Here is a 72089-nt window from a genome sequence, read left to right on the forward strand (position 1 = left end):
GCCTCAATTTGCAGCAAGTCATGACTAATAAAAAGACACCTTATGGAGTACCCACGGCACCTCCAACATGAACTCATCTGCATCCCACAGAGAGGAGCCATTCATGTAACCTGCTTCCCATCTCCTCGCTGCTTGTTCCCATGACTGAGCGCTCCCCCACTGGCAATGTGCTTTCCATAATTCTGCAACTAATCAATGCCCACCCACAGGACCACTGTTGCTATTTTGTGCGAGACAAAATGCTCACGTAGCTTTCAAAGGGGGAATCTTTCTCTGCCCTCTCCCAGCTTCAAGGAGACATTGCTTGCAACCTTCTCGCTCAATAGGTGGCCTGTGTTGAAGACTATCAAGGCTGTGATTTTTCAGGGACTGTCCAAGACATTGTCCAAGACATTCTTTGGTCCTAGAGCAGCAATTTTCAACCTTTTTCATCTCACAGCAAACTGATGAGGTGCTAAAATTGTCAAGGCCCAACTATGGTTTTTCTGACAATTGGCAAGGTATGTGGCAGCAACTGTTACCCTGCACATGCCTGATCTTGGAAGCTAAGCAGGGTCAGGCCTGGTTAGTACTTGGATGGGAGACCGCCTGGGAATATCGGGTGCTGTAGGCTTATACCATGATCTCGGAAGCTAAGCAGGGTCAGGCCTGGTTAGTACTTGGATGGGAGACCGCCTGGGAATACCGGGTGCTGTAGGCTTATACCATGATCTCGGAAGCTAAGCAGGGTCAGGCCTGGTTAGTACTTGGATGGGAGACCGCCTGGGAATACCGGGTGCTGTAGGCTTATGCCATGATCTCGGAAGTTAAGCAGGGTCAGGCCTGGTTAGTACTTGGATGGGAGACCGCCTGGGAATACCGGGTGCTGTAGGCTTATACCATGATCTCGGAAGCTAAGCAGGGTCAGGCCTGGTTAGTACTTGGATGGGAGACCGCCTGGGAATATCGGGTGCTGTAGGCTTATACCATGATCTCGGAAGCTAAGCAGGGTCAAGCCTGGTTAGTACTTGGATGGGAGACCGCCTGGGAATACCGGGTGCTGTAGGCTTATACCATAATCTCGGAAGCTAAGCAGGGTCAGGCCTGGTTAGTACTTGGATGGGAGACCGCCTGGGAATACCGGGGGCTGTAGGCTTCTACCATGAACTCGGAAGCTAAGCAGGGTCAGGCCTGGTTAGTACTTGGATGGGAGACCGCCTGGGAATACTGGGGGCTGTAGGCTTATACCATAGTCTTTCGAGACTAAAGGTTGCCAACCATACAGTCAAGGTATTTACACCATGCTGCTGGTGGGGGAGGGGGCTCACATCCTTTAATGGCCCTACTAATACATGACCCTCCCCCAACGTCCTGTGACACACCTGTGGACCATTTGTGGCACACCAATACGCCACAGCACATTAGTTTAAAATCGCTGCTCTAGAGAGTTTCAAATGCAACAAGCAGGCAGAAGACGCCACCCTCTTAACCTGGCAAGAAATATTTGTGCTTTTCCAGAGGCTTTGCAGGGGCTGATGTTGCACAGCTTTGAGGCTTGCCTTTACATCGCAGGAAGTAGCTCTTGAGGTTATGGTCCATTCTTAGACTATGAAGAACCTTGCTGAATTCCTATTATCAGTGACACTAATTTCATCACTTGATTCTTCCCTGGATCAGGTCTGCTAGGTCTTTTCACTGGCGAACAGTTGCCATGGAAATCCAAAAACTATACAGGGGTACCTTTAGTGGGACCAATGGCAATGTTACAAAGAGGCGAGCGAGCTTTTGAGAACGGTCCTTCAGGCTGGATGTTCAACAGAACCACCACCACCAGGTGAAGGTAGGGACGAGTTAGGCAGGAAGTTGAGGCCTAAGGTTTGCAATACTGGCCTGCTAATGTGGGTGGGTGAAGTGGCCACCTTGGGTCCACGGGGGGCACCTGCACACACCCAACACCTGCCCACCACCTCTTTTGGCCATCTCAAAAGAGATGCCAGCCTGTGCCAGCCTGTGCACACCTCTTAATGTTGCGTGCACCACATCCTTTTTCCAGTAGAGCTATTTTTGAAAAGCAGGGAGGTGAAAGTGTAAGACGATGTGTGTGTAGAGAAAAGAGTGTGTGACCTAGACTGCCCCCTGGGGGGGGGCAGACCACTCTAGGCTAACGCTCTATTCTCTTAACACGCGTTTCCTCTTCCGCTTTCTGACAGTAGTTCTACCAGGAAGAGGAGGAGGTGGCAGCAAAGTGGAGGCAAATGGAAGGGAAGAGGCTCACATATACAAAAATAAGGGGGGAAATGGTGGCAGGAGTGGGGAAGGGGCTGACCTTCAGGAGTGGGGAAGGGGCCGACCCTGTTGGCAGTTGTAATCATCTTAAAATGAAGGCTGGAGGTGCTAGTTAGGCTTTCCTATCCAACTTTCCAGTGTCGACGTAGCTGCAGTACAGCCCCTGGGTAAGGGAACAAATGTTCCCTTACCTTGAGGGGACTTCTGTGATTGCCCCTCCCCAAGGATGCCCATTGGCACAGTTGCATCTGCCTTGGCAAATTGGATAGGATTGGGCCCTTAATTAGCTTACACTCTGCTAGGTGCAGAAGGATCGTTGAGATACTGAATGGGGCTTTCCCCCTTATTTTTTTTGAAAAAATAAAATTTAACAGCAGCTTGGATCTCAGTGTGGCACTAAGTTGACCTCTGTAAGGCAGAGAGGGGAGCACAGAGATAAGTGGTCATTTTTCTATTAGCAAGGCCAGGGATTAATTGGAAGGTGGTGTGCTAGACATGGAGCCAACAGGAATCAGATTGGGTCGTATTGCCCAGTACCTAGAGGGCGTGTGACACTGCAAGGCCCATCCTCATATTTGGGGGGATTTTTTCTTTGAATGCCACAAGGGGTGAAGGCATGGAAGAGAGCCAGACAGATTTGGTGGGCATGTTTGGGTGACTGCAACCGTAGTAATCTCTTAAATGCTGCAATTTGAGATGGGGGGCGCAGAGACAAAGCAAGAAAATCTACAAGATGAAACACTGAAGATAAGGAAAGATCCCCTTTATTACAAATGCGGGGTTATCTCTGAAATGTTAACATTAGCTGTGGAATTAATCTGTGCTTTCTGTGTAGCGGCTGTTGGGAAGCTGAATGAGCTCTTTAACAGCGTAAATAAAAAGATCTAAAGATTCAATAAACTCTCATGCTACCAAATGACAATCATCTCGAGCGCGAGGGGGGGCTTGGTGTTGGAAAGCATCTCTCAGCTGGAGACAAATGATTCTGGATAACATTGTAAATAACCTCTAAGCCACCTCCTAATTAAACGAATGCTTCCTTTTTCTCCTGGGCATTGAATATGTGAACCAATTAAGAAAAAGATGATTTCTGCTTGCTGAGACCTATGCCAGCCTTGGAGGGGGGGAAGGGGTTTTCTCTGATGGAAACCAAAGTGATGGCTCAGGTCTACGATAAAGAAGCATTTCAGCTTTAAGCAAATTTTGCACCTGTAACCTGGAGAAATATAGCCGTAGCACTTGAAAAATTACTTCAATGCTGTAGACTGCCATGAAAATTTATCTTGGAGATGATTTTATTGCATGGTTACCCCAGCCAATTAAATCAATAAATCTTGACTGTCAGGGTGGTTGGCGCCCGGCCAGCGAGAAAGAAAATGCACAGAATCGGTAAATAAAAGGTTTCTGACAACTCATTCCAGAAATTATTTAGCAGCCGAGTTCTTAAGTTGTTGATATATTTTTTTTCCTTACTTCTCTCCCCCCCTTTTTCCGGTCTTTTCTTTCTTTTTTCTTTTTTTTGTCTTCAACGGACGTAGCTTCTGTCTTGTGGCATTTATCGACATTCCTTCAGAGGAATTATTATGTTAACCAACACAGAAGAACTCATTAAAAAAAAGAACAGGGCAAAGCAAGACTGCTCCAACAGAGACATTGCTCACCTATGGACACGGGGATAACGGAGAGCTGGGGGGGGGGAAGGTTAATGGGCTCCTCCCCTTGCCTTGGGACCTGGAAACAGCATGTGTTTGGTCTTGGCCCAGAGATGGGTTTCTGAGGCTGTGGAAGGCAGGAAAGATGCTGGTCTCCGACTCACCAGAGACCCAAGTGTATCTTTTCTTGGCATGGGGGGTTTGGAAGTTCAGGTTGCTAGACCTGATAGTTTAGATCAGGGGTGCCCAAACCTGTTTACAGCCCTCGGGGACTCCCAATCCAGCCCGCAGGGAGCCCCCACTTTCCAACGAGCATCTGGCCTTCTGGAGACTTGCTGGAGCCCATGCTGGCCCAACGCAACTGCTCTCAGCATGAGGGCAACTGTTCAATTTCTCCTGTGAGCTGGGAGACGGGGTCCACTTCCACTGCTTGCTGTTTCACGTCTGTGATGCAGCAGTGGCAGTGAAGGAAAGGCCAGCCTTGCTTTGTGCAAGGCCTTGAGCTATTGCAAGACCCTCATTCATTCATATAAGTTCCATCTCTAATATATTCATTTATGTAAATTTATTCAAATTTGAAATGTAAATTGATTCTTTTTTCCCAGGCCCCAACACAGAGATAATGTGGCCCTCCTGCCAAAAAAATTTGGACACCCCTGGCCTAGATGGAGTTCTTCAGCCCAGAGAGCCTGAGCAAGTAAACATGGTGCGACAGCCAACTGTGGCATCAGCTACTGAGCGGTGGTCAGGCCTCTGCAAACGGACCAATGACAGGTAAGGACTATAGCTTAGTGATGAGTGCATAGGCTAGGAACACATAAATTCCAGTTCAGTTCAATCTCCTATTCAATCTCAACATCTACCAGAGGCCAGAGGCCCAAAACACCTTTGCTGATGGCCCCGGAGAGCTCCTGGCAATCAGAACAGAGAGTCCCAGTGGCATAGCTAAGGAGGTACATTGCCCTGGGTACTGTGCCAAGAGGAGGTGGCAACTTGCACCACCGACGGCGAGTTCTGAGGCTGTACTTGGTCTCTATGCCACAGAAGGCACTTCCCCCTCCAGGCATGGTACCTGGGGCAGTTTACCCTTTGCCTCCTTTAGCTATGCTGCTGAGACCCTCTGATCTTATTGGTAGGCGCTTCCAGGGTCTCCAGCAGAGGAGGCCTCCCCTTGTCTCAGATAGCCTCCTGGACTCCCCTGGGAGGTTTCTGGGCCTCTGACATCTGGGGGGATTTTAACAGCCGGGGCGATGTTAAAAATTTTGTGCCCCTGGTTGCTAGATCCCCTGGCAACACCACTGGAAGAGCCCTGGGCTGACTTTTTTTCTTACTTGTTAGGAAGCATCTTTCTATGTTCACAGTTGCTGGACTAGAGAATCAATGATTCTGGAACCATCACTGATGCTGCTGCCAAGGGGTGTTGATACAGAGGAACAAAATGGCATCTGGCTTCTCGTTGCTGTCGGATGTTAAAAATAACAAAAGCTCATCCAGAGAACCACAAACCTGTTTCCACCTTTGTGCCATTGATTTGCATCTCCAGGCTAAAGCCATTCAGCTTTTATCACGCCGGTTGGCAAGCAACTTCCCATTGCAGATAATTCCCTGTCAGCCCATCAAGAACACACGGGGTGATTACTGTAAAATTAATGGGTTGAAGCTCAGCGAGAGCCTTTTTATTGAGTTCTTGCTTGACAGGTGGAGAATGCAGCACTGCTAGGGAGCTGGTGCAAAGCATTGTCCCCCTGTGCAAATGCAAGAGAGGGTGAAACGCGCATGGCTTTGATGGCGGATGGCGGGACCTGTGGCTCCATTCAACATGGGGAGGTCGTCCCCAGTCCTTCAGATGTCCCCGCAACTTGTTTGTCGTTCACTAGGACAGCGCTGTTTCACTGACTTGCTGGTTGGATGAATTTATTTTAAAAGTTAATCGGGCAGAGGACATGACGAGCGCTGTGTCGGAAGAGGCATTCCCTCTTGCTCTCACATAGGAATGCCTCTACTTGCTGTTGAGCCACATGCGCAAGCCACCCAAAAAACACAGATGTGCTTTTGCTTCAGAGCGATTGGTAGAGGTGAGAGAAACCGGTTTCATCATTTTGCAGGTTGAGAGCCCAATTCTGGGCTCAATGCGCTGGCTTACTATCGGCATGCACTGTCGCAAAAGTGCTGTAAGGCACGTTTGTGAGGCTTACCGCTGGGCGAGCACCTATGCTGGGCTAGTGCTGGGCGGGTGCCAGGCCTCTGCTGTGTGGTGGTTGTACGGACCGCTGAGCCGCGGTACCCGGGAGAAGGGATGAAAGTCCCCTTCTCCCGAGGTGCCACCCGTGGCTGTAGTGGGTGTGTAGGATGCGGCAGCAGCCGTTTTCGGTGCTGTGTGCCACAGGAGTGCAAGATTGGGCCGTTAGATGTTAGCCATAGTTCAGAAGTGCAGAAAGTGGTGTTAAATGTGTGTGTGTTTGTGGGTTTTTTTTAAATTCAAAATTTACATTATAACTATAAATTACAATCACTAAAATTGCACTGGGTAGGTGATGGTGGTTAGCAACCTTCTGTCTCGAAAGACTATGGTATAAGCCAGGGGTGCCCAAACCCCGGCCCTGGGGCCACTTGCGGCCCTCGAGGCCTCTCAATGCGGCCCTCAGGGAGCCCCCAGTCTCCAATGAGCCTCTGGCCCTCCGGAGATTTGTTGGAGCCCGCTCTGGCCCTATGCAACTGCTCTCAGCATAAGGGCAACTGTTTGACCTCTTGCGTGAGCTGTGGAATGAGAGCTCCCTCCACTGCTTGTTGTTTCATGTCTGTGATGCAGCAGAGGCAGCAAAGGAAAAGCCAGCCTTGCTTTGTGCAAGGCCTTTTATAGGCCTTGAGCTATTGCAAGACCTTCATTCATTCATATAAGTTCATCTGTAATATAGTCATTTATGTAAACTTATGTAAATTTATTCAAATTTAACATGCAAATTAATTCTTTTTTTTTCTCTGGCCCCTGACACAGTGTCAGACAGATGATGTGGCCCTCCTGTCAAAAACTTTGGACACCCCTGGTATAAGCCTACAACACCTGGTATTCCCAGGCAATCTCCCATCTAAGTACTAACCAGGTCTGACTCTGCTTAGCTTCCAAGATCAGCATCTGCAGGATAATAGTTGCTGCAGGTAGGTGATATCTAGTTCAGCAGATGCAGCCATAGCCTTTACCCATAAGCCAGCCCATTAAATAATGAATAAAAACCAATTTTTTTGTGGGTTTACAAAAATGAGAAGTGAAGTGGTTTTATATGTATTTATTTTGTTATAACTGCTTTCTCCCACCTCTAGTGATTGGTTGCGAACGTAGGCAAATTTAATTGATGGCTTAATTGGCTAAAATGCATATGATAAATGCAACTGAGATTTTTTAAAAATTGGGTGGAACTTGTAAAAAAAAAAGATTAGCAAAACATCCATCATTATGATGGGGAAGAGGAACTTGGGGGAGGGGGCCCATGGATTGTAGAAATTGCTGGGGGGACAAGAATGGAGTCTGTCTCTACCATGTAGATTCCATTGTCTCCCTTTTGGAGTAGCACATGTGCTGGGTCATGACTTCAGTAATGGTGTAGTATTTTCTACAACAGATCCCAAAGGATCTCCTCTATGGAGAACTCGTGCAAGGAAAGCGCCATACAGGTAGACCACAGCTGCAATACAAGGACATCTGCAAGAGGGATCTGAAGGCCTTAGGAGTGGACCTCAACAGGTGGGAAACCCTGGCCTCTGAGCGGCCTGCTTGGAGGCAGGCTGTGCAGCATGGCCTTTCCCAGTTTGACGAGACACTTGGCCAACAGTCTGAGGCTAAGAAGGAAGGCCCATAGCCAGGGAGACAGACCAGGGACAGACTGCACTTGCTCCCGGTGTGGAAGGGGTTATCACTCCTGAATTGGCCTTTTCAGCCACACTAGACGCTGTTCCAGGACCACCATTCAGAGCGCGATACCAGAGTCTTTCGAGACTGAAGGTTGCCAGCAAGGTTTGTTTTGCTACGCTGCAGGGTATGCAAATGAACAGCCCCCCCCCCCAATTCTCAAGAGTTAGCTTATCAATGCTTTGTGCCCACTCACTGCTGGGCCCAGTTCTGTGAGTCATTCCCCCCCACCCCAAACAAGTGTTGTTGGAGGCCCCCCTTAAGAGCATGGGGATGGAGGCATTGTTTTTGGTTGAGGTTCCAAGTTGAGGTTCCAGAATGGGTTATACATTGAAATGATGATACAGCAACAACAAGCAGCTCTGTAGGTAACCAGAAACAAAGGCTGCAGTCCTAACCAACTTTCCAGCACTGCCCTAGCCGCAATGTAGCCCTAAGATAAGGTGACAAACATGCCTTTACCTTGAGGAGGCCACCTTGACTGCCTCCCCACTGCTGGATACAGTGCATGCCACATTGGCACAGCTATGTCAGTGCTGGAAAGTTGGTTAGGATTGGGCCCAAAGACTGCTAGTATGACTGTTGAAGAATGCCCCTGAACCACCACTCCCATTAAGCACAAGGATTTATGGAGTTTTTTCTTGTTGACTGCCATCTCTTTTGCAGGTCCCCAGCGTTGGTCATTAGCAGTGGCTTCACCAGGGTTTGTGTCACCTGGTGCGCAAGACCAGTGCATCACCCCCTATGGTGGACCTCCTCCCATGCAATGGGTGGAGGGCATGGTGATATACCATTGTCCTGCCCCACTGGTCTTTTTGTGGCTATAACTTTTGATAGAATAGAGATATTTCAACATGGTTTTTATTGTTTTGCATTGAATTATGCATGAAATTACAGATCATGCATTGATAAGTTCCAATGGGCATATGGTATTTGTGACTAGAATTGTGCTCTGAACAGTGGTTCTGGAAAGCGTCTAATGTGGCTGAAGAGGCCAATTTGGCGTGTGACAATCCTTCTCACACTGGGAGCAGGCAGTCTGTCCTGGTCTGTCTCCCTGGCTAGATGGGTGCCATGATGGTATTATTCATATACAAGATATACCAAGTTTTGGCAGTAGTGTGACATCATGTGCTCACCCTGTGTGACCCCCCCTGAACCACCTAGAGAAGCCACTGCCCATTAGGCCAAGTCTTGATAACCAGCTCTGTTGCTAGCTCTCAGAAGTGACTTCCATGTGACCTTGAACCAAATGAGTGGATGAAATACATTTAACTAGTGTTCTCGAACGCATGGTGTATTTGGAGAGATGTGATCCCCATTGCCTAGTGGACCACATGACTTGTTATGTTGAGCATTTGCTTGTTTGCTACTCTCTAAGTCAAGTCAACCTTTATTAGGCATAAACATTGGTAGGTGAAGACTCCGTACGGAAACCGTAGAGAGAATTAAAAACCTAAGTAATACACAAATATATGTATATGCGCACACCTATGTGTACACACAGATATAAACGTACAATACATTTTACATACAAACATGTATTATTTAAAAAAACAAAACAATCAGTTACTCTGCAGATATTGCCAAAGATGTAATGTATTCAGTGATTACTTGCTACAGAAATGCTACTCTCTAAGTAGAGGGGAGGTGATCTTGATTGGGCTCTTGAAAGAGTGGGTGATGAAGGCTTCTTCAGGCAGTGCACCTGATCACACACTAGCCTCTGTATGTTTACACAGAAGAAAGTTCTACTGTGTTCAGTAGAATTTCCTTCCAAGTAAATTTGCGTAGGATCACAGTCTGAATGCGAGCAACATATTGTCTCTTAGCCAGCAGCTAGGAAATACAATGGCCTAGACTAGAGATTCCTAAATGTTTTCTGCTCATGGTACCCTTCAACCATTGCTGCCCAATGTTGCATATACGCAACAGGGACCAAATGTGTACACCTGTAGGCAGGGCAAAAATGCGTTAATGTGCCGGTAACTTTTTCGTGGCTCCCCTACAGTGCCATTGCTGTGTTTCCCTTGGAAATTAAAATCTCCTGCAGCACCTTGGGGTGCCACAGTGCACAGTTAGAGAACTGTGGACCCGGACGTTAACATACGCTCCGAGGCAAAATTCTTAATGTACGTACTTCCTGTTGAGCCTGGTTCAGCATTTTGGCTACGGTCCTTGAAAGAAAAAAAAGATTGCTGCTGTCATTGCTCCAGCTATAGGAGGAGGAGAAGGGAACATAAAGCTGTGCCATAATTCAAGGTTTGCAACACTAAACACGTTTTCATAAAAATTTTATTTTCCTTTTTTTTTTAAATAATTCAATGCGCTGGCAGTATAATTAATCCCTCTAGGAGAGACACAAATGTACCAGTTCAACCAATATTATTTTATACAGAGACAATTGTGTTTAAAAACAACAAACACTGAAAATGTTTGTACAGAAAGTATTACCTTCTTTTAAAAAAAGAGAGAGAGAAAAGAAAATGTAAACAAAATGGATAATTGTGCAACACGTTTGAAATACAAAGTAAACAGGCAGGATACATTGCTTTTTTTCCCCTTTACATAGAAAGAAAAGGAAAGGAAAGAAAACGCAAACTTTAGAACTATACAACATTTCGGTAATTGCTTGACATGTTAATAGTTACGGTAGCGTGACCTGTACAAAAAACATCTTAACTTATACTTAAAACTTTACAGAAAGAACATGCTTGTTTCTAACAAAGACACTTGGTGGAATTGCAGAGATCATGGCCATGGATGGATTTCCACACACAGAAAGGGTGAGTTTGGGTGGAATGCAAGCTAAGGGGGGGACGCCCCCCCTCCAGTCAATTATCATCTAATACCAGTGATCAATAAATGTAGGAAAACAAATCTGACTTTGGCTGCTTGAAGGATCACATGGTCTGTGTGCCCCTTTTCCTTCCAGGAACCAGAACATTGAATACTCAAGTGGCCCAGATGTTTAGGGCTTCAGGCATATGTACACACAAGCAGAACAACCCTTCATTCAATACTGAAGCCTTTTTTTTTTAAAGGGGGGGAAGAGTTTGGCAGTTGTGGGAAACAGGTGCAAAACATGCTGTGTTTCCCTTGTGAATTAAGATTTCCTGCAGCACCCTGGGGTGCCACAGCACACAGTTAGGGAACTGTGGACCTAGACGTTAACATATGCCCCCTAGGCAAAATTCTTAATGTACCGCCTGTTGAGCCTGATTCAGCATTCAGTCTTTTAAAGGAAAAAGATTTCGCCTGACAAATCCCAACACCTCTAGAGGAAAATCAGAGCTGCTTGAAAGATCAAGCATCCCCTTTCGTTTGCTTCCGCTGTACCTTTATGTTTAAAACAGAATTCACACCTTGGTGTGATTCAAACTGAATTTGTTCCACCCCCCCCCCCAAAAAAAAGGCAGCCAAGGGTGAAATTGGCTTCCAGTTGATTTCAGCATGAGCTGAGCCAAATGTATGTGGTATAGTCTTCTCGCTGGACAGTACCTTTTCAGAATTTGAGACACTGTGGATTACAAGTCTAAAACTTGCCTTTTGGTAGTATGATTTTTTTTTTGGTCAGAATGCTTTTAAACAGGCCCCCTTCCCTGGTGTCAATTTTGAGGGCATAGAAGGCATGTTTGGCTGTTCACCAGGATACAGCTTCTGCTTCTTGAACCCCTTCTTGAACCCCTTGAACAGGGGTTCTGCTTCTTGAACCCATTCCTGGCCTTCACCTGTTCATACATCCTGCACATATATACACCCTACACAGGTATTTTGAAGTGGTCCTTCCACTGAGTACTATCTCCTCCTGCCCAGTTCTTTTAATAACATTTTGTTATTGGATTGCAATGGTCAGAAGGGAATTATGGGTAAAGAAAAATGATGGCTACTAGCTGGGGTAAGGAGAGACACTACTGTGATTAAGAAGTTGACTTACTTTTGTCTCAATACCAAAACTGCTGAAATAACCCTCCCCCCTTCACTGTCTGCAAATTTTCCAAGTGTAGTATTTTTCCCCCCTGGGAAACCATTCCATCATACAGCTCCCTTTCAACCTGCCATCCCAGTGATACAGTTCAATCACAGTTGGACCCTGTGGTGAACCTTTGGTCCAAAAGACCCACTAAAATAAAACAGGAAGCAGAAGTGAGCCAGCGGAGCCAGTGTCCTTAATGATCTCCAACTTTCTAATAATGCTGAGGTTTTTGGAAACAACCTTCCGGCTTGGCAGCCTTTCCACAGGAGGGCAATGATGTTATTTGCAGAGGGAGAACGTTTGCGACAGAACGGAATTAAATTTGCCACTTTTCAATGCAAGACCAGTGCTGGCTGGATGCTTAGAAGCTGGGTGATCAAAGGGCAGTGATCTTTTTAGCGATTCAAAACAAGCCACCTGGAAGCAGAGCCCCGCAGAGATGTTTGACTGCCGTTCCTTTTAGCAGTGGGCACGGGAGAAGCCCAGAAGTATTTATGCTGTGCCATTGCTCCTGGCACAAACCCACAGGTTCAGAAATCAACGAGTTTATATGAAAAGCAAAACCAATGGGGCTTGCCTACTTTCGGTTTTAAAATTTGCTCTATTGACCTCTTTGGCAAATGTTTAGCTTTGTAACGGGGGCTGCTGAATTTCTCACTGCGATTTGTTTTGTCCCGTGACCTCATGGGGTCAGCGACATGCTCAGACCTAGTGACCGAAATGTGTACAGCAGTGGTTCCCAAAGTGTGGGTTGAGACCCACTGGTGGGTTGTGATTTTTGGTGGGTCGCCACATGGTGATGTTTGGTGGACTTTTTTGGTGGGTCGCCACATGGTGATGAAAAGATCAGTATCTAATTGCCTCAAGCCCTGAAGCTATTAAAAAATTTGATACTGTAGCTAACTGCCCTGCAAGGGCTGAGCTCCTGCAAGCATGTGGAAATAAATGTTTGTGGGTCTTTCTGATTATTATTAATTATAAATAAATACTATTTCTTTCTAGATCTTTTTTTAAGTCTGGTAAATCCAGGTAGGTCCCGATAGAGTGTTTTTAAAGTAGGTCCTGGTGCTCAAAAGTTTGGGAACTACTCGTGTACAGGGTTGTGTTCTATATACACAGAACGCATGCACGCATACAACTGCGTGGATTTGCATGGCTGCCCTCGTTGTTCAGTGAGTGCCTTTGGAATGTTAGCTAGTGAGACCTTGCAAATGAAATTTGAGAAGGCCCTTGCATCTAGATGCACTATTAAATCAACTTAATTGGCTCATTCCCACTCAAGCTCCACTGATCCCACTAGAGCAGGGGTGCCCAAACCCCTGCCCTGGGGCCACTTGCGGCCCTCGAGGTCTCTCAATGCGGCCCTCAGGGAGCTCCCAGTCTCCAATGAGCCTCTGGCGCTTCGCTGATTTGTTGGAGCCCACACTGGCCCGACGCAACTGCTCTCAGTGTGAGGGGAACTGTTTGACCTCTCGGTGAGCCTGTGGGACGAGGGCTCCCTCCACTGCTTGCTGTTTCACATCTGTGATGCAGTAGCGGCAGCAAAGGAAAGACCAGCCTTGCTTTGTGCAAGGCCTTTTATAGGCCTTGAGCTATTGCAAGACCCTCATTCATTCATATAAGTTCATCTTTAATATATTCATTTATGTAAACGTATGTAAATTTATTCAAATTTTAAATGTAAATTAATTCTTTCCCCCCCCGGCCCCCGACACAGTGTCAGAGAGACAATGTGGCCCTCCTGCCAAAAACTTTGGACACCCCTGCACTAGGGGTCTTGCAGCAGCAAGTGCTCTATGGATCTAACATGGACTTTGGTGTCAGGGTACAATCCTGCTCAGAAGGGAGCCTCTTTGAAATCAGTGAGATTTACTTTTAAGTAAAATGTACTGAGATCAGGATCACTTTGGCAATTTGCACTATGTAATCAACTTAAATCTGCTGTGATCACTGTTGGTGTTTGTGGCAGCTACAGATCCCATCACAACTGCACTTCCTGCCAACAGAAGTGATGCGTCAGCCATGAGGATGATGAGGCATCAAGTAATGTGAAAACCTGTGTGAGATACTGGTCGGTAAGTGCATTTCTTTTTACTAGGCTTCTGCTTATAAATGCAATTGTATGCAAGTTTCTGAATCACCCTTCATCACAGCCCCCTTCATCAAGCAGGTCGATAATTCTGATTAACGGTTCCATGTATATTCCAAATCTTGCATACACACAAGACACACACACACATATGCAAGCTTCTCAATTACACAGACCTCCCCCATCAAGTGGATCAAGAGTTCTCATTTATAATCTAGTGTCAATTCCGAACTCTGCATGCAGGCAGGCTTCTGTATTGCACGGACTTTGGGCCCAATCCTACCCAACTTTCCAGCATCAATGCAGCCATGCCAAAAGGGCATGTACTGCATCCTGCGGTTGGGAGCAGGAACAGAGGCCTCCTCAAGGTAGGGGAATGTTTGTTCCCTTACTTGGGGGTGCACTGCGGCTGCATCAGTGCTGGGAAGTTCCGATAGGATTGGGCCCTTTATCATCAAACAGATAAATAGCTCTGATTGATGCTTAGCATCCAAAGTTTGTATATATGAGAGCCAACAAAAGACAGCTTAATGAAGATACTGTGTAACATGCTGATCCTTCACTTGGATTTTTTTAAAGAGTCATCATAACATAAGAAGAACCCCACTGGATCACGCCATAGGCCGAGCTTCCAGTATCTCACAGTGGCCCACCAAATGCTTCAGAGAGCACGCAAGACAACAAGAGACCAGCATCCTGGTGCCCTCCCTTGCATCTGGCATTCTGACACAGCCCATTTCTAAAGAAGGCGGGCTGCACATACACATCGTGGCTTGTAACCCGTGATGGATTTTTCCTCCAGAAATGTGTTCAATCTCCTTTTAATGGCATCCGGGCCAGATGCCTTCCTGTGATCCCAATTTCTTTTGCTACTTTCTTGAACGGTGATGTATAACCTAACTCTGATGAAGGGCCTCTGAGAGGAATTTTATCAGGGGGTACAAAGTCTTTTGGGCCCCTTTGCAAAGGGGGAGGGGTGAAACAGAGTGGGGGAGAGTGATGATGGGCAAGCAGAATAGGGGCAGGGAGGGACAAAACAGGATGGGGGGAGGGTGGAGACAGCTGGAAAAGTCTTCTGAGCCCTGGTCTATCCACCCATGTGGCACTGGCAGATATATGGCTTTCCAGTAGCTGCAGCTACAAGCTTGTTATCATGTCCCCAGCATCCCATGCAGGCAACAAGTCTGAGTAGATAGGAAAATGTCAGATCCTAGGGAATTTCTGGTCCCCCTCCTTTGGCTCCTGGGCCCTCTTCTTGATCCTGGGCCTGGGTACAAATTTCCCCCTTTACCCCCCTCTCCTAGGCTTGCTCTGATGGCAGAACTCTTTGCAAATGCAGGATATTTCCTCCAATTTCATTGACATGGTCTATTGATAAATATTTAGCTCATTAAAAAAAAAAAAAGCTTTAAACAGTTCTCCTTAAATGAGACAAAGCTGGCAAAAAAGGGGGGAAAATGCAGCTCTCAGCTGTGTGCTTTTCCCCCTCCCCTATAGGCACAGATTGGCCAAGCGTCAGAGTAAGGGCTATATACCGTGACTGATTTACACTTCCACGACTGACAGAAAGAGCCATTCATTCAAAGAAAAAAGTATGGAAGGGGGCAGAATTTAACGGGGTAATAATTCAAGTGTTGTAACCTTGGTCAATATTCCCAGTGAGATTTGCAGTCAAGTGAAGGGGAACTCTCGCTGGAGTCAGGGTGAGCTTCAAGGTTGCCACTTTTCTCTCATTTTTAAATGGGTCCTGCGATTCTCCTTTTAAATAGAATCCTGTTATGCAGAAATGTAGCAAATGAAGCTTCTCTGCCCTGCCTCTGCTATGGACACGCAAGCTAAACTCAGGCACCATAGCTAACTGTATGTTTCACTAACTGTAGTTGGGAATTCAAGCCATGGCTTAGAGCTGCTTATTTGCCTAGGGCTCAATATTCCCAACCAGAGTTGTAAGTAGAGCGGAGCCTGAGGGGCACTTGACCCAGGCGCTACGCCAAGGTGAGAGCACATGATTGCCCCTCAAGCTCCAGCCTTGTTACAGAGGAGGTGCTGGTTGCTTTGGACCCCCTTTCTTTCTCCTGTGGAGGCTTCCCTTCAAAGGGGACCACCATAGGAGAAGGAATGAGGAAGCGAATCCATTGTAGCAAGAGCCCCTCCTCTGGGGAGAACCTGGAAATGATATCATGTGACATGATGTCATGGCATCACTGCCCTCGGGCACCAGGGCCATGGCTTGAATTCTCAGCTATAGTTAGTGGAACATACAGTTAGCTCTGATGCCTGAGTTTACATCTCTGCTCCCAATGCTAGTCATGGTGACCTCCAAAGGCAAAGTGGCAGCCATAACGATTGTTTGTCAGTTCAGATACCAAGCCAGAAACGTAGTCAACAAAAACTTTTGCAAAACCACTTCAAGCCATGGTTTCTGACCCTGGTTTGGCAGTCAACTGCAAACCAGGGTTTGAAAAATTTGGACATCAGGCCAAAATTGCTCATCCTCAGCCATGCTTTGAGAGGCAATGTCTGAACTGAAACAAAGCAATGGGAAAAGCTTCACCGGTTCTATTTGGGCATATTGGTTAGCTTATGGAATTTGCTCTCAGAAACGGTGCTGGATGGCTGCTGGAATAGATGGCTTGAAGAGACCGTCAGACAAATTTATGACCACTTAATGGCCAAGCGCATTGCCTTGATCACCATTCCTGTTCACATCACTATATGACGGCGCTATCAGAGGCCATCGGTATCAATAAATTCCCCCGTCCGAAGGAGCAGAAAGGATGTAAAGCTTCACAAAGCCTTTTCCCGACTGCTTTCCCAAATTCGTTCCCCCAGATTTGCTCCTAACTCTGATTTACTCTCATGGCTCTTCTGAGTTCCCTGAGTACACTTGGGCTTATGAAGACTATTTTATAGGACTGGTTTAAACAAAGGAAAGATCAGAACAAACAAGCAGAACAAACTAGAAAAAACAGTGCCTGGGGGCATGTTTGAGACATACAAAATTATTCAGGGGATGGATAGTGGATGATCTTTTCCTCTCACACAATACCAGAACCACATGACACCCACTAAAATTGAGCGTTGGGAGAACAGACAAAAGAAAATACTTCTTTATCCAGTGTGTAATTAGCCTGTGGAACTCCTTACCACAGAATGTGGTGATGACATCTGGCCTAGATACCTTTAAAAAGGGATTGGACAGATTTCTAGAAGAAAAGTCTATCACAGGTTACAAAACCATGATGGGTATTTGGAACCTCTTGGTTTTATAAGTACAATGCCTCAGAATGCCTCAAGTGGCTATAGGTGACTTGTTATCTTGTGTGCTCCCAGAGGCATTTGGTGGGCCACTGTGAGATACAGGAAGCTGGGCTAGATGGGCCTCTGGCGTAATCCAGCAGGGCTCTTCTAACGTTCTTAGCATGAAACCAAATCATCCTTTCCTTGCCATGTCCTTACTCTCTGATCTTTCAAAGTGTTTGCTTGGGATCTGCAAGCACCACTGTGGGGAGGTCAGCCCCATGAGAGAGGGCCAGCGGTTGCTGTGCATGGATCTTGGACAGTGTAGGCGTGTGGAAAATTAAGCTAAATTAAGAAGAAAATATCTTCTCCCCAAGTACACCGCGCGCGGTCTAGGGCTTCTGCCACAGGATGTGGTGATGGCGTCTGGCCTGGACGCCTTTAAAAGGGGATTGGACAAGTTTCTGGAGGAAAAATCCATTACGGGTTACAAGCCATTATGGGTATGTGCCACCTCCTGATTTTAGAAATGGGCTATGTCAGAATGTTTCCCCTGGGGGCTGGGGATGTTTCCCCTGGGGGCTGGGGATAAGAATAGGCCCTCAGTTTGGCTGTACTTGTCGTAAGATGTCGGTAGATGGGACTCGTCAGCCTGGGAAGGCAGCTCATCTGAGAGAAGGAGAACTCTGATCCCAAACCTCCACTGCCTTGTGGCTACATCCAGTTATGGAAAAGGCTTCAGGAGTCAACCTGGAGGCAAAATCCAGAGCCGGAGTCCCTGAGGCAGTTCATGGCTGAACACAGTCACATTCTGGCAACTCCTGCGACGCCGCTGGAACCAACCGTATTGGCCTCTGCCTTTCCATTGGACCATTTCAGCGACGTGGAGAGGGGGGATTTGCTGCATGGGTAACAGCCTATCCTCCATACCTACTTTACCCAGGCTTCGTGCACTGGAGAGGGCACTCTATTCCAGAACCACCATTCACCATAGTCTTCCGAGACTGAAGGATGCCAAAAAGTATGTCAGAATGCCAGATGCAAGGGAGGGCACCAGGATGAGGTCCCTTGTTATCTGGTGTGCTCCCTGGGGCATTTGGTGGGCTGTTGTGAGATACAGGAAGCTGGACTAGATGGGCCAATGGCCTGATCCAGTGGGGCTGTTCTTATGTTCTTAAGCGCAGTCGGCCCTCATTATCCACTGGGGATCTATTCCGGGATGGCTCCCTCCCCCATGGATACCAAATTCTGCAGATAATGAAATCCATAGGGGTGCCACAGGTACCTACTTGGGGGCTCTACCTGGCCCTCTGGAGGTCATGCATGCCTCCTGGCCTCCTCAGGAGCCTCCTAGACATGACTGGAAGGCATGCTGGCAAACCGGTGGCCTCCCTGTGCCTCAGAACACCTTTTGGATGCAACTGGAAGCCACTTCTGGTCACATTCAGGAGGTCCTCTGATGCCACTCTGCTGTGTGCGTGGCATTTCTGGGTATTCAAATTCATGAATATCAAGACCAAGGATAAGGAGGACCCGCTCTATCTGTCTCTTTTGCATAACTACAGATGCCAACTGAGATCTGGAAATAACTTGGCCAGCAGATCTTGAAACTTTGAAGGCAGGTGGCTTCCTAGCTTCTGGAAGAGATTCCCAAATCTCCACGGTAAGGCTCAGATATGGTAAGACTCAAACTGTGGGCTGGGTTTACACATGTATGTTTGCCCCTCCCCCCCATGTGCAATTCTTGCAACATAGAAAGAATCAGGCACACAGTAAGGAAGTGTAGCAAAGTCCAAAGATGTCCGTGTGTGCGTATGCCGACTGTCAGACACAGGTTCTTGAAAAAACCGGTTATGTAGGCTCCCCAATCTGTCTAAGCAATGGGTATGTGGAAAGAGATTAGGGTTGCAGGCAGGCATCAATTTCCTACGCATTACAGGACAGAAAACCAACACGCTGATCTCCCTGAATGGCTGCAGATAACCCTTTGGAAATGTCTTCTCTTACGGTCGAATTTCAAATGGTAAATATCTTCTCCCCAAGTACACCGCGGGTCTAGGGTTTCTGCTTGCATTAAACTAACAAGGAAGAACACTGCCCTTAATTGGACAAAACTGGCCAGTCTAAGTCAGCTAGCAGAAGTCTAATGCAGAGGATGGAGAGGGGAACAAAACTGGTGACTGCAACTCCATGGCTAGGGCACCTGCGGCGTTAAAAAAAGTTTGTGTGTTTCGGGGGGGAAAAAAGTTAAGATTGTTTATGTACACACACATTGTGCAGGCAATCCAGCCAGATTTGGAATCATCTCAGAATTGTCTCTTGTTAAAACCACCTCTGATGAATAAATGTCACTCTAACTGGTTTTGCTTTCATTTGCAAGCAGACTTTAAAATCAGATCTTGGGTCAAGCATTAAAAGCATTATGTGTTCAAATCCTCGCTGTGTGTGCCTTTGAAACACTGGCTGCCAAGCATCAGAGGATATAAGATTATATAAGAGAATGTGGCTACAAAGAACTCTCCCCTTAATTACCTAATATATATGAACTCTTATTCCAGAGTGATGCAACAGAGAATATTATTTACATCGTGATGGGAATCGGTGTTTTCCTGTGGGTTGGTAAGTTGCATGGATGCAGCTGTGGAACGCGGAAGAGTGTAGTAATTAGGATAATTGTCTTTAGGACCTGTGCTGTTGACATAAACAATTTTAAAAGATGTGTTCTACAGTCATTGCATTTAAAAAGGGAAAGGATTTTATTGGGATGGTGAGTGTATTCAGGTTTTGCTCCAAACTACTAAACCGGTCTAAATTTATGACACTTTAGCTACAGTAGTTTCTAGGAAAAGAAATGCCATGGCCCAAGTAAGTCTGGAACACAGATATTTTTCTCATCTCAGAGCCCTTCTCCCGAATCTTTGCTGTACCAGAACTCTCTGTAGCAATGCAGTAGTAAAGCACTCTGCACATGGCTCAGGAACACTGTCACCTCTCCTTACTCCCTGTTTTCCAGGACATAGTAAACATGCTTGAGCTTGAACTCTGCAGCAAATTAAGTCTGCCATCTTATGCACACTTACTTCGAAGTTGGCCCCATTAAATTACTTCAGACTTACTTCTGACTAAACATGCATAGGATTGCACTCTACACCTTGCTGATGAACCATCCACAGAAATGCTCAGTGACTCTGAATGAGGACTATCAGCCAGGTAGCCCAGGGTACTGGGCTACGCAGGGAAGGAAGCCCAATTATCTTAGAGTGCTCCGTTTGTCAGGGCTGGTGAAGGGACCTTTACACAGGGCATCTCCTGCTCCTGAGAGTACTGGAAGCGGGGGCTGCAATATTCCATTGGTGTCCTAAAAAATTTCCTTTCTGAACTTGTGTAGACAACAATATCCCATGAACTGCTGCATGTAACCATGGAGAATTCCAAGGAAAATGAAGTGCCCCAGAACCACAGTTGCACCAAATGCAGGAATTCAGCTCTGTTGGCTACACTGAGAAGGAGGTGCAGTATTCGAGGCACACATAACCAGTGGGTACAGCTAGTTGACGCTGGTGGAGAAGGTGCCGGGTGGGCAGTGCTAATGCTATCACAAATGGTTGGCAACCTTCAGCCTCGAAAGACTATGGTATAAGCCTACAGCACCCAGTATTCCCAGGTGGTCTCCCATCCAAGTACTAACCAGGCCTGACCCTGCTTAGCTTCCGGGATCAGACAAGATCAGGCATGGAAAGACTATGGTATAAGCCTACAGCACCCGGTATTCCCAGGTGGTCTCCCATCCAAGTACTAACCAGGCCTGACCCTGCTTAGCTTCCGAGATCAGACAAGATCAGGCATGTGCAGGGTAGCAGTCACAGTGAGCCAGCAAATTGACCTTTGGAAACAAGCATGGATTTCAAGCCATTAGCTCTTGATCATTTCTAAAGGTCACCATCTAGGTGTACTATAATGAAATTTGCACATACAGACAGTCCTTTCTCTAGCCCAGAAGGTCCCCGCCCCAAGTACGTGCCTGTGTGGATCTTAGTTCACTGAGTGGAGCGGTAGAGACCAATTTGGGCAGAAATGCCACACACACCTAGAGCAGACTGCAAACCCCCAGCTCTTCCTGGGTTCAGCAAGAGTCTCCTGGCTCAGTCTTAAAGCACAGGCCAACTGGATGCTCAATACAGAATCACGCAGACTAACAGGGAGCTGATGTTGATTAAAAACCAGCATTGTGCTGTTATGTTACTTTAAGTCATTTCAAATCAAATGAAAATGAAAAATATTTGGAGTCAGGTAGCTGTATAAGTATCTCACAGAACATACACAACTGCATAAGATGTTCAATGTTCTGGTTTGGGGGGCAGACTGCGTTTCTTACTGAAACATTAGTAATGACCTGTGTCGCAAGCATGGAGTAAAGCAGTGGTTCCCAAACTTTTTTGACTGGTGGTTCCTTTGACCTACTAGGCCAGCCATTTTCAACCACTGTCCCACGGCACACTGGTGTGCCGCGAATGGTCCCCAGATGTGCCACAGGAATTTGGGAGAGGGTCATTTAGCAATAGGACCATTGGGGGATGTAAGCCCCCACTGACAGCACAGTGTGCCTTGTCAATTGTCAAAAAGCTGATGGTGTGCCTTGACCATTTTAGTGCCTTGCCAGAGTGCCGCAAGATGAAAAAGGTTGAAAATCACTGCACTAGGCCATTGGCTGTGGCTTCCCATGAGGGTTACAATCCTATACATTGTATAGGGTGGTGGGCTTTTCGGAAGGATTCAGTGGCTCCCTTGGCTGGTTTCCATGGGTCTCGAGGAAGCCACAGTTTGGGAACCACTGGAGTCAAGACTGTGAACGGTGCGTTTTGTGACCGAAGAGCAATTTTTGGGTTGAATGGGTTGAGGTTTTAAATATTTCTTTCCACGGTTGGGGAGGGGGACTTTCCATATGAACCCTCAGAGATGACAGGCATTTTCCCAAGAATCTATATCTTCAACAAAGTGCAATACTGCAGCGAATCCATCTACCATTCCATAAATGGCATTATGGGTAGCAAGAGCGGCATGATCCATGAGGAGATGCAAGGCAAAGAAAGGAATCCAAATGGATTTTGATGGTATAAACACGTACCGTGAGGTGGAAGCATCTTTTCCCATTTATGACGAGTTCCACTTCTAACAGGTCGGAGAGTTTCGTACTTGTTTTGCAAAGAAAAAGGCAATAAAAATGTAATCTCTATGGGATACAGTTCCAGAAAAGAGTGGAGTCCCACCAAGCGATCACCTGTGTGCTGCCGGAGGGATGATGAGCGGTGATGAATGGGGATGGCAGTCACTACAACAAATGTGCTTCGATGCGTAGCCAATGGAGTCCTTGCCGAACGTAACGGACCAGGTTGGTCATAGTGCTGTGTTGCGTTAAGGGGCCCATCACCAAGTCCAGGTCTATGAAGAACTCTGCAAAACAGGAAGTGAAGGTCATTTTCGGCCCTTCCTGGGATAACAGCGTACAAGGACATTAGCAAGATATAACTAGAGGTGGGTGCAAACGGTTTTATTTTTGTGCAGATTTTGGCGTTCTCCAGAGTTAGAAGTGCAGAAAGCGGTGTTATGTGTTTTTATTCCAAGGGCACATTTTTATAAATTACACTTCTGAATTAAAATTGCTTTACAAGTGTACTAGATAGGTGGTATAGTGCCAGGAGATGCAGCCACATGCATTTAGAGGTGTTAGAGAAAGGTTTTAATTTTTTTCACAGATTTCAGGGATTTGGGTTGTTTTTTTTCATAAAAACGAGAAGTGCAGAAAGCGGTGTTATGTGTTTTTATTTTGTTATTACCCAACAAACCCACCTCTAGATAGAACACATGGGCCTGCACGTGAAAACATGTACATGTGTTCACTTTATAAGTCCACTCGATGATGAAACCTTTGGAAATGCTGAGTTGAGATAGCGCAGGACCTGGTCTGTTTGAGCAATGAAAGAGACTGTGATCCCCCCCCCTTTTTGGGTGTGGGTGTGTGTGTGTGAAAAACTGCCAATTAGAATTTCACCGGCTGAATTTCCCCGCACTTAGCTTTGGGAACCATAATAGCTGGGTACATTTTCTTTCGAGCTATTCTGACTCGATTCCAAGTAGAGCATTTGACAATGCCACAATCCGCAGAACCAATAGCAAGTCTATTTCACTGTTAGCCAAATGTCCCTTTGTTTGTTTGATTAAGGAGGAGTCTTATGCCATGTGATCTCCTGTAAAATAAGGTTTTTACCCATCTAGCTAATTGCTCTGTGCTTTTTTTAAACATTGCACTGCATTTATTTTCCTTATTTATTGTCCTGAATGAAAAATTAACTGGTGGCAGAAAGCCTACTGGGTTGTATTGAAACCACTGCAAATGCTGGGAAGCTGGTTCAAGAGGACACTCCCACCCCACCTTCCCACTGCAGCCCCTTGAGTCTAGGGATCCTGAAGTACAAGTTGGCAGGTGGAGGGTTCATTCCTGGGCATAAGCAGAGATAGCAATTTTTGGTTCTCAGCAGAGAAAGAAGGAAAAGGGCACCTTTGTTCTCCTTTGCCAGTTTGTCAGCCATGTCCCAATGCTCGTAACTCCGCAGTACGTTATTGGTGATGTTCACGTGACTGGCGGCCATGTGGTGGATGCGCTGGGGAATGGTAATCGTCCCTGCTGAGGAGGAACCTGAAGTGGCTGTGGCGCTGCCGAGAGAGTTGACGGGCGACGGGCTCAGAGACATGGGGGATGGCGTTTCTGTGCTCCTGGGAAGAGGGAAAGAGAGGGTCAGGCAAAGGAAAACATCCTAGTTGCATTCACTTGCAATGTGCCGCTGCATCACAGAGCTAAAAGTTGATGTGATCTGGGACATTTGTGACCAAAGCGCCCCATCTGTGTTTGTTTTTTTTCAAGGAATGGCCAGTCTTGGATGGGATTTCAAGTAGAGCCTCAGCATGGAAGACCAAAGTACAATTCTTTCTGACGTGATGGTTTGTACATCTAAACCAGCAATTGTCAGTCTTTTTAACCTGACAGCATGCTGACAAGGCGCTAAAATTGTCAAGGCTAACTTGCACTAGCCCGTGACAGTTGTGAAAGTGCCGTAAAGCACTTTCGTGCTGTCTCTGGAGGAGGGGGTCCGACGCGAGACCCATTCGGCCAACCTATATGGTAAGCCCATGCCAGCTGAGCTAGGCCACTGCGGGGGTCTGGGGTGTGTGGGGAGGGCAGGAGGAAGGTGCTTATGCCGAATCCTATCCCCATTCCTGGGCAGCCCAGGGCATCGCTGGGCTGTTCAGATCTGCGCCACCTCTTTTCTGATGCAGTTCTGAGTAGACCCATTGGGGGCTGCTGTGGTATTACCCAGGGTAAGGGGAAGCAATCCCCCTTGCCCCCGGCTGAGCTGCTTTCAGCCCCAACCACTGCCTATGGGGCAGGCCTACCGACCTCCCTGCTCCAGGGCAGGGTTAGGATTGGGTTGTCCATTTGCTTTAATTTTGTTGCACGGAGGGTATTAAAGATTTTCCTGCTTGATGATGTCACTTCTGGCTATGACATCACTTCCAGGTTAATGACATTACTTCTGGTGGGTCTTGACAGATTGTTATTCTAAAAAGTGGGTCCCAATGCTAAAACGTTTGGGAACCCCTGCTCTAGGAGGATTTGTATCTTCGGTGTACCTCATTTTTGTCAAACAGAGCCAGGGCTTCACTTTAAGGCTACCAATAAAAAAAATCCACTGTATAGAAATTGTATCCATCTTGCCAGAGAATGACCGAAACAAAAGCATCTCATAGCTGTAATGATTTTCCTACCAGCTGTTAGAAAACACTCAATGTGCAGTATTGGCTTCTCATCAAAGCACTGGGCGGAAAGAGGAAGGGCGATTTGCTACGAAATCCAGCTCCAATTCATCCTCTCCAATAAACAACCCACCATTCAGGAAAGCTCCCTGTGGAACTATTCAAGGAGTGCTGGGATCCCTACAGGAGGGTTAGAAAGTATCTAAAGGAACCTTTAAGAACCGCGGTACAGGCTTGTCTCTATCAGGCGCCAGTTCATCTGAACCGTGTTTTATAAGAAGCTGCGTTTAAAGTTACCTACTTAGTACTGCTCTAATGCTCTTGTATAGATTTTCCTTTAATTCTAACACCAGCAATTAGGAAACATCTGCTTGCTGAGAGCAGGACTGTGGGGCCGGCCATTGCCGTGTTGCGCATTTAAGGAGAGCTTGATGAATTTCTGGTTTCTGGTAATACGATTAACACCCTTTCGCGCCAACATTTGGGGCCAAGGTGCAAAGTCCCCCACATTCCTGTAACACCAGCATGACTCCGACCTTATCTATACAGCAGGCTTATATTGGTTTTGCAGTCTTTATCCTCTCGTGGTTTCTCCCCCCCTCCCCAATCCTGAGAATTGAGAGTTTGGTGAAGATTGGGAAAATAATGGGCTAGAGATCAGTAAACTCCCCCTTGCAGAATGTCAATTCCAGGATCTTCTACGAAGAGGGAATGATTGTTAAATAAATCTGTAGTGTGTATCCTTTGTAAAGGTTGATAGTAGTGGCATAATAAGGGAAAATGGCACCCATCGCAAGCACTGAAATTGCAACCCTGTCCAAACAAAGAAGGGGAGATCATGGGATGGGATGGGAAGCCAGTTCTGTTTATCCCAGATGTTTTGCTTTGGAAAGAAACCTGAGAATGCTTAGGAACAGGACATGTTTTTCATTGACCAAAGGGATGTAATGTTTGGAAGCAATTTGCCATGTGGATTGGGGACCTTATGTTGCAAGCCGCAATACTCCTAGGGGCTGTGGAGGTACGTAATGTAATGTGATGCCCCAAATCCCAATGGAGAGGTACCACCATCAGGTAGGGAGATCAGGCAATACAGAGAAACCAGTTTGAATGAACTCGCCCTGAATCATTAATTTAATAGTTGCTCTGGCCCTGATTCGATGCTATAGTAGTTTTATGTGAGTCACTGAGAACCTGCATGTGCTGAACTGAAATTGTGAATCCTTGTCCCATCTGGTGAAATCTTTAAAAAAAGTCGGCAAAACTGGGATGTGGTGAGTTGTGGTCTGACCATGTTTTGAGATATTCCTCTAGGTCAGCTGAAGGCACAAACTGCAGCGCAAAACATGGGGAACGCTATGTTCAAAATATGAAGGGCCACTCCATTTGATAGGCATTTAAATTTTGTTGCATAGAGGGTGTTAAAGATTTTCCTGCTTGATGCATTTGATATGCATTCAAAATATGCATTTGATGGGCCACTGTGAGATACAGGAAGTTGGACTAGATGGGCCTTATGTTCTTATTGCCATGAACTGACTCCTAGTGGTGATCAGAAACAGTCTAAAATGTTAGAGCTTCAACCCACGTAAGTCCCCTGATGATCCCCAGACCTGATAAAAACTGGTGACTATGAAATTTGATCTACGTGAAGTTGGCTAGGACCCAAGGAAGAGTGACTTGTACCTGGACTCCTAGAGAGCTTCATGGTCAAACAGGGCCTGGAATATTGAGCATCATCCCAACCCAATGATGTAGTGCCTATTCCACACTGCCATCTTTTGGGACCCACATCCATGCTTGACGGGGTGTGCTCAGCTTTTTGGTTCATAAGCTGGGCAGCGCTAGTCCACGATCAGCACATGTTGACCAAGTGCAAAGCGTGAGATTAAAAGACATGCACACATATGCTTCGCTGACACGACACCATCATCTGACATGGGAAAGGGGATGTTTTTAGCCTTAATTAAAGGGACTCAGATAATTGGTTGACTTAAATGCCTTCATGTACTCACCACTATTATCCCTCCAGTTTTGTTAAAACAGCACTTACCATATATCAATGAAATATTCATTGGTCTTTCATTATGGAGCAATTATATCCGGGGGGGGGGGGAGATCACTGCCCTGGAGATTAACTTTACTTTGGTGTACTGAAACACCATAATCCCTTCAACCCCATTAATGGCTCTTTTTATGGCCTTCACTGGCATTAAGAATCAACGTGATAAAGAATTTGGGCTCAATCAGTCCACATAAACTTGAATGTCAAACAGAAAACACTGTACTGTTGAGTAACTGCTGCTTTTTCATCCTCACCCTACATTCCATTAACTGCTCATTTCTATGGAAAGAGAGTACTTACTTTCCGTTGCCTCCCAAGGAGAAGGGCCCTGTGATACTTTGGAAGAATTCTGTAAGAAGAATCGAGATTGGGAATCAGGAGAGGGGCCTTTGTTCTATCAGCAGCAGACACAAAGGAAGATTTAAATTGCATTAATATTGACCACACTGCAAGACAAGGCTTTTCCTCGTTCAGCAGCAAAGCAGAATGTTATATATAGAACCATCCCAGCATAATAATCCCTTTTAAACTAGAAAAGAAAAAAAAAAAGGGGGGGTGGTGGAAAGCAGGTTGGGTAATTAGCAGGCTCTAGCCAGGAGTATAAAAGTCGATGAAAGACGCAGCATACCAGGTCTCTGGCATAAATCAGACGCTGTTCGGGAAGAAGTGGTTTAATTATCCTTATCTAAAATTCCTTCTGTAAAGGTGTTTTTCACCTTGTGGGAGAATTGGCAAAACTTTTCATAAAGCTGCAAAAGCAGAGCAATGTGAACTTGAAATAAGGAGAAATGGCATCTCATGCATAAAAATACTAGAAAACTTGCACTGAGAGTGGGGTGTTGAGTCTTGTGTATAATATAAGCTGGACTGTCTTAAGGTGCAATTTTAACTGTGCAAGTCCCTCGTGCCAGCCAGGAAAGGTTGCAAACATGCCATAAAGCACATTTGCACATCCATGGAAGTAAGCCATGACAGTGCACAGACGTATGCTGGCTCATGGAGACCAAATCCAGCCTCTGTGGTGGCAGGAGAAGGTAGGTCTGCACCGGCCAAGCTTGTCGAGTGTGGGGGGTCAGGAGGCGGGCAGAGGGTGGGGGTGGGGGAGGGGAGTGGGGAGGGGACAGGGGTGGGGAGGAGTGGGGAGGGGAGTGACAGGGCCAGGACTCGGCACTTATGCCGGATTCTAGCCCCCGTTCCCAGGCAGCGCGGAGCGGCTCCTAGGTGCTTCCATTCTGCTTGGATCTGCGCCACCTTGCCAGGTGGCACAGATCTAAGTAGACCCATTGGGGCTGCTGCAGCTCTCCCTGGGGTAAGGGGAAAAGTTTCCCTTCGCCCCTGGCTGAGCCACAGTCAGCCCCAAACTAGCGCTGGATACAGTGCAGGCCTGCTAGCCAGCTCAAGTTAGCATTGTGCTGTTAGTCTGATATGCGAATATGTGTTTCTGTATTCAGACGTCCTCCTGGTATGCATGGATCTGGTACCCACAAAACCACTTATCCCATGCCTCCCTCATCCATTACCTTTGTTTATGTCCATTATAGTTGCCCAAAATGTCTCTTGCTTTAACCAATTATTGTATGTCTCCTGCTCTAACAGCCCAGCAAGCAGGCAGGCTAGAAGGGAGAGGAAGTACGAAGCCAGCAGTTAACATTCACTCTCCCTTCTAGCCTGCCTGCTTGCTGGGCTGTTAAACCAAGAGGCATACAATAAAGGCAAGATGAGGTCTCTTATGTTCTTATGTTGAGGTTGCGTGCCTCCATGTTTGGTTAAAGCAAGAGACATTTTTGCTTGACTGCAATGATTATAAACAAAGTTATGGTGGTGGGGGCTGTGGAGATAGGATTCCTCCTTATCTGTAATTTCCAATATATGTGGGGGGGGGGAGGAATGTATCTCATGCAGATACCTGGGAACGCCTGTACATACGTGATCCAGTGAGTGTCCAAAATTTGGTTAGCATCACCATTCATGCAGAATCAGACAGATGATGGGAGACTTGTAGGCCATTAACCCTCCGCTCGAAGCAAGACATTTGGACCATCCAAACAGAAGGCTGACTATCCTCTGCTTGAAGATGAAAGACTTCACCCACCCACCCACCCATCCATCTCCTGTATAATTGGTTCCATTCTGAAAAGTTCTTATCATTAAGAAATGTCATGTGAACGTTGATAACCCCAGGTGAACCTGGAAAGAGCTACAAACTTCAAGGTACACCTGCAAACGGTGACAGCGCCATAAGACCACCATCACTCTCCGGCCTTGTATTTGACAATCATCGTGTGTGGAGGAGGAGAACACACGTGACTCTATGACCATAGATGTTAAACACTGGTTACCTTGAAATATTCCATCAGAGAACGGGAGTACTTCATAGCATGGTCTTTCTTTAGTTTGAACATTCTCAGGTAAAGAAGGGATAGACATCGGTAGCTGCATGAGTTTGGAAACAAAGCATTGGTTACTTCTGCTGCTTAATGAATTGCAAGTGGTGGGCCTCATCCTGCCCATCCTGCCATAACTTTCATTGCTCTCTCAGTGACTTTCAGTCACATACTCCCTCCCCACCCCAGTCTCTCCTCAACCAGCCCCGCAGCCACCTTAACCATGGATAAGCCTTAATCTGGCAAGGACGGTGCCACAGTTCACTCTAGTTAGCTTCAAAATAATGGTTTAAGCAAACCCACAATGCTTTGTCTTTAAGTGCTCAAAAGTCCCATTGATTTCATCGGGAGTACAATCCAATGCAAGTGGGGTGTTCCATTGTATACAATGGGGCATACTCATTGGTAAGTGTGTTTAAGACTACAAAATTAAGCTTAGGGTTAGTTCTTGCACTGAAAGCAGAGAGGCTTAAAAGGGCATGAGTTTTGCTGGATCATATCCTACACTCTTCTTGCTCAAGCCCTTTCATACTGGCTCTCACAAATGCTGTAGTTCAGTTTCTGTTCCAAGTTAAGATTGCAAAAAAAGAAAGAAAATAGCTTGTTTTCTATACCGTGGAATAAGAAATGCTTCCAGGTTGGCAACCTTCAGTCTCGAAAGACTATGGTATAAGCCTACAGCACCCGGTATTCCCAGGCGGTCTCCCATCCAAGTACTAACCAGGCCTGACCCTGCTTAGCTTCCAAGATCATGGTATAAGCCTACAGCACCTGGTATTCCCTGGTGGTCTCCCATCCAAGTACTAACCAGGCCTGCCCCTGCTTAGCTTCCGAGATCAGACAAGTTCGGCATGTGCAGGGTAACACTGAAAAAAATCGTGCGTTATCTATAATCACTACTCAAAGAAGCAGCTTCATTGATTTAGAAACATGGACAGCGACTCACCATAAAACTGCCAGTCTCTTGTCTCCTTCTGTGGCTGAAGATCCGGTGAAGTTCTTGAGTCTCATTGCATACCTTTAAGAAAACATTCAGGGGCAGAAGGTAGAAGAGAAATATTGAGTGAGACCAATGAAACTTAAAGTTGGTGATCCAGGAAGACAATTTCTCCATAAGCCTGGGAAGGGGCGGGGGGCGGAGATTTACTGACTGTTATTTCCATACTGGAGTGAAATCATTGCGGAGCATTGTCTATAGGTAGCAACCTTCTAGGGGTTTTGGATGAGGGGATTTTCCAACCCTACCTGAAAATGGCAGATAATGAACCTGGGAAGTTCTGCCTGCCAAGCAAGCACAGTATCACTGGGCTACCATAGGGTCATCTAGTCCTACATCTTCCGGCTCTGACTGCCAATGGGTTGCCAAGGTCTCAGGCACAGACCTTTCCTAGACTTGTGAGCTTTGTAACTGGAAGCACCAGCGACTTAACCTGTATGCGCAAGGCATGCTTTCGCCCACTAAGCAGCAGGCCCCCCGCCTTTCTGTGCAACCGTTCCTATCCAGCTTCCAAATGATCACGTTCGGATCATTTACTTCCTTCTCCGCATCCCCACATCCCTGATGAAGAGTGTGCCCCCACTCCTGCCCATTCCATGCATTTAGCCTTCTGAGAATCAAATCATCATATAAAAACCATTGTTCTGAGCCTTAATACAATTTCACAGGTACTCGTGTTGGAATTGGTAATAGAGTTCAGTGTTGCATAAGGACGTTTTAAGGTATCCAGGCAGCCTCATTTACAAGGGAGCAACGGAGTGCAGGCAGGCCACAGAGCATTATACCCCCATCGGCACACTGCTGCCTCTATCATCATCATCATCGTTATGCGATTGAGATATATAAGACACTTTTAGTTCAGCGCCTTCCTCTCTCACAGGCGCTTGATGATTGCGCTCGTCATACCCAGCGCTCAGGCCAAATAAACCAGGATTTGTAGCCTTTGAGGTGGTCTAGGCTTAAAAGGAAGGGATTTAAAGACACAATTAGCCTAAACAGCTTTGGCAGTCATATTTATGGCGTCTTGAGTCACTGTGCTCATTTTCACAAATCAATGTCATTTGCACACGTCCAAACCTCTGAATAGCTATAATTAGCAAGCCAGATAAAAAACAACGGCCTGCTCGAAGCAACACAACAAGAGGGGACAGTAGCGCTACTCACTCATGTTGCATTTTATTGCCCAGCTCTGGGAAAACGAGGCTTATTGAACAGGATCCAGACAAAAGGCCAAAGCAGATGGGATAGTGACAGATTTCTCTCCTTAAATTAAACCTGTCGCTTCATTCAAGAAACCTTAGTTGCTTCAATCAACTCAATCAAGTTTTAAAGGATTCATTAACTGATATGCTGGCACAATCCTAGGCTTGTATACGCATAAGTAAATCCCACTGAGTTCAATGGGACTTACTCCCATGCCTAAACTGCATACATTTGATTAATCTATTTCTGCCCAACCCACAAGTATACACATTAGATCCTTGTTGCATATATGCAACGTTGGGCAGGAATGGCTTAATTTGATTCCTCCCCCCCCCCCCCGCCAATCCTATTCTCTGTTTTAGATAGTGCAAGTATATGTCATGGCAGACTCCATTTTAGAAGAGGCATTTTCATTATTGATTGGGAGGGAATGCCTCTTATGTGAGAGGAATGCCTCTATAAAATCTAAAGTTTTTATAAGTTTTTTAAATATAAGTACTTTGAAAAACTGCAGATGCCACTTGCTATCTTGGGGCCCAGTCCTATCCAACTTTCCAGCACTGGTGCAGCCGCAATGCAGCCCTGAGGTAAGGGAACAAATGTTCCCATACCTTGAGGAGGCCTCTGTGACTGCATCCCCAATACAGGAAACAGTGCATAGCCAATAGGCACAGTAGCACCAGCACTGGAAAACTGAATAGGATTGGGCCTTTAGACAAGGCATTCCTTTGCACGCACATTGAGGAAATGCCTTTTCTATGGTGGTACCTTATGAAAAATTAACATATGAAAAATTTTATTTTATTTTTAAATGTGTGCCAAATAAATCTGGGATGCAGTCTTAGTCTAACCAATGAATTGATTAGTGTCTAAGCTTGGCTATTCAAATTGCAGAATGGTTTGATCTCGGAAGCTAAGCAGGGTCAGGCCTGGTTAGTACTTAGATGGGAGACCGCCTGGGAATACTGGGTGCTGTAGGCTTATACCATCGTCTTTCGAGACTGAAGGTTGCCAACCACAGTCCTATTTGAAGTGTGGATCTGCCTTAAGCGGTGGGTGATTTTTAAGAGGCAAGGTTAAGAGATGACAGCCAGTTCCATGTGTGACTTCCCAGAATTAATTCTCATTGATATAGTGGGCTCTCCTTATCCTTAGCACCTGCAGATGGAGAGTCTCAGAGGACCTCCCAAATGCAACTGGAAGTCATTTTCAGTTCACACCACTGACTTCTGGTTGTGTCTGGAGGTGTTTTGAGGTGTTCTCAGAACACCTCTTGAACACATCTGGAAGGCTGGGAGGCTAGGTGCAACCTCTGGAGGGCCAAGCATGTCTCACAGGTAAGTTACTGTGGCACTGCCTCCCCCACAGATTTAATTATCCACACATTTTTTGTATCTTCAGGGAATCCTGGACAGATAGTGAGGGCCCACTATACTTAGTGGGACTTATTCCCAGTTAAGTGTACTTAGGATTGCATCCTATGTGACTAGCACAGAGTCAATCATGGCAGAGATTAATTTAAAGATGTGATTTTAATTGCTATTTTTAAAACATGAAAAGTCAGGGGAAAAAGTCCTTGTTGATATGATGCTTAGGATCAGAGAGATCCTAAATGCCTGCCATGGTACTGCAGTACTGAAGGACACTGGAGCTTAGCCTCAGCTCTTAATTCCATTCAACAGAAAGGTCTAATTTTGTTCTCTTTCAGTGTTCTGTATCAGTGTTTCTCAAACTGTGGGTTGGGACCCACTAAGTGGGTTGCGAGCCAATTTCAGGTGGGTCCCCATTCATTCCAATATTTTATTTTTAATACATTAGACTTGATGCTCCCATGGCATGTGACTGCACATGGGGAAATGTTACAGACCTGTACTTTGAACAAGCTACGCTGTATATGCTTTTAATAATGATAGTAAATGGGACTTACTCCTGGGTAAGTGTGGGTAGGATTGCAGCCTAGGATTGTTCAAAATGTTCCTGCTTGATGATGTCACTTCTGGTCATGACATCACTTCCAGTGGGTCCTAAAAAGTGGGTCCGGGTGCTAAATGTGTGAGAACCACTGTTCTGTATACCCTGCTGCACTGTAACATCCTTTATAGTCCCCTCTTTCTGTCTAAACCAGAGCTGCATGCAAATACACATTCTGAAATATTTAAAAGGCATATTATTTCCCCGAAGATAACAGCTTCTTTTCAAATCCAGTACATTTCTGCTATGTAAACAAATGCTCATTCATTATGCAGGGCATGTACTACTTCCTTATTGATGCTTCTCAGTGTTCTCATGCATCACATTCTTTCATATTAAAAATCTATGTTGAGAAGAGTAGGTCTAAAATATTACTAAGGGATGCTTCACACATGTGTTTACATCATCTGATACTGCACACTTGGGGCAAATTCACATTGGCTTGCCCTGCACTGGATGGCTGAAACATCATGTGATGACGTACATCATGGCTAAAGATGGTTGAGGTGAAAGCCTTGCCCGCCCGCCCCCCCCCCCCCCAGGTAACAGCAGGCAACACAACCACCAACACAGCATGGCAACTTGGCAAGACAGGGTGCACAGGTGGCAACAAGGATAAATTCCCTCCCCTCCCCCTTTGCCAGCAGTAGGAGAGCTTCGTTTACCCTCAGTGACATTATCAAACAGGCAATCTGATGGGCTGCATGGTGTCATCTTACTCTCTGCGTGATCCCTGATTGGTTGGGAGCACACAGTGAAGGTAAGGATGACACAAGGACCACAGGGAAGGCAAACAAAGCAAACCAATGGCATCCGAGCAATATATTGAGGAAAAAATGGCTGTGAAAAGGCATTCAGAGGTCCAAAAAAATAGACGGTAGGGTGTCTACTCTGGGGCCCTTTGCTTCCCATGAAATAGCAAGCTTCATTTTGAAAATTGAACCTTGCACTGATTTCTAATTGTGTCAGAAATGTGCATTTATTCAAGCAGAATACAAGCTAAATTCCTTGAGCGTTTGCAAAATGGGTGCTTACAAGTCGCAACTGTATCTTGCCAAGTTTCAGGCTGGAACCATTTTTAACAGCCAAATTATAAACCTCCAGAAAACAGGGTTTATAACCAAGATCCCAATGGACCTCCCTTCAATGTTTCGAATGATCAAACTACCTCTTTTAAAAGACAAGTGTCATTGCCAAATGGTGAAATTACTCTGCTTTACTTCCACCCACTACATTTCAATTTTAATTTTATGAATATTGCAAATTATATAACACACACATTATAACCTCTAAGGGGGCTAATTTATAACAGTAATGTCCATCAATTATAAATTTTCCATGACATTAATAAAATGGCAAGAAGAACTAATTATGATGACTTCTGAGATGAAGATGCCTTGGACGAATCATTAATGAGGTCAAAACGATACTTTTAAAAAAACGAACCAAGTTCTAATTATGAGTGAAATGAGATTATGAAAATGATCACAGAAAAGACATTAACCTGATGAGTTCCACAGTCTCTGAGTACATCGTGTAGGGAGATTTCGCTTCTAATGGATCGCGCTCCATGGCATTCCCACACTCAATGAAGGAAAGGGCAGCGTCAGCGTAATTCACGGCTTTGCCAACTTTTCCAGAGCTGGAAAAAAAAGCGAGGAGGAACAAGTTCAAGGTATGTGCTGGCTTGGACTTCAAGAGAGGAATCAACTTATGGTCAACACAGTGCCCCATTAAGACTGGACCAAGGTTTTACCCAATGAAGGATCATCTGACGCACTGCCTTGCCTCCCGGGGCAGTGATGTCACAAGAGCACATGATATCATTTTACGTGATGTCACTTCTGGGTTCTCCCCAGAGGGGGGTGCTTGCTGCGGTGAGCGGGTGTCACAGTAGCTACGATGATGAATTGTGAACCAGGATTTCCCTGGTTCCATTGAGGCTACAATCCTATGCTCATTTACCTGGGAGTAAAGTCCTGTTGAAATCGATGGGACTTACTTCCAAGCAGACATGCCTAGGATTGCACTACAAGTGTTCTTGGCAAGCCACTTACTCTCAGTTTTCTAACTGCAATATGGGGATATCAGTATTCACTGACTTTAGAGGGCAGACATAAGAAACACAGCACACTCGCAGAGCAGTATGCAAAGGTTTAATGAAACTGAACGCTTTCCACATGCACTGCCTCCGACGCATCCTCGGCATCACCTGGTGGGACAAAGTTCCAAACAACACAGTCCTGGAACGTGCTGGAATCCCTAGCATGTATGCACTGCTGAAACAGAGACGCCTGCGTTGGCTCGGTCATGTCGTGAGAATGGATGATGGCCGGATCCCAAAGGATCTCCTCTATGGAGAACTCCTGCAAGGAAAGCGCCCTACAGGTAGACCAGAGCTGCGATACAAGGACATCTGCAAGAGGGATCAGAAGGCCTTAGGAATGGACCTCAACAAGTGGGAAACCCTGGCCTCTGAGCGGCCCGCTTGGAGGCAGGCTATGCAGCATGGCCTTTCCCAGTTTGAAGACACACTTGGCCAACAGTCTGAGGCAAAGAGGCAAAGAAGGAAGGCCCATAGCCAGGGAGACAGGCCAGGGACAGACTGCACTTGCTCCCGGTGTGGAAGGGATTGTCACTCCCGATTGGCCTTTTCAGCCACACTAGACGCTGTGCCAGAACCACCTTTCAGAGCGCGATACCAGAGTCTTTCGAGACTGAAGGTTGCCAACAACGAATGTCAATAATGACTGACAGGGGAGGCTTGCTGTGGCCAAGCAAGGCCTGTTGTGTGCCAACAAGTTGCTAAACAGTGCCTGTCCTGGCATTCCAGGAGGACCACAGGGATGTCGAATGACATGTGACAGGAAAGAGCTGCCTGCAGTCAACAGCATGATGCATGGTGCCTTTCTTCATTAGTGCTGCACGAGGAAGTGCCTGAATTCTGCCAGGCTCAGACAAGATAGAAGACTACTCGATGTGCTGAGTGCATCAGACAGGTGGGGGGGGGGAGGCCTTTGCCTGCATATGGAGCATGAGTCTGTGGCCATAAATATTTCCTCACAGCCAGAGAGGCAGCACGCAATTCTGGGCCTTCCCTGAAACGTCAACCGGCCATGGGAGGTATTATCAGTCTGCTTCTGTGAGCCGTGCTCTTGCGATTGAGCCGGCTGTCAGCTTAGGCCACCTTCCTGACACAGCCCCGTCAAGAGGTATAAAGCCCAGAAGTGCAGGACGGAGGCCAGATCCTGAGCAATGCGCATGGGGGATCCAGGAAGAACACCTGGGCCAGTAGGCTGAACAAACCTGAGCAGGTCATTGAACAGTCTTGAGTTAGACTGGAAAGAAGATGGCAGGAACCCAAACCTACAGAGCAGACACTCAGGTCAGAAGACCCACTGTTGCTGAATGCAGAAACTCAGCATGGGCTTCTCCCCCTCCTCTGTCTTATTACATTTTCGCAACAAATTCTAGCACACGAACGGTGCAGAGTCAAGAGTGGGGCTAAGCAGACAGAAGCAAGCTGGATCATCAATACCTCTCGTTGAATCTTGTTGGTCCATTTAAACAACAGGTCAAAATCTACTGAGGTCCTTGAAAATATTCATTTATTAAACAATAAAGACACTTAAGGGCCCAATCCCATCCAGCTTTCTAGCACTGCTGCAGCCATGCCAATGGCGCTTGCATGCATCCTGCGGTGGGGGGGGGGATGGACGGACGACAGTAACAGAGGTCTCCACAAAGTAAGAGAATGTTCCTGACCTCAGGGCTGCATCGGTGCTGGAAATACCCTGGCACAAAAAAAGTACAATAAGAACACTTACCAGGGCATCTGCTTTGTGCTTTAGCTTCTTGGCCTCCTGCATGTAATAATCGGCATTGTGAAGCCTAATAGTAACAACAACAACAAGAACAGTTGAAGAATTGCAACAAGCTGCACTGTTAGGCACATCCAACACTATATCTCACCAGCCCTTAAACTTTTGGGTTGCGTTTGAACTGGTGAGCACCCAAAAATCCCATCAGTCCAAACACCTGGTGGGCTGTGACACCACGGTGATAGGATGATGATGATGATAGCTCATGTAGTTTCAGTTTCCATTTTGAACCCGTCTAGACAGAATGCTTAACTTTGGTTGTTAATTGTGCATCACGCTTGGTTAAGATCACAAATGGACAGTGAAACCATGGCTGAAATTGAAACCTCACGGCACCAGAAACACCTAAGGCATAAGGAAATTGCTGCAACCATGGTTTGCTTGGTGCAGATGAAATGCTTAACCACGGTTAATGCAAACCATGGCTTGGCAATGACATTTTCTCCTCCTGGTTTGTAGCTAATCCTTATTGCTGTTTAGATACCCAAAGGTGACACTTAACTATGGTTAAAGAAAGCAAAGCATGGTTAATGTTCTGTCTCTTTGAGGTCACAGCTGGGCAAACCTCTGATAAAAAGCCCTGACTGGGTTCCAGGATGAACTGCATCCATTTATTTTGTCTTCTTCCCAGTCTTATCAGTGCAAAGCTGCTGGATACAAAGAAGTGATTGATGAGCTGGCTGCAAAATGGCTAACTGTGGAAACCAGAAGCCCAAGGGGGCCTATTAAACCTTGCTGAACAGAAGGAAAAGAGAAACAATTCAAAGTGATTAACCATAACAAGCGTCCATTAGAAAAGCGAAAATGCAAAATAAAATATATAAATAGGGGGGGGAAAAAAGAGCCAGCAATGCAACATTAGTTGATCTGAAAACATTCGTCAACAAAATAAGCCTGCTTAATTATAAATGATGCACAAATCTGTGATCAGTAGCAAAACAGCCATATGCTTCCTGAGTTGATGGTCAATTTCAATTCTTGCATGCACGCAAATCTAAGGCCGAAGGGTCATTGCTCAGTGGCAGAACACATATTTTGCATGTAAAATTATCCTAGGTCCAATTCCTGCCTTATGCAGTGAAAAATATCTCAGGTGCCTCTCCTGCCTCTTGGCCTCTTTTTTCTTTTCTTTTCTAGAAGTCCCAAACATAATCGGACATATCAAGGTTTAAAATCCATGCCCTGCAACAAATGCAGGGAGATTTCTGCATGTACGAATATACGTACTTCTCGATTTGCATGACCCGCCACAATCACAGAGGGGAATCCGAATGATCAGAGGGCTGAAACACCTTCCTTATGAGGGGAAGGCTACAGCATTTGGGGCTCGTTAGCTTGGAAGAAAGGGGACTTGAGGGGGACACGATGGAGACCTATAAAATTATGCATGGCGAGGAGAGAGGGAAGTGATTCTTACTAAGCTCAAACCAGGCTGGGTCGTTCAATGAAACCAAGTGGTGGGAGATTTAAGACAGACTAAGGGCCCAACCCTATCCAACTTTCCAGCACTGGTGCAACCACACGATAAGGGAACAAACATTCCCTTACCTTGAGGAGGCCTCTGTGTCTGCCTCCCCACCACAGGAATCAGTGCACACCCCATTGGCACAGCTGCACTGGCACTGGAAAATTGGATAGGGTTGGGCCCTAAAGGAGGTACTTCTTCACTCAGTGTATAATTGCCACGAGGGGTGGTGACATTAAATGCCATTTATGGACAAATGCCATTTATGGAATGGCTATCAACTGCTGCTAGCCGTGATGGCTTCAGCAAAAGTCTGCCTCTCAATACCAGTTGCTACAATGATGGGAGAGAAGTCTGCTCTTCTCTCACACTTCTGTGCTTTACAGAGGCAGCTGGTGGATCACTGTGGAAAACATCGTGCTGGACTGGGAGGCCCTTTGGCTTGATCCAGCAGGGGCTTCTCTTATGTTCTTCTTGATCAGTGGTTCCCATCCTTAAGGAGACTTTGGACCACTGAGGCAAAAACTAGAATTGTTGTGGACTATAAGCAATTTTCCAGTGGCATACCAAGGTCATTTGGGACCCAGGGCCCATAAATTTTTGGCACTCTACCTTGACAAAATTATTTTGAACAATAATAATGGTCAGAGAAGAAGCAGACAGTGACAAATTTATTTTATTGAATCTATCCATCCATCCATCCATCCATCCATCCATCCATCCATCCATCCATCCATCCTTCCTTCCCTATCTATCTATCTATCTATCTATCTATCTATCTATCTATCTATCTATCTATCTATCTATCTATCTATCTATCTATCTATCTAACCCCTGCTAATTGGTTAAGAGGCACTTTTTCTAGTGGGTGCTCCTTTTTTTAGCAGGGGGAGAGTAACTGGCCCATCTCACCCTAGCAGTGTCTGTTCTGGTGGCTGTCTGCTGGTATTCTTTTGCATCTTCTTAGATTGTGAGTCCTTTTGGGACAGGGAGCCATTTAGTTATTTGATTTTTCTCTGTAAACCGCTTTGTGAACTTTTAGTTGAAAAGCGGTATATAAATACTGTTAATAATAATAATAATAATAATATCTATCTATCTATCTATCTATCTATCTATCTATCTATCTATCTATCTATCTATCTATCTATCTATCTATCTATCTATGGTGCATGTCGGCACCAACGATGTGGGCAAGTGTAGCTGGGAGGTCCTGGAGGCCAAATTTAGGCTTTTAGGCAGGAAGCTGAAAGCCAGGACCTCAAAGGTAGCGTTCTCTGAAGTGCTACCTGTTCCACGCGCAGGGCCAGCTAGGCAGGCGGAGATCAGGGGTCTCAATGCGTGGATGAGACGGTGGTGTAGGGAGGAGGGGTTTAGATTCGTTAGGCACTGGGGAACGTTTTGGGACAAGCGGGTCCTGTACAAGAGGGATGGGCTCCATTTGAACCAGAATGGAACCAGACTGCTGGCGCATAACATTAAAAAGGTGGCAGAGCAGCTTTTAAACTGATCCCTGGGGGAAGGCCGACAGGAGCCGAGGGGCATCCGGTTCGGGACTCCTCATCCCTATGGGATGAGGATGGGGAGGTTAGAGAACAACAAGACAAAGGCAGGGTAGGAGAAGAAATTGGGAAAGGTAGGGTGATGGGATGTGATAGACGGTTTGGCACAATGAGAGGATGCGGGGACAAAGGAGCGAATAAGCAGCCCATCCTGGGGCATTCCATGTATAAATGCTTTTATGCGAATGCCCGAAGTCTACGAGCAAAGGTGGGAGAACTGGAATGTCTGGTGACAAGGGAAAATATTGACATAATGGGCATAACGGAAACCTGGTGGAATGCGGAGAATCAGTGGGATACCGCAATCCCGGGCTATAAACTCTACAGGAGGGACAGGCAGAGGCGTGTTGGAGGTGGGGTGGCCCTTTATGTTAAGGAAGGGATAGAATCCAGCAAAGTAGAGATTGAAGGTGGGTCCGACTCCACCGTAGAATCTCTGTGGGTTAAATTACCAGGCTTGTGCAGCAATGTAATACTGGGGGCGTGCTATCGTCCTCCAGACCAGAAATCTGATGGGGACCTTGAAATGAGGAAACAGATCAGGGAGGTGACAAGGAAGGACAGGGTTGTAATCATGGGGGACTTCAATTATCCTCATATTGACTGGGTCAATTTGTGTTCTGGTCACGATAAGGAAACCGGATTTCTTGACGTGCTAAATGACTGTGGCTTAGATCAGCTAGTCACGGAGCCCACCAGAAGACAGGTGACTCTGGATTTAATTTTGTGCGATATGCAGGACCTGGTTAGAGATGTAAACGTTACTGAGCCATTGGGGAACAGTGATCATGCTGCGATCCGTTTTGACGTGCACGTTGGGGGAAGAATACCAGGCAAATCTCTAACAAAAACCCTTGACTTCCGACGGGCGGACTTCCCTCAAATGAGGAGGCTGGTTAGAAGGAGGTTGAAAGGGAGGGTAAAAAGAGTCCAGTCTCTCCAGAGTGCATGGAGGCTGCTTAAAACAACAGTAATAGAGGCCCAGCAGAGGTGTATACAGCAAAGAAAGAAGGGTTCCACTAAATCCAGGAGAGTGCCTGCATGGCTAACCAGCCAAGTTAGAGAGGCTGTGAAGGGCAAGGAAGCTTCCTTCCATAAATGGAAGTCTTGCCCTAATGAAGAGAATAAAAAGGAACATAAACTGTGGCAAAAGAAATGTAAGAAGGTGATAGGGGAGGCCAAGCGAGACTATGAGGAACGCATGGCCGGCAACATTAAGGGGAATAATAAAAGCTTCTTCAAATATGTTAGAAGCAGGAAACCCGCCAGAGAAGCGGTTGGCCCTCTGGATGGTGAGGGAGGGAAAGGGGAGATAAAAGGAGACTTAGAGATGGCAGAGAAATTAAATGAGTTCTTTGCATCTGTCTTCACGGCAGAAGACCTCGGGCAGATACCGCTGCCCGAACGGCCCCTCCTAACCGAGGAGTTAAGTCAGATAGAGGTTAAAAGAGAAGATGTTTCAGACCTCATTGATAAATTAAAGATCAATAAGTCACCGGGCCCTGATGGCATCCACCCAAGGGTTATTAAGGAATTGAAGAATGAAGTTGCAGATCTCTTGACTAAGGTATGCAACTTGTCCCTCAAAACGGCCACAGTGCCAGAAGATTGGAGGATAGCAAATGTCACGCCTATTTTTAAAAAGGGAAAGAGGGGGGACCCGGGAAACTATAGGCCGGTCAGCCTAACATCCATACCGGGTAAGATGGTGGAATGCCTCATCAAAGATAGGATCTCAAAACACATAGACGAACAGGCCTTGCTGAGGGAGAGTCAGCATGGCTTCTGTAAGGGTAAGTCTTGCCTCACAAACCTTATAGAATTCTTTGAAAAAGTCAACAGGCATGTGGATGCGGGAGAACCCGTGGACATTATATATCTGGACTTTCAGAAGGCGTTTGACACGGTCCCTCACCAAAGGCTACTGAAAAAACTCCACAGTCAGGGAATTAGAGGACAGGTCCTCTCGTGGATTGAGAACTGGTTGGAGGCCAGGAAGCAGAGAGTGGGTGTCAATGGGCAATTTTCACAATGGAGAGAGGTGAAAAGCGGTGTGCCCCAAGGATCTGTCCTGGGACCGGTGCTTTTCAACCTCTTCATAAATGACCTGGAGACAGGGTTGAGCAGTGAAGTGGCTAAGTTTGCAGACGACACCAAACTTTTCCGAGTGGTAAAGACCAGAAGTGATTGTGAGGAGCTCCAGAAGGATCTCTCCAGACTGGCAGAATGGGCAGCAAAATGGCAGATGCGCTTCAATGTCAGTAAGTGTAAGGTCATGCACATTGGGGCAAAAAATCAAAACTTTAGATATAGGCTGATGGGTTCTGAGCTGTCTGTGACAGATCAGGAGAGAGATCTTGGGGTGGTGGTGGACAGGTCGATGAAAGTGTCGACCCAATGTGCGGTGGCAGTGAAGAAGGCCAATTCTATGCTTGGGATCATTAGGAAGGGTATTGAGAACAAAACGGTTAGTATTATAATGCCGTTGTACAAATCGATGGTAAGGCCACACCTGGAGTATTGTGTCCAGTTCTGGTCGCCGCATCTCAAAAAAGACATAGTGGAAATGGAAAAGGTGCAAAAGAGAGCGACTAAGATGATTACGGGGCTGGGGCACCTTCCTTATGAGGAAAGGCTACGGCGTTTGGGCCTCTTCAGCCTAGAAAAGAGACGCTTGAGGGGGGACATGATTGAGACATACAAAATTATGCAGGGGATGGACAGAGTGGATAGGGAGATGCTCTTTACACTCTCACATAATACCAGAACCAGGGGACATCCACTAAAATTGAGTGTTGGGCGGGTTAGGACAGACAAAAGAAAATATTTCTTTACTCAGCGCGTGGTCGGTCTGTGGAACTCCTTGCCACAGGATGTGGTGCTGGCGTCTAGCCTAGACGCCTTTAAAAGGGGATTGGACGAGTTTCTGGAGGAAAAATCCATTATGGGGTACAAGCCATGATGTGTATGCGCAACCTCCTGATTTTAGGAATGGGTTAAGTCAGAATGCCAGATGTAGGGGAGAGCACCAGGATGAGGTCTCTTGTTATCTGGTGTGCTCCCTGGGGCATTTGGTGGGCCGCTGTGAGATACAGGAAGCTGGACTAGATGGGCCTATGGCCTGATCCAGTGGGGCTGTTCTTATGTTCTTATGTTCTTATCTATCTATCTATCTATCTATCTATCTATCTATCTATCTATCTATCTATCTATCTATCTATCTATCTATCTAGTCTTCCTTCCTTCCTTCCTTCCTTCCTTATCCATCCATCCATCCATCCATCCATCTATCTTAACTTAGTAAGTTTGTATATTTACATATAACATTGTAACTTCGTATATATAATCATACCAGTAAACATGCCACCTCCAGCACTAGCCATCTCGGAACCCCCCTGCAGCCCAGTATCTGGGGCATCTCCCAAGCGAATGCCCTCCCCATCGACTGCTAGAGAGGGAAGAGCCACAACGGACACTTCAGCACTGACTAAAGATGCGGGCGGTCCGGTCTTCACCCTCTCTGGTGGTCAGTGGAGGGAGCGCTCACTTGGTGAGATGCCGGAAGTGATGAAAGGTAATCTTGTTTGGTTGAGACTTGGACCACTTCTCGTGGACTGCCTGTGGCCCACAGACCACGGGCTGGGAACCAGCGTTCTAAAGGGCTTCCACCAACACCTGGAAAATCAGCATGTCCTTGTAATCAGACCTTGTTAGGTGGAAGGATCCTGGCAATTCAAACTCTAAACAAGAAACAGTAAAGTCCACTCTGACTACATACATGTCATCAAACGTGATTTTCGGCCTCCTGGGCTCAGGGTTCCCGTTGGCGAAGGCAGGGGTGGTGGACCAGGTCTCATTGTCGAGATGGCAGGTGTCGAGCAAAGTGTTTGCAGGCCTGCTGTGGGAGTCCTCTTCCTGCAGATAAAAAAAAAAAGCTATTTTAATTAGCAGCTTCAGCTTTCGTGCTAATAATACCTTGGCATGTCACATAACGTCGGTCTGTGTTCTTGAAATTAAAACCCAGGCGCACGGTTTGCAGTGCGCGGACTTCGTGTCATAAGTCAAGCTCAGCAAATTAACTGAGCGCCACCGCGACATATTGCCCGTGCACAAGGCATCATTAACACCCGCTTCCCAAAAGGTGTAATGTCAGCAGGGGTGCCTTGTAGCATGGCTGGCTTACTGAAATGAAAATGTGAGGAGGTGAAAAGACAAGCGAAAATTTGGAATATCCAATGATGAGCGAGGGAGCTGGGTCTAAACAGCAGAATTGCTGCTGAAAATAATTCACCCTCCTCCTTTATATCACACCGGTTAAATCATCGATGAATTCCGTTACACTGCTGTGGAATGTCACAAGGAAAAGTTTGGCTAAATCAAAGATCTGGTCAATTCAGGGACCGTGGTACGAGTCAAACAGGGCAGCTCAGTGGTAGCATGCTGATGGCTGCAGGATCAAACCTTGGCACATGGCAGGGCCGGCATTGAGGCAATTGGGGAGATTTTGCCCAATTGGGCCCCATGCATCAGGTCACTTTGGAAGCCGCTCCTGCCCACTGCGACTTCCAGTTGGCCTGAAATTGGTACCATACGGGTGGCAAAAGGCACACCTTGCTTTTTCCCCACCCTCACAGCTCCCGGCGCCATCCTTTCCCTTGTCTCACTGTGGAGTGAGCTGCTACGGACAGGGCAGCAATGGGCAAGAGTCTGGGAGCGCTGTGGGCTGGGCGAGCCACCCTGTCTCCCTTCGGCTGACCTCCCAGGTGCCTATTCTGCACAACCACCATAAGTACAGGAGTCCTATCCACTTGCACGGGAGTAGCCAATGTTATGTCTAGGTCTAGCTACATTCAAGCTAAATGTGCTAAAAAATTTAGTAGAGGGGACCCTGCAAAATTAGAGGGGGCCCTGCAAAAGTGCTTCCAATTGGGCCCCAAAACTCCTAAGACCCCCCAATTCCTAAGAACATAAGAACAGCCCCACTGGATCAGGCCAGAGGCCCATCTAGTCCAGCTTCCTGTATCTCACAGCGGCCCACCAAGTGCCCCAGGGAGCACACCAGGTAACAAGAGACCTGCAAGGCTTCCTGGGAATTGTAGTTAAGAACATAAGAACAGCCCCACTGGAGCAGGCCATAGGCCCATCTAGTCCAGCTTCCTGTATCTCACAGCGGCCCACCAAATACCCCAGGGAGCACACCAGATAATCCTAAGACCCTGGCCCCTGGTGTGACTCCAGACTCCCATTGGACCATGGCCTGTGTCTTGGCGCTGACCATCTTACTCAGTGTTCCTTCTGGTGACTTGGAGCCCAATCCTATGCATGTCTATTCAGAAGTAAGCCCCATTATAGCCAATGGGGCTTCCTCCCAGGAACATGTGGATAGGATTGAACCCTTACACAGATTCCCTTTGGGTTGGAAGAGGTTTTGTTCTCATTTTTCCTATGCTTGGAGCAGGTGCTGACTTGCAAGGGGGTCGTCAGGTTGTTCTCTTGGCCAAAGGAGCTGCTGTCGTTGTTGTTGCTCCGCCTGGGCACGGCCTCGTCCAGCAGGGGAGACAACGGAGGTGGAAACAGCTTCTCTTCCCTTTTCTTTGTCACCTTTTTCGTGGAGTTGCTGCTGCTGAGAAACAAAGGAGGACCATTTGTCATAAGCAGGTCTGACTCTAGGCAGAAACGAGGAAGCCCTGTCAGATTCACAGGGTCTGTCATGCCTCCTGATGTATCATTGAGGAGCCTGTGGCCGCTAAGAGTGGGATGATGGATGTCTGTAGAGCGAGGGTGGAAATGTTCTTGTTCCTAGAACATCAGATTCCACAGAGCTGAGCAGGTGCATATGGTCTTTGCATGGACAGAATGCTCTGACAGGACTGCAAATGCTAAATAAATGCCAAGTGTCTAAGGTAGCCCCTGCTCTATAAAGCATCATAATCTGAACACCCACAGCAACCTTGAACCCTTCCACCACATAAGAGGCTGAACAGAGTAGGAGCAAGAGGAGAAGAAGGCTTCTTGCCTTCCTGCCCTACATGTGAGCTTCCTGATTGGTCACTGTAGAAAGCAGGAAGTCAACTTAGGGCCCAATCCAATCCAGCTTTCCAGACACGATGCAACCCCGAGATAAGGGAACAAATGTTCCCCTACCTTGAGAAGGCCTCTGTGACTGTCTCCCCACCACAAGTTGCAGTGTATACACCATTGGCACAGCTGGTACTGGAAAATTGGATAGGATTGGGCCCTTAGATGGCTACTAGTATGATGGGGACCCCTGTGGGGCGGGTTGGGGGTGCCCTTCCAAAGCTGCTTGGCATTAGGAAGCTCCCACGGCTGGCCATGAGTGGCTGTTTGGTCTGATCCAGCAAGGCTCTGCTACAGCCCAAGCCTATCCTTCCCGCACACTGGTGCAGCTGTGCCAAAAATGGGTGCACTGTATCCAGTGGGAAGGGGGCGTATCGAGAGGCTCTGGAGGGGGAAAGTGGTTAAGTCCCCTTACCCCTCTGTAAGTTTCCTACTCTGCAATGGGATTCCTCAGACCTTCGCTAATGCAAGTCTGAGGAGAGAAAGGGCAAGTGGAGGCTGCTCCTGGGGGCTCCACTGCTGCTGGATGTATTCCCTCCCACAGCCTCCCCTCTCCTTCCCCACTCAGCTGCACCCCTCACCGCCCCATTCCACCCTCCCTACCCGTCCTCCCCTCCCCCGCCATCTTGCCTTCCTTGGCGGGTGCTGGAAGGTGCTTTAGGGCTGCTTTTCAACAGCGGCTGCCAGCAGAACATGCATTCTGCTGCAGGCTTCAGCCCATAGGATTGGGCTGCTAGTGTTCATAGGTGCACACCTGTATGGCAGGAAGAGGGCAGGAGCCAGCTGAGGCCAACTGCTGCCCAAGGCCCATTGGAAAGAGTTGGCTCCCGCTTATGTTCTTGCCCTCCTGTGCAAGCATAAAGGAGTCTTTTCCTTGATTCTCTGCCCACCCTTCCACCTTGACTCCTGAAACCTAGGACAGTTGCAAGAAGGATGGATTACAGGTAGCACCAAGTCTGGGTCCAATCCTATCCAATTTTCCAGTGCCAGTGCAGCTGTGCCAATGGGGCATGCACTGCATCTTGTGGTGTGGAGGCAGTCACAGAGCCCTCCTCAAAGTATGGGAACATTTGTTCCGTTACCTCAGGGCTGCATCGCGGTGCCGGAACTGGAAAGTTGGAAAGGATTGGGCCCTTAACTGGTTGCCCTGCCTCCGTACAGGAGAAGCACATGCCCCAATTAAGATGCTGGGAAGAAAATGGCTCCCCCATTCACTGCTACAACAAGAGCGCTCTCCTCTACAGAATGCCATCCTTGGGTAACCTAGAGATGAGGCTGGCATGACATGGCCTTGGAAAACAGCTTGCTTTCCCCTTAGAAAAATGACTGATGCTTAGACTCTTGGTCGTAAAAAAAAAAACCCACCTATTGGACCCAGCTGAGTTCTTAACATGTTAATTTGACCATGGATTTTTTCTTCTTCTTATTTTAGTTACTATCCTAGTCCAGTCAATGAAGATTACTTGAATTTTAATCTTTCCTTAGACAACTAATATTGCATTCTACAGCCATTTACTTTTCATGATTATTGACTCAAATTTTCAATAGGAAATTAAGTCAACAAGAATTTATGTCTCCCTCTTAGTCAATTTAAGTCAGTGTCAGGCATTTATAGATTTACAATACCTCAAAGCAACAAATCAAAGAGGAACAAGCAAAGCAAAGCGGCTTGATTTCTCGATCAGGGGGAGTTCAATAGCCTCACCTAAGCAGGCGGTACCCTGCTTCACTTCACTGCTTATAATGATAGCGGCATCTATTTTGATTATTCCCTAATTGTGGCCATTAGCAAATAAAAACCGCTGCTGTCAAAAGGGGATTTTATTACCATTTTCACTGACATATTCTATCTATCTACCCATCTTATCTTACCTATCTAATACGTAGCCAAGGATACACATACAAGATCAGATTAGTTACTTTTTAACACAATTTAATTACCCCCTTGGACCTGAGTTAGCACTCAATATACATTCAAAGGTAGATTTTATTCATCCTTTCCAAGTATACCTGCAGGCGAAGGAAGGATTCTAGTTTGCACTGGTAATTCTAGAGTTGTGTTCAGTACAATGTGACTTGCCACAGTCCTTTGGTTGAGTCCTGTGTGGCTCCAACAGCATTTGAGTACAACAGCAGAATGAATTAAACAGTTTTCCCCATTAGGGCTACACCTCCCAAGGAGTGACTTACATTGACACCAGCAATTTGTCACAGGATTTTTGCAATTCATGTGACTCTCTTATTCAAATGTTATTGGAGCAGGGAGGGTCTGAGGGCCCGATCCTTAAGGCCCAGGGTTGTCCCTCCATCGGTGCCAAGTGTCACAAATGTGCTATAAGGCACACGCGCGAGACACTGACTGACAACATTGACTGAGAACCAGTCTGCACTGAGCCAGCACCAGGAGGAAGCCCACCACATGCAGATCAGAGCAAGGGCCAAACTCTGGGCGGCAGAGAGGTGAGCTGGGTAAGGGAGGAGGCATTTTGGGGCAGGGGAAGGAAGCGGGGTGAGAGGAGGCAAGACAGCTCTGCTAGACTCAGAACCATGCGTCAGGCCTCCTGGCCTGACAAGGGGCCACACAACTCTGCACTGGCTGAATAGCTGGCGCAGACTTATGTAGCCCCTTTGCGGGACTTGGCCATTCCCTAGGGAAGGGGACAAATGTCCCCTTTCCCTCAGGAGCCTCCAGCAGCTGCCTGAAGCCCACAGAATGCAGTGGTCACCGTTTTGCTGCTGTGGCTCCTCTGGGTGCCGGGCAGCTCAGGATTGGGCTGTGAGAAATGGAGAGGTGGGTAAATATTCTGGATTGATTTATCAAAAATATGATCTTAATCCTTTCTAGTTCAACTAGTGTTCATCGAATGCTTAAAGCGGGACACATGCCTGCTGAACACAATGCATTTGGCAGAAGATGGGACTGGAGTTCTTTGAATGTGCACCTGTATGAATACAGGATTCCTGGTTGTTTAGATGGGCTCTGTCTTGCTTGCTCACAAACTGACATTATCGCATAGCCATGACAGAACCACACATGATTGGGAAAAGTTGAGACATTTGCAGAAATTTGCAGAAATATTCTGAAAATCCCCCTGGATCTGTTGCCTTTGGCTTGCAAATGGAAAGCCATTAGTCTCAGCTCCCCTTCAAACATCCTCAATAAAACTGCTGCTATCAGCAGTGACCCATTCTGTATCTTTGTTTATTGTGTCGAATGCTCCTGAATCTCTGTTCCCTGAATCTCTGTTCTTTCAGATGCATGTGCTGTGCGTTTGACTTGGCATTCTCCTGGCATCCTGAAAGTTATCAGGTTTCATCGGGTTAACTATGAAGTCAGGTTATATTAATAACAAACCGCAATGTGATCACGGTCTCAATTAAACATAACAGGTAAGAAAGTTTAAAAAAAAAAATTTGCTTGTCAACTAGAAGCATCTGGGACCAAGGGGAAAGGAAAGCTAGCATAGGGGAAATAACTATTGATGAACACAATTATATTTTAACAAAGGATACCAATGGTTGCAGAGCTCTAAGGAATCAAATTAATGACCTAGAAAACAAGCTCAAATTAAGAAACATTAGGTTGGGGGTAAATCCCTAGGGTTTGATGAAGGCAGGAAATAAAAGATCTCTCTCTCTCTCTCTCTCTCTCTCTCTCTCTCTCTCTCTCAAAGAACTGTTTATGGAAGTGTTGGAGAAGGATAAATGTATGGCATTTCAAGGTGTGACCCAGAAGTAAATTCCTTTCTGTTACCTTCTTAAATGTATCTAATCCCATGTAAACTGTTCTTTAAAAAAAAAAAATGAGAAACAGGAGATTTAAAAGAGGGAATCTGGGTCAATTCAATGGCATCAAGGCAAGTTAGCAATTACACAGATAAAACAGAGGTCATGAAGTCACTGGTTTTGGTTGACAATGGATTTATAAGCCAAGAATAACACGCTAATTTCAGGATTACTTAATAAACCTAAAGAGGAGGTTATTTCTTGGCTCATGGGAACATTAACCAAAAAGTACATCTTTTACCATCAAGGAAGAGATAGAACTAAAGAAAACATCTGGCCACTTTTATACAATGTCTGTTGGAATAATTTGTAGTAGAAAAATTGGCTAGATGAGGCAAGGTACAGGGAATAAATGAAAAGAATTGGGAAATGAGGTACATCACTTTCTGAGCTAATTTATGCTAAATCGCTGTCTACTGTTCTTTGGTCACCCATCCAAGACTGACTGAGGGCTTGATTCCATATGTAAAACTGTTGGCACCCTGGGAAAAAGATGACCTGGGCATGTTCTGTTCTACGGAACTTGCACTGAGTCTGTTGTTCATGTTGCAGCTGGACCTGATTGATGCATCCATGCTGTTCAAATCCGATTCAGGTGATGTGCAAAACTGTTGTTGATTCCTGTAGGAACTATGTAACCCAACCTGCATGACTACAGCAAGTCCTCACTTCAACTCGTTTTATTTTAAGTCATTTCGTTATAAAGTTGATGAGAAAGAAAAAACAAAAACAAAACCCAGTTCCTGGGTGGGGCCAGTGTTTGTGGAGTTTGCATGTTCTCCCCATGTCTGTGTGAGTTTTCTCTAGTCCCCAAAGTTCACATTTATTTCAGAGTTTAATACGAGAAGTGTTTTGGTCATCATTTAGAAATTTAGTGATGTTTTATGTGACCCGAAATAGGAACATAATTCTTGTTCACATATATCAATTAGCCTACAGTAAAATTGGTTTCATTATAAGTCGTTTTGCTTAAAGTTGCAGTTTCCAAGTTCTATTGAGAACTTTTAAGTGAGAACTTGCTGTATAAAATTTTGAAATATTTTCTGTGAATTGGATGCAATGCTTTTGTCAGCGTTCCAGGTAGAATGAAAATGCTTGTGTGAATAAAATTACTTGCTACGTCTAAAACACACAAACTATTCCACTGATGCAGTGGCATTGCTAGGGGGTGCAGGCCACACCAGGTGTGTGTGTGTGTGTGTGTGTGTGTGTGTGTGTGTGTGTGTGTGTGTGTGTGTGTGTGTGTGTGACACCAGTACTGGCTAAAATGTTTATAATCTTGGTATTTTCAAATAATGCCATCATGTTATATATCAATTGATGTGTAATTTCATGCAAAATGCAATGAAACAAACCACGTTGAAATATCTCTATTCCATCAAAAGATATAGTAAAAAAAAACCAGTGGGGGTGGGCCGATAGTACATTACTACACCCACCGCCTGGCGCATTGCTCTGCATGCTGCATGGAAGGAGGTCCATCATAGGAGTAACATGCTTGCCTCCTGCACTGGGTGATGCAAACCCTAGTGACGCCATTGCAATGATGTTAAAAATGAAGGCTTAAGTCCATTGTGGCTATACAGTAATTAACCACATAACACTGCTAAGGGGACTACCATGTCCCTTTACAGCAGTGATTCCCAATCTGTGAGCCGTGGCTCCCCGGGATGCCGTAGAAACCAGCCGGGGGAGGTGTGGAATCCTTGCAAAAAACCTTCCACCCTATACAATATATAGGATTATAGCCCTAATGGGGAGCCGTAGGTCAAGTCAAAAAAGTTTGGGAATCACTGCTTTACATAAAGAGAAAAATCAATGGTAAGGAGACATTTCTTGGCAACGTTTGGGGCTGAACAGCCTTATAGTTACAGGTTCATCTCAATATTATGAAGTACTTACTCTTTAGCATTGGTTATTCTGTGGTTGGGTATTGGAGAGATGCAGGGTGGCAGCAAGCACGAAGCAGAGGAGTCCTCCAGGCGTTGCTTTTTGTTCTCGCCAAAGGTGTCCACGTTTTCCGATTGCTTTGATCACAACAACAGAAACCGGAGAGGTACGGTGTTAACAACACTGCATTGCATTGTGCCAACTATTGAAAAAAAAACCCACACAATTGTCCTTCCAAGCAATTGCAACTTGGATTGAGTGGACACCAGCCACAGAATTTGGCATTCATTTCACTCAGCCCCTTTCTTAGAATTTTTTTTGTTGCACTTACTTTGCAACTTAAGATGCTTTTGTTGCACCAGTGAAAGTGGGCCAATAACTCTCTTTCCAAATTCTTTTTGGTTGAAAACGGATTCTGGGGAGAGGAGGTGGTTTCATGAAACTTCCTCCCGCTCTAATGTAGCTTCGTGATGATGTCACACCATCACATGACATCATCATCAAGCAATCAGAATGAGGTCGATGCACTTTAGGCTCACTTTAGGCAAAAAATGACCCCTGCTAATTGGGTAAGAGGCACTTTTTCAAGTGAGTGCTCCTTTTTTTTAGCAGGGGGAAAGTAAGTGGCCCAGCTCACCCCAGCACTGTCTGTTCTAGTGGCTGTCTGCTGGTGTTCTTTTGCATCTTTTTAGATTGTGAGCCCTTTTGGGACAGGGAGCCTTTAGTTATTTGATTTTTCTCTGTAAACCGCTTTGTGAACTTTTAGTTGAAAAGCGGTATATAAATACTGTTAATAATAATAATAATAATAATAATAATAATAATAATAATAATAATAATAATAAATGGCAATTTTCACAACTGGGAACGTGATTGATGCTGCTGCTAGCTTGGCGCCCCCATCCTGACCCCAAACTTGCTGAAATGTCCTCCCAAATTTATCTCATTGTCATTAGAGAGTGCAGGGGGTGCAGGCTAAAGTGGGTGACATGCACAGGAGGATGACACCAACGGTCAAAATTTTTAAAATCTTGGTATTTTTGAATAATACCATCATGTTATATAACATTTGATGCGGAATTTCATGCAGAATGCAATGAAACAAGCTGAGCTGAACTATCTCTATTCTATCAAAAGTTATAACCAAAAAAAACTGTGGGGCAGGGTGATGTTACACCACCATGCCCACTGCCCAGGGTATTGCCCTGCTCACTGCATGGGAAGAGGTTCATCATACAGGTGATGCTCTGGCCTCCTCCACCAAGTGACGCCACTGCTCATGTGAAAAATACGGTGCCGTGATTTTCAATCTTTTTTCATCTCGTGGCACACTGACAAGGTGCTAACATTTTCAGGGCACACCATCTGTTTGTGGACGGGCACAGCACTGTGCCAGCACGGGGCTCATATTCCCCAATGGTCCTACAAATAAATGACCCTTCTCCAAACTCCCATGCCACACTGTGGACTATTCGTAGCATGCCAAAGTGCTGAGGCAATCTGGTTGAAAATCGCTGCTCTGGTGACACGTGATGGGGGGATTCAGTTCAGCCCTACTGCAGACAGAGAGGAGGACTGTCGGGGCCCCTCCCAGATGCCCTGACCCCCGACTTACCCAGCAGCAGGCACCCCATGCCCAGGATGGGGAGGCTTCACCGCTCTCGCAGGGGGCAAAGCAGGTTGGCTCACCCCAACCAGCCAGAGGAGGCTGGCAGGGCCAACAAGGAACACTACAGGAAACAAGCCAGGAACAGGAAAGGCCTTTTCTGCCCCACCTGGATGAAGGGGAGGGGCCAAAGGGGACAGGCTTGCTCCATAAAACAGGGGGGCCAGGGATGAGAGGCAGTCAGTATGAAGCAGGGAGTTGTGAGGTCAACAGCTCCTGCTCCTAGGCCAGGTTTGGCAGCCCTGCTAGGGAGGAGGACAAGGGTGCTGGAACCCCCTCCCCCTCCAGCCAATCTGAGGCCTCCCTGGGGAGAAACAAGCCTGCTCCAGGCCCCTCCAGGCGAAGGCCCCTACAAGGACCAACAGTGTGTGTCTTGGGAACCACCTTCTGAGCCTATGACAATTAAATCCCTCAATTACTCGATCGCGCGCTGCACCATTTGAGTCAACCTGCGTTGTCAACATGACAATGCAGTTCTGTGGGACAGCCATGAGACAGATGCCTGTAAACTGTCTAGTCCATCTCCAGCACAGGGACAAATGCAGGTCTTTTGTTCAGCCCCTTCCCTCCCTCTCAGACAGCAGTCAGGCTGGCATGTTCGGGAAGCAAGCGGTATTGATGGCTGACGTTACATTTGTGGAGATTTATGGCAGGCTGTTTTCTTTTCTTTTTTAAAGCCCTGAAATCATTTTTACTCTTTGCGACCAGAAGTAGAGTCATTTTGGGGGGGGAGGGGGGGAGACCACCTCACAGACACAGCAAATATTCATTTTTTGATATAAAACCTCCGTTTCCTTTCTGGAAAACACATTCACATTTGAAGCATGCTGTCATATCCCACAAGATAGGGTACCCCTGGGCATAAATAACATAAAACACATGATAAAGCATTGTCTCTCAAGTCACAATAGATTCAGCTTTACACATCGTTGTTGGAAAGAGAGGGCGGCTAGATAAGTGAACGGCATTTTGACAAATCACAACTCTTTATGTAACAAATGCCATGTGTCTTTTTTTTTCCCTTCCCAATGTACAGTAAAGACACAACTCAACCACCGCTACAGCAAGTGCATTTCGTTGACTTGAATGGAGACATGCCTGTCTAAGAAAAAATCTGGTGTTAATGTTCCAAAAATAGATTATCCATCAAACAGGGCCAACCTTACCAAGAAGCTACCTGGCAGCCCAATCCTATGCTTCTCTAGCGCCCAGGGCTGGTGGCGCTGAATCAGCGACCTCTGCAACCAGCAGAGCTGGGAAGCGGCGCCAGTTCTCCTCTTACACTTACGCTCCTCTTATGCTTACTCTCTCCTCTACGCTTACGCTCCCTTACCCCGTGTAAGACTCAGGTGGCCCCAATGGGTTTCCTTGGATCAGCGTCTGCTATTGAGCGGGCGCAGAATTGAGGAGATCCATGTCAGGTCTCCTGGGCCAGGAAGGCCTGCTGCTGTCTTTGCCCCCCTCCCACCCAGCCTGACATCCAATGTGTACAAGCCCAAAACATGTCGCATAAATAAATAAATAAATAAATAAGAACATAGGAACATAAGAAGAGCCCCGCTGGATCAGGCCATAGGCCCATCTAGTCCAGCTTCCTGTATTTCACAGCGGCCCACCAAATGCCCCAGGGAGCACACCAGATAACAAGAGACCTGCATCCTGGTGCCCTTGATAAATACAGAAATACAGGCGTGTGCCACTTAACAATGGGGATATGTTCTCTGATCCCCGTTGTTATGCAATTAGATCATTAAGTGAACATTCAGTTCACATGCCTTTGTTGTATAAACCGACACTCCCTGCCAGACGCTAGGTGGCTGCACAGGCTACTGGAGATAAATTGCCTCTTCTCTGCATTAAGAGCCTGTCACGTTGTGTAAACAGACCCTCTGCTGCAGGCTATGGGTTGCCTCATGATTGCCTCACTCAGATCATCTTTTTTGCTTTAACCACAGTCATATATGTGGTCTGTTATTAAGCGAATGGTTGTTAAATGACACATGCCTGTAGTTCCCATTGATGGAAAGAATGTTCCAGAAAAAGACAAGATTAGCAGATCCTTCCTGAGAGATAACAACCAAGCTGCTCCCCATGAGTTATAGCAGGGGTCTCTAAACTTCTCAGCCAAAGGGCTGCATCAAATATCTGGCACACTGTCGAGGGCCAGAAAAAAAAAATTAAATATAAAATTTAAATAAATACATTAGAGATAGATCTTGGATGAAAGAATGAATAGGCTCCAATGTCCAGGATTTTCCCAAGCACTAACACAGCCCAAGAAATAAAACACACACTTAAATGGACCCCCCCATTCCCCCACCCTGCAGTCACAACTCTGGTTGCGTTTGGTCCAGGGAGGGCACCAGGGAGGGCACCAGGATGAGGTCTCTTGTTATCTGGTGTGCTCCCTGGGGCATTTGGTGGACCGCTGTGAGATACAGGAAGCTGGACTAGATGGGCCTATGGCCTGATCCCGTGGGGCTGTTCTTATGTTCTTAACTACAATTCCCAGAATGCCTTGCAGGTCTCGTTATCTGGTGTGCTCCCTGGGGCATTTGGTGGGCCGCTGTGAGATACAGGAAGCTGGACTAGATGGGCCTAAGGCCTGATCCAGTGGGGCTGTTCTTATGTTCTTAACTACAATTCCCAGGAAGCCTTGCAGGTCTCTTGTTATCTGGTGTGCTCCCTGGGGCATTTGGTGGGCCGCTGTGAGATACAGGAAGCTGGACTAGATGGGCCTATGGCCTGATCCAGTGGGGCTGTTCTTATGTTCTTATGGTCAACTGGGCCAGAGGCTCTCAGGGGATCAGAGGCTGGCTGCAGGCCGGATAGAGTCTCTCTGTGGGCCACATCTGGCCCCGGGCCGGGGTTTGGAGACCCCTGGAGCAGTAGTAAGAAGGCTTACCTTGTGCTTCCTTTTGGATTTAGCAGAAGGCTTTTCAGCGGCTGGCATGGGGGACTCCCGGGATTGCCGCCGGTGTTTCACGTTGACCTCCCGTGGCTCCGTTTTCCCGGACGTGCTCTCAAAGCGCTCTTGCCCGGGGACCCGGGAGAGTAAACTCAGGTCTATTTTCACCCAGAGGTACTTGAGCTCTTCAAACTCTTTGAGCGGGGACAGGGGCTCGTTCTGCACGATGGGGATCGGCGAGAAGAGCGGCTCCTCCAGGTCGTTGCTGTTTTGGTCGACGGAGGTACTGCTGCTGTTGCTAGTCAGGCTGCTGACGCTCAGGATGTTGCCGCTGGAGTCCTTGGCCTTGAGGCCGCTGTCGGCGCCAACGCAGGCCTGCAAGTTCTTCACCTGCAGGCCTTCCTCCTGGTCCGTGTTGGAATCCGAGGTGGATGAATCCGTTTCCACAAATTCCCGGGACTTGGGGACGGTTTTGCTGGGGCCCCTGTACTTTTTCTTCTCGGGAGTAGGCCCCATGCTAGTTCTCGGCTCCTTCCTGGGAGCGGTTTTGCCAGCGGTGACCTTTGTGCGAACTTTGGGTGGTTCTTGGGGTTCTGGGTTCTCCTTCTCTTTGGGCGTGCTGCTGGTGATATTTGGTTTGGGCCAATTGTAGTCTTCGACGCTGGAAGTCCTTTCAACCTTTTTGGGTTGCTTTTTCCCAGTCGTCCTTTGGGAGGCGGGTTCATTGTGAGCTGGTGACTTCTGCTTGGAGCTTTTCGCTTCTGCCGGAGCTTTCTGGGCGACACGGGGTTTGGCTTTCTCTCGGATGGGGCTTCGTAGCGCCCTGTCTTTGGAATCGGTCAGGGGCAGGCTGCTGTTGACCTTCCCTTTGCTTTGTCCTTCCACCTGCGAATCGGGTTGAGATTGCGAGCTGTCCTGTCCGTGACTCTCGTGTTGGCTGTTGATGATCGTCTTGTTGTGGGGGTTCACTTTGTTTAACCACTTATCCAGCTGCCATTTGTTTGCGGAGGGGGGTTCAGGCTGCAGGAGAACCAGCGATGGAGAAGCAAGACTTGTTAAAGTGAAACAAGCATCATGTTCACTGCATTGTTTTCTGCTTAACACAAGCCATGGCTACTGCTTAATCTAACAGCCCAGCCCTATTGAAAGGAAGCGCTGGTGTTCTGCCTATTCTGGCTGCCAAATGTGCACCTTAAAGTGCTTTGTGGCAGTGTGGTGCACTGGTGAAAAGGCCAGAGCCTTCCTGCATTCACCAGCAGAGTTTTGCTGTCCTATTGAAGCAGGTAAGTCCGGCATGGTGGGAGGAATGGGGTGGGGGTTGAACGGGGCAGGGGAAGGCAGAATGGAGAGGAGATGGGGCAGGTAGGGGCAGATGGGGCCCTGGAAAGGGGTGGGTTCATGCCAAATCCTAACCTTCTTCCCTGATCTAACAGCACGGATCAGCTCGGACTTGCAACAGTGATATCGCTGGCGCAGGTCTGAGTTGGCCCATAGTGGCTGCTGGAGCTTACCCCAGGGCAAGGGGACAAATTTTCCCTTACCAAAGAGACCTCTAAGCAGCCAAGAATCCTCTGTGGGATGCAGCAAAGCCTGTGCTGGTGCTGCTGAATGACTATGCAGGGATTTAGTTAGGACTGGGCTGTTTAATGGTCTGGGCCTTAAGCTTTAAATTGCACAACAGGCAAGTGCATTGCTTGCTGCCGTTAGTGCTGTTTCTTTTCCCAAAGATCATTACTAGGAGGGAAAGAAGGAATCAGAACAAAATTAAAATCAAGGATCAAATCAAAGAAAAGAGTGGCTCAGGGTGCACGTGGTCTTGAAACCTGTAATAACTGGGTCCCGGGTGCCTGAACAAGACAACTCGTACATCTTGTCTTATGCATCTCACCACTGTTCCCTTGGATCTGGGCAGGGGGGAGAGCCTAGTTATGCATTTCTTCATTTATATTCTTATACGTATTATTTGTATAGCAGTATATGAGACAGACAGACAGACAGACAGACAGACAGACAGACAGACAGACAGATGTGCAATCTACTAAGGCAGGCAGAAGGGAAGAGGTAATGGTTCATTGGCAAAGCACCTGCTTTTCATGCAGAATGTCCCAGGTTCAGTCACTGGCTTTTTTCTCAGGTACAAATAAGAAAGACCTCTCTTTGTTGTCAGATTACCCAGACCGAAATGGCTTAGCAGCTTGACTCAGTAGAAGGCAGCCTTGTTACAAAACAAAGGGTCCAATCCCATCCAATTTTCCAGTGCTGCTGCAGTTGTACCAGTGGGGTTTGCATTGCATCCTGTCGTGGAGGGGCAGTCACTGGGGCCTTTTTAGGGAAACACATGTTCCCATAGCTTACCACAGGGCTGCACTGTGGCTACAACGGAGCTGGAAAGTTGGATAGGATTGGGCCCAAAGCCTTTGTATTTTCAGGATGGAAATAAAAAGGACCCTCCTTATCCACAATCTTGGCATCAGTAGATCTGAATATCTGTGGATGCGAGCGCATGGCTGGAGGGCCTCAAAGGACCTCCTGGATGCAACCAGAAGTGCCTTTCAGAACCATCCCAAAGGCCTTCTAAGAAGCTGGGAGGTTGTGTGTAGCCTCCCCATGCCACTGAAGGCCTCCTGGACACTTCTGAAAGACACTTCTGGTGTGCTGGCGCCTCCCTACGGATTTGATTGTCCACAGAATTTGGTATCTGTGGAAGGTCCTGGAATGGATCCCCCAAGCGCCCATTGTACTCCAAAGGTCCTGGAGTCATGTGGATGGTTTTGGAGAGGGAGTCAGTGACTGCTTGGTTTTACCTCTGGAGTGCCGCTGCGGGATTCCTCGTTGCATTCACTGTCGCTGGAGCTGGTCTCACTATCGGAATCGGATTCGGAGCTGCTCTCAGACTCACTGGAACTCCCAGAACCTCCACTGGAATGTATTAACACTGCATTATGTGCTGTTGGCAATGGAAGGCCGCTGCAGGGAAGACAAAACATATCTCAGCTGTAATGTTTGCTAAAGAGCCAGCTGTTTATCCATACTCCTGTCTTGGTTAACTTAACCAAAGTTTTGGTTGACCGTCTTGAGCTGGGAGTTCTTATTCAGCTGGTGACTCCCATCCAAAAATCAGAAATCTGAATGTGTTTAGTTTGCTGGTACGCCAAAAAAAACCTGTTTAGGCTGAAATCCTATACATGCTTACCTGTGAATAACTCTCACTGAACTCAACAGGACTTACTTTTGAGTAGACATGCATAGGCATTGTTAATGGACTTGCACCAAAAAGGACAACCAAATAAACCCTAGTATAGATCATCAGTGTGATAAGCAACCATTTGATCCTCTTGTTCGAATAACTCTCAGAGTTGAAAAAAGTGATGATATATGTCATTTATCGAGGCATGCAATGTACTGGTGTGCACCACTTAACAACCGTTCGCTTAATGACAGAACCGCATATATGACGGTGGTCAAAGCACAATAAAGATGCTCTTAATGAGGTAATTGCGTCTCCCATAGCTAGCAGCAGGGTGTCTGTTTACACAACAGACAGGCTCTTGATGCAAAGAAGAGGCAATCTATCTCTAGCAGCCTGTACAGCCAGCTAGTGTCTGGCAGGGAGTGTCTGCTTACAAAGGCAATAGATTGGACTGAATGTTCACTTAAAGACCTAATTGCATAACAACGGAGATCGGAGAACATATCCCCGTCATTAAGTGGCGCACACCTGTATTTATCTCCAGTAACTTGATTTATTTTGCTGCCTAAACCACTTTGTGAACTACGTTTTGTTGAAAAGCAGTATGCTTAACAATGACAATACAGTTACAACAACACAGTTACAACAAAGTCACACGCCTGATGCACTGGAATCTGTGGAAGATAGCAGCACCCAGGAAGCACAATCCTAACCAGGTCTACTCAGAAGTAAGTTCTATTTTGTTCAATGGGGCTTACTCTCGGGAAAGTGTGGTTAGGATTGCAGCCAAAGCTGTTGAAAATGAAGAGGTCACAATACTGTGGAATTTCTGCATCCAAACAGATCAACATCTGGTGCATAACACACCAGATTTAATAGTAGTGGAGAAGAAAATGGTCTGGTTTACAGAGGTGGCAACACCTGGGGATGTGCAAATTGAAGACAGAGAGGATGAAAATGTAAGCTGGTACAAAGATGTTCAGACTGAGGTGGAGCGACTCTGGCAAAGAAGGTGAAGAGTGTGCCAATAGTAGTGGGTGCTTTAGATGCCAACCGCAAAACTTGGAAAAACACCTGCAAGCCTTAGGTGTAAATGAAACTACTGTATATGAGTTGCAAAAAGCATTTAGGAGCATACATGAGTTGCAAAAAGCAGCTCTACCTGGATTTGCACACATTTTACTCCACCACCTTTAAGTATCCTACATCCCTGGGAAGGATTTGATATTTAGAAAATGCAGCCACCATCAGCCCCTATGGTCTTATCAGGTTTATGATCCCAGCTCACCAGAATCTTTGCAAACAGTACAAATTTCCTTCACACTGAAATTCCTGGGATCATAAACCTGATAAAATCAATTGAGAACAACCAAGCAGAGATCCTTTGGGACTTCAGATTACAGACCGATAAACATCTAGAACACAATACACCAGACGTAACAGTAGTTGACAAAAAGAAAAATCAAGTTGGGCTTGTTCATATGGCAGTCCCAGCTGACAGCAGAATTGAAGACAAAGAACATGAGAAAATTACAAGATGTCAAGATCTGAGAATAGAACTTGGGCCTCTCTGGGAGAAGAAGGCCAGTATTGTGTGTCAGCTGTCATTGGAGCAGTGCTCAGATAGACCTCGACATTCTTGGCCTTGAGCAAATCCTTGGCTTTGAGCACAGACTCAGCTCCAAAAATCAACGTAACTTGGAACAATCCTGCAAAGCTATCTCTGTGATTCCCAGGCTCTTGGCTAGATTCTGAACTGCAAGCTGTAGCCAGCCCAGTGTAGGCTGTGAAGAAGTTGTAAGTAAGTAAGAGCCCAATCCTATGCAACTTTCTAGCGCTGGTGCAGCCATAACGCAGCCCCAAATGTTCCCATACCTTGAGAAGGCCTCTGTGACTGCCTCACCACCACAAGATGCAGTGCACACCCCATTGGCACAGCTGCACCAGCACTGGAAAACTGGACAGGATTTGGCCCTAAGGAAGTAAGTAAATAAATGATGATGATGATGGAAGGACTTCTGCATAAATGCATAATTAATTTATAGAATTTATTGCCACAAGAGGTGGGGTGACCACCTTCCAGGAGGGGGCTTCTGCCTTCCAGGCCTGCTTATGATGGACCTTCCGTCAACGGGGACCATCATTTGAGGTCACAGGTATATAAGAAACTAAGCAGGACACAGGGACGATGACTGAATAGCTCAATGAGATGTAATTTACCGCCGTATGTCCAAACCTGTTAGTCTGTGACTTGCAAAAACAAATAACTACCATTTAAATAATTTACCAATTGAAACATATAATCTTCCAAGTTTTTTTTTTTTTGGGGGGGGGGTCAACACATTTATAATTTATGCTCAAATGAAGGACATTAGGCAATTCTAATATTTGGATGTAAACATTTTAAAAATTAATTTTAATGAATGCTATGGGTTATTTCTCCCCTTCTCCAGGCTGTATACAAAGAACTGCAGGCACACGAGGAATCTCTAGGGATTCTTTTATTTGAAACTTGGTTTTCGCTCATGTTTTTGCCAACTCGATGCTAAAATAAAGCTCGGGCTGAAATAAAACATTTCTGCAGTTATCTGTGTTTCAGAAAACAACTCTATATCCATGCTCCCCTCCCCCCACACTACAATTCATAGATACAGTCAGTTCTGATCCACTAGGATTAGATTCTTGGAAACCTAGTGGATACCAAATTAGCAGATACTGAATCATTGATCCTATGGGGAAAAAAAATGGAACCCTCTTCACCATACAGTGAATGGCATGTATTCTATGAACCTTATGAATCTGAGCTTGAAGTCTATGGGGATGGGTGATAGGGAGGACTCATCTACATCTCCAATATCTGATGCCTTCTCCTCCATGCTGGATATCCCTCGATGCATTGAAGGTGATTTCTCTGTGCTGGCTATCGCTCCACTTGTTAAAAGTTGCTGGTCCAACAACAAGACCTCAGAGTTCGGCAGGGGGTTGCCTCACCTGACCTCCTTCTCCACCTGTCCCTTGCCTCCTTCCCTTGGCTTGCCCCAACCCCACAGCAGCCCCCAGGTAAGCTTCCAGAGACTCAGCATCAGCCTCTGATCATCTCCAGGGTTGTGAAGGTTCAGCTGTAGTCCCCGAGATGGTGCCCAAGATGGTGGCACAAGTCTGGAAGTGGGCACAAATGTATCCGGCAGTTCTCCCCAGGCCAATCAATACAAATGCCCATCTGATGTGGTACTGGGACCGTATTTTAGGATAGGAAGAAGAGAGTCACCTAATGAGAGGTAGATGGCAATTCTGCCCCTCGCAGATAGTGAATTTGCATATAAAGAGAACTGACCAAATACAGCCCAATCCCATCGGTCTTTAGTGCTGGTGGAATGAGCATTTTGCCAGTGCTAACTGTTGCAAAAGTGCCATAAAGTACTTTCCGGAGTGCTCATAGCTGACAAACCACACACACGTAGCTGTTTTGTTACTTCTGTGGTTTACGGAAACAACAGGATCCCAATTCTTTGGGACCAAAGACTTGTACATGTTCCTGAATCAGTGTGGGAGCAACAAAACTGGAAAGAGGGTCAGAGTCTTTCACTGCCCCACAAAGACAACACCAAAATGATAGACCCAGCACCAGCAGCAGAGCTGGGAGGGGGGGTGCAAAGCACTAAGTTTTGCAAGCACCTGAACGTGCTGTGTGAGTGGCACCTCCCCCTCCCCTTTGGAGCCATTCTGGATGGTGGGAGCAAAACAGAGGCTTTCATCTTAACTGCCCATGTGCTCCATCCTGCATTCGCCTCCATTTTGCTCCCACCGCCTGGAATAGCTCCAAAGGGGAGGGGGTTTTAGAGGCCAGATGCAGGGGAGGGCACCGGGACACAGGTTGTGTTTGTTGTCTTGTGTGCTCCCTGGGGCATTTGGTGGGCCCCTGTGAGATACAGGAAGCTGGACTAGATGGGCCTATGGCCTGATCCAGTGGGGCTATTCTTATGTTCTTAACTACAATTCCCAGGAAGCCTTGCAGGTCTCTTGTTATCTGGTGTGCTCCCTGGGGCATTTGGTGGGCCGCTGTGAGATACAGGAAGCTGGACTAGATGGGCCTATGGCCTGATCCAGTGGGGCTGTTCTTATGTTCTTAACTACAATTCCCAGGAAGCCTTGCAGGTCTCTTGTTACCTGGTGTGCTCCCTGGGGCATTTGGTGGGCCGCTGTGAGATACAGGATGCTGGACTAGATGGGCCTATGGCCTGATCCAGTGGGGCTGTTCTTATGTTCTTAACTACAATTCCCAGGAAGCCTTGCAGGTCTCTTGTTATCTAGTGTGCTCCCTGGGGCATTTGGTGGGACGCTGTGAGATACAGGAAGCTGGACTAGATGGGTCTGATCCAGCAGGGCTCTTCTTATGTTCTTATGAGAGGGTGCTTGCACGGCGTGTTCAGTTACTTGCAAAACTTAGTGCCTTGCACTCCCCTCTAGCTATGCCACTGCCAGCACAGCCTGATTTATTTTTTTCCCCAGCGTAAACATCAATCCAAAAACTTTCCCGCAAACTACCATATGTCAAACAACCCTGAAACATCTACTTTGGAAAGATTGCCGACAGGCTCAAAATAACACTTTGCTGCCCATGCAAACTGTGATGAGGTCATGTTTGCCTTTCATCTCGGATAACAGAATTACGACTTTTGCTACGTCCTGCAATTTCATGCAGATGGGAGGCACGGCCACCAAACAATATCTTTTTAAAAGCAGAAGCCTTCGCTTTTCGGCGCTTGGCTTCTGTGCACAAGCAACCCTGCCGTCCAATCAGCCGGGATGAGAAATGCCTTTTTCTCAACTCTGCGCAAAACCAAAGATAAAGGGTGCCGCGTATACAGGAAGACATATGATTGATTCAGAGAAGAAAGGGGAAAAATATACAGAATGGTCACGGAGCACAGGGTGAAAATGGAGGGGGGGATCTTCATCTGAAAGGAGAAGATGAATTGAAATGGAGAGATTGCCGGTCTTTTGGGGGGGGGGGAGCGACGACTATAATTCAAAGAAAAGTACAGGCTAGGCTGGGCCTTCTCCCAGAAGTTGTATGTTTCAAAACGGCTTCCTAGGAAGATCAAAGGTGTGAAGTTTGGCTGATGGAAGTGATGCTTCTTTTTCATGTATATGTGGAAGAGTATGGCTCAGTGGAGAAGCATGCAACTTGTCAAGCAGAAGTTCTATGTTCAATCCCCTGCATTCCTAGCATCTCAAGTAGCCAAGGTGGGAAAGAACTTCACCTGAAACCATGAAGAGTCAGTGCCCTGGGTGCCACAGCTTCAGGGCTGCTGCTGGGGTATTTGCATCCCGGACAACCCTGTCCTGGTCAAATGTGTCCTGATCATTGGCATCCCTGAAGATTCACACCTGAACTTTCACCATGATGCAACCTCCTGGTTTTAGATGTAGGTTATCTCAGAATGCCAGATTCAAGGGGGTGGCACCAGGACGCAGGTCTCTTGTCTTGTGTGCTCCCTGAGGCATCTGTGGGCCAAGGTGAGATACAGGAAGCTGGACTAGATGGGCCCTTGATCTGATCCAGCAGAGCTCCTTCTTATGTTCTGGGTTTTTCAGATAGATAGTCTGCCTTCCTGTGTTAGTATATATTAGGCTCTGGAACCCTCAGGGTAATGCTTTGAAATGCATTTGAAATGCAGGAGGTCTGGTCTAGAGGGTAGAGCCTCCATTTGCCTGAAGATAACATCCACAAGGTCGCCAGTTCGAGGCCACCGGCACCGTGCGACCTTGAAGCAGCTGACAAGCTGAGCCGAGTTATTCCATCTGCTCTGAGTGTGGGAGGATGGAGGCCAGAATGTGAAACCAGATCAGAAAGAAACATCTGAATGTTGTGGTTCTTGAAAGACAGAACCTTCTTTCAATTGTAAAAATCCCTACGGGGAATTTAAATAAGCCTGCCTATGTAAACCGCCTTGAATAAAGTCTTGAATAAAAACCAAGAAAGGCGGTATATAAATACCTGTATTATTATTATTATTATTATTATTATTATTATTATTATTATTATTATTATTTCCTGGCTTTTTTATCAAAGTGCTGTAGAACATGCATGTAAACTAGGCATGCAAGGCTACAATCGTATCCATGCTTTCCTGGGAGTAAGCCTCATTGACTATCATGGGATTTACTTCTGAGTAGACATGCATAGGTTTGGGCTCTAATTGGTGTAATGGGACAAATTATGGGATCAGTTCTTTGGAAACATGACCACCAATCTTAGAGTTTGATGCTACTCCCCAGAAATCCCAATGGTAAAAATCTGAGAAAAGGGCATAGCAATGGCGCAGTGGCCCTCAACCTGTTCTAAGTGGTAGAAACTGTCTCCTGAAGGCAGATGTCAACAGAACAGGTGGGAAATCATTGTGGATGCAGCGTTGGCTGAGGACCTGAGGCTGAGAGAACTAGTTCAGATCTCTGCTTGGTACTGAAGCTCAGTGGCCAGACAGGAGCCATTGATCTTAGGTTTTCCGAGGCTCAAGAAGGTTGTGAAGATAAAAAGGGGTTGGGAACGAGAAGAGCTCTCCTGGATCACACCAAAAGCTCATCTAGAGCCCCCACTAGTGGTCAACAAAGATTGGTACACCCACAGCAACTGATGTTCAGGGCCATATTACATCAGAATATGAAATTTCATCTAGCCACCATGCTTAGTAACCCTTGATAGTTACAGTGGGACCTTGGTAAATGTGGGGGATCCAGCCCCCCCACAGATACTCTTCCAGCCCCCCCCCACAGATACTAAATTCTGCAGATAATAAAACAACGGGGGGCATGCAGCACCACAATTACTTACCTGGGGGCCAAATGCTGCCTCCCGGCCTCTTCAAAAGCCTCCCAGATGTGACTGGAAAGCATGTCCAGTTTGAACTGGTGAACTGGAAGTGCTAGTCACATCTGGGAGGCCTTCTGAGGCCCTCCGCCTGTGGACGGGGGGAATCTGTGGATATTTAAATCTGCAGACTCAGAAATCTGTGGATTTTGAAATCCACTGACACTGAGTCCATGAATAAGTCGGGCCCACTGTACTCTCTTCTATGAATTTGTCTTATTACCTTTCAAAGCCATCTAAGCTACTGGTCACCACCACATCTGGTGGCAGTAAAACCCATAAACGATGAGGGAGCCCTAGTAGGTTTCATTGACTTCTAGTATTATCAGAGGGATTTTCTAAGATGTGCACCCATGTTGGGCAATTCGGAACAAAAGTCTTCTATCTGAATCTCTCTTCCCCCCTCTCGTTGCCACCCATTTCTTTCTAGATGGCATATTTTATTAAACACTTTTTTCACTTCCTATTTTATAGCTCCCTAAGGAAGATTACAGAGAAAATGCTGCACAGCAACAAGGAATCAATCTAGTTTATAATATCAATATGTAAAATACACAACAATAGAGACTTCACCCGACAACTGCACAGTAGAGTTAACAGTGATAATAACAGCCGCCCTCAATAAAAAAGTTAAAATGCGACACTCCAAATAAAGTGAATGTCTAATTAACAAATAAAACTCTCCTCCTCGGCACTGAAAAGTTTAACTCTTATTCTTCCTATCTTGGAATGTTCTATTATCTCTGTTGCTTTCGCTACTGCAATTTTATTGTCCATGTTCTTTTGATCTATGCGCTGACGTTCTAGTTTATTTCAGCTGTAGTGGTCTGGGAGTTGGACCTAGATCTGAAATATCCACGCTCAAATACCCTGCTCCAGCCACAAAGCTTCCTGGGTGGCTGTGGGTCAGTCACTCTCTCCATGTCTTGCCTACCTCACAGGGTTGTTCTGAGGACACAAGCAAGGAAAGAACCACGTATAGCGCTCTAAGCTCCTAGGAGGAAGGTATATAAATGAGGAAAATAAAAATAAACGACTTTTTGAATCTTTGCAGATGGAGGAATGGGGCATAGATATTTCAAATATATAAATAATTGCTATTTTGTAGGGTCTCCCAGGGATCAGGACACATGGGGCACTAACTAATAGACCATTGGAGGATTCATCTGACAAGCTAACCCCTTGTACACTCGTTGCCAGAGGGACCTGGTTGGTCAGTGTGGGAAACAGGATGTTAGACAGCCTCTAGGTGCTTCTTATGTTGTTATATCACTGAGGAAGTGGAAGTGTCCATTGCAGTTTCTTGAGGTAGGTGGGGGGCATGGGAAGTTCAATGCTTTATCCCAGGGCTCCCAACAACCTGGTGATGGCATTGAGGGTCACTTGGGAAAATTAATGGGGCCAGGCCAGCCTTAGGAGCTGAGGGGCCCAATTGGAAACATTTTCTGTGGGGCCCCAGGTTCACAGTCTGTAGAATCTTGGAGAGAGAAATTTCTGGAAGAAACGTTCGTTATGGGTTACAAGTCATAGTAGGCACGTGCAAGCTCTTGGTTAGAGGCAGGCTGCCTCTGATTGCCAGATGCAGGGGAGGGCACCGGGACGCAGGTTGTTTAGTGTGTTCCCTGAAGCATTTGGTGGGCCACTGTGAGATACAGGAAGCTGGACTAGATGGGCCTTTGGCCTGATCCAGTGGGGCTCTTCTTATGTCAGGGGAGGGCACCAGGACGCAGGTTGTATCTGTTGTCTTGTGTGTTCCCTGAAGCATTTGGTGGGCCACTGTGAGATACAGGAAGCTGGACTAGACGGGCCTTTGGCCTGATCCAGTGGGGCTGTTCTTATGTTCTTAACTACAATTCCCAGGAAGCCTTGCAGGTCTCTAGTTTTCTGGTGTGCTCCCTGGGGCATTTGGTGGGCCACTGTGAGATACAGGAAGCTGGACTAGACGGGCCTTTGGCCTGATCCAGTGGGGCTTTTCTTATGCTAGAATTTATATCTCTACGATAGGATGGAAAGCAATCAAAAAATGCTTGTGAGTTAATGGATCAAATGGACCTAAGCACATTTTAATACAAAATTGCATATAAGACTAGAGTAGATGATCCTAGCATGGGGCTCTCTTAGGTGCAGGGCCCGATAGGGACCTGTGGGGGGGGCTATAGGCCAATGACCTGCTATAGGCCAGTGCTATAGGCCAATGATTCACGCACCTTTCAAGGTTGACAAGTATGTGGCTCAGTGGCTCAGAATTGGTCCAGGGCTCTCCAAAGGTTCCCTCCTACCTACTGCTGACTTATCAGAGCGAGAATTCCATCTCACTGTCAATCTCCGCTAAATGCGTCACAAATAACAGTAGCAATTCCTGCCCCCTTATAATTGGAGGAAATGACTGATGTGCTTACAGGTTTTAAGTCTCAACTTTTGTTATTTCCCTAAGTTAGAGAGTCATTTTCCAACTGTCTCTTAAATGATTACAGAGCTTTCATCTGCATGGCTTATTTTTCTGCCCCATAAATGAAAAGCAAATGTGCAATTTACGCATTACCTCTTTCTCCTGCTCACCGCTGGGACTGTTATTACGTTATTTTCAACACATCATTTACTCTTAATATTTTTAATAAACCACTTGAAAGGTGAAACAAAGTAGTTACAACAAATATAACGCACACAGCTAAAAATTATTAATCTTCAGGATGAATGTACTCCAATCCACACGTAAATATTGCCAATAATCCAGAATGCCACTTAACACTAGAGATACCAACCATTAAAGAGTGTTTAGCTGGCTGTTCATATGTCTTCTGCCCAATTAACTGATTAATTTATTACATGTAAATATCTTTGTACCTAACCAAAGCCTTGGTGGAGGTGCCTTCAAAAATGATAAGTGCTCCCTTAATAGACTTATTAAACACAAATCTTGATGATTAAACTGGACCCCCAGAAATGAATCAACAAAGGGTTTAGCTGATGAAGCTACTGATTAAAATTTTGAAGCTACACATAGGAAGTCTTTCTTATCCTAGACAAGACTCATCACAGTGTCATGTGATCAATTTCTTTACAAAGATAACCTGTACGTTTCTAATTGTGCATGACCACTCAGAAGGTCCTATTTAAATCAATGGGAGTTATTCTCATGTGAGGGTGCACTTGGGGTTGCGGACTAACAGCCCAATCCTGAGCTGCGCAGTGCGCAGGGCTGTAGCGGCGCCGAAAATGACCACCACTACATCCTGAGTACAACCTGGGCAGCTCCGTTGGCTCCTTGGGAGAAGGGGACTTTCGTCCCCTTCCCCAGGGTAAGGTGAGTAGCCCCACAATGGGGCTCCTCGATTCTACAACAACTCAAAAATCAGTGTAGAATGAAGAGCCTCCGTGTCGGGCAGACAGCCTGTAACGAAGACTCAGGATCTGCTGGAGCTTTGCTGCCTGGAGTGCGCTGGATGTAGTGGCAGCCATTTTCAGTGCAGCTGCAGCCTGTGTGCCGGGCAGCTCAGGATTGAGCTGTTAGCACCTGGAGGCAGAGAGGTAAGTCAGGGAGGAGGCATTCCAGGAAGGGCGGAGGGTGGGGAAAAGGCATGGCGGGGAGTGGGAGGGGGTGGGTGGGACCAGTGGAGCTGAGCTCTGCTGGATCTGGAGACCCGGGTCAGGCCTTCTGGCGCAACATAAGATATGCTGATTCTGCACCAGCTAAATAGCCATTGCAGAATCAAGCAGCCCCATTGCAGGGCTACTTTCCTTACCAAAGAGCTGGCAATGCTTGCCTGGTGTGATCAGGATGCCGCGGAAGCCATTTTTTGCGCCGCAGAAGCCCCACGCAGGGGGCAGCTCAGGATCAGGCTTTCAAAGTCATCCTGAATTCATCAGGCAATAGCCATTCATTCATTTTTAATAAATGAAATGAGGTTAATTATTTTTACTATAAGTACCTGTAAAATCTGCAGGTACAAGCACCAACTTAGAAGCGGTCATCAAAGACCTAGAAAAGTGCCTTTTTCTTCACAATGATTATTTTGATAGCAAGCAAAGAGATGCCTATTACAGATCCATTAAAATATTTGAGGTTTCATTAGTCAGATGAAAAGCCCTAAAAAAACAGCCTGTCCAGGAGAAAAGCCCATCCTTCCTTTTTTCATTAAGTGCAAGGTGGAAACAATCTCCAGATACAATGAAACGAAAATCTCTTTAAGTTCTCTCCACATTTCAATATGAGTTTCTCTTCACTATTTATTTGGGAGAATTTACCCTAGTTTGATAGCAGCCAGTTTTCCAGGGTTACAAGAGGCTAACTGATTGGTGAAAAATGGCATTCAATCTATTTGGGATTAAATATCCAGTTTTACAGAATCTGATGCCAGAGAGAGAGAGAGAGAGAGAGAGAGAGAGAGAGAGAGAGAGAGAGAGAGAGAGAGTCTCTCTTCCCCCCCTCAATTTCTTAATACATACAGGTTGAGCCTTGTTATTCGTGAAGGTTCCATTCCCAGAACTCACATGGATGGAAAAAAATCACATGAAAGCAAACCCATTTAAAAAACAATGTCCCTTTGCTAGGTGATTTAAAAACAGCCTTGCTGACCTTTTGTAATGCACACAGAGGCAATCAGTCTCTCTCCAGGTGTTTAGAAAGGCATCACTCTGAGGTATCCTGACCTCCTCCCTTCCCCAGGAGCCCAGCACAGGGAAAGAATGGAAGAGGTGATAATGACTTGCTTTCTTTCACATACTCAGCGGGAAGGGAGGGATTGCTTGCCTGAGAGTGAAGCTGTTCTAAATGCTTGGAGAGAGAAAGATTGATGGATTGTCAGCCGGCTGCCCTTTCTCACATTAAGGAGGCTATTGTTAGACTTTTCCCCTTTAATTGAAAGGGCCCTTCTCATTGTGGTGAGACAAAACCACAGGTAAAAAAAATCCGTGGATAATTAAGTTATACGTGTATAAGAATATAAGAACAGCTCGGCTTGATCAGGCCAGGGCCTATCTAGTTCCGCTTCCTGTATCTCACAGTGGCCCATCAGATGCCTCAGGGAGTATACAAGACAACAAGAGACCTACACCCTGTTGCAACTCCCTTACATCTGACATTCTAGGTAGCCTACTTCTAAAACCAGGAGATTACACGTACCCATCATGGCTTGTAAAGTGTGATGGACTTTTCCTCCAGAAACCTGTCCAATTCGCTTTGAAAGGCATCTAGGTCAGATGCTATCACCACATCCTGTGGCAAGGAGTTCCGCAGA

The 72089-nt window shown here is 46.4% G+C and overlaps 1 protein-coding gene and 1 pseudogene across 1 annotated transcript; both read right to left on the reverse strand.

Annotated features, from left to right (window-relative positions):
* Window positions 1-20877: 20877 nt before the first annotated feature.
* LOC136635874 (5S ribosomal RNA) lies at window positions 20878-20997 on the reverse strand (annotated as a pseudogene).
* A 1458-nt stretch (window positions 20998-22455) lies between these two features.
* Window positions 22456-59778, reverse strand: AFF2 (ALF transcription elongation factor 2). Its single transcript, XM_066610979.1, has 13 exons — window positions 59596-59778; window positions 56789-57811; window positions 52230-52354; window positions 45864-46083; window positions 44242-44378; window positions 37383-37446; window positions 36862-36893; window positions 35060-35197; window positions 30331-30402; window positions 29340-29433; window positions 27297-27349; window positions 23683-23897; window positions 22456-22577 (listed from the first exon to the last, which is right to left on the reverse strand). The coding sequence occupies exons 1-13, from the start codon at window positions 59776-59778 to the stop codon at window positions 22456-22458; spliced, it is 2478 nt and encodes an 825-aa protein (XP_066467076.1).
* Window positions 59779-72089: the final 12311 nt, after the last annotated feature.

The sequence above is a fragment of the Tiliqua scincoides genome, unplaced genomic scaffold (assembly GCF_035046505.1).
Source record: "Tiliqua scincoides isolate rTilSci1 unplaced genomic scaffold, rTilSci1.hap2 HAP2_SCAFFOLD_115, whole genome shotgun sequence".
Lineage (NCBI taxonomy): Eukaryota > Metazoa > Chordata > Lepidosauria > Squamata > Scincidae > Tiliqua > Tiliqua scincoides.

Excerpts from the sequence above, each read along its gene's own strand:
- AFF2 (XM_066610979.1), bottom strand. The coding sequence starts at position 59,778 with ATGTTTTGTCTTCCCTGCAGCGGCCTTCCATTGCCAACAGCACATAAT. Across the intron at positions 44,379-45,863 it reads CCAACCCAAAGGGAATCTGT|GAAGAGGACTCCCACAGCAG; the intron begins GTAAGGGTTCAA and ends TTTTATCTGCAG. Across the intron at positions 37,447-44,241 it reads AAAATCACGTTTGATGACAT|GCTTCACAATGCCGATTATT; the intron begins GTATGTAGTCAG and ends TGTTACTATTAG.